This window comes from Onychomys torridus, chromosome 13 (genome assembly GCF_903995425.1).
Source record: "Onychomys torridus chromosome 13, mOncTor1.1, whole genome shotgun sequence".
Taxonomy (NCBI): Eukaryota; Metazoa; Chordata; class Mammalia; order Rodentia; family Cricetidae; genus Onychomys; species Onychomys torridus.
The window spans coordinates 26,783,284-26,855,372 of NC_050455.1; the positions used below are offsets into that span (position 1 = coordinate 26,783,284).

Sequence of the window (72,089 nt, forward strand, 5' to 3'; positions counted from 1 at the left end):
CTAATTTTCATCAATTTTGATGTTAGCCATAACTTTTCCTCTCCTGTGGAAACAAAAGCAAAACCTCTTCCCCAACATAACACATATCCTGGTTTCCATTCTGAGGTCAACACAATTTTAAAGTATACAGGCTGATTTAATTCAGCAGCTTTTTCTATTTTCTAATGTCTCTCCAAAGCTGTCATTACTTTCTCATTAGCATTTAGAAAATGTAAAGTTAATAAAGCATTATTCAATCTATCTCTGGGGGTCTTTATTACCCCTTTCTGTTTAATAAGCATATCTTTTAGAATTTGATTAGATTTTTCTATAACTGCTTGCCCTGTAGGATTGTGTGGTATACTGGTAATATCCTTTATGTTGTAATATGCAAAAAACTTTTATTTTACTAGAGACATGTGCTGGACTATTGTCAGTCTTAGTTTGTACAAGTATCCCCATGATGGCCATAACTTCTAATAGATGTTTAATTATAGAATCAGCCTTTTCAGAACTGAAAGCAGTTGCCCATTAAAGTCCTAAATTTGTATTTATGGTATGATGAACATATTTTAATTTTCCAAACTCTGCAAAATGAAACACATCAATTTGCCAAATTTTATTTCTTTGGGTACCCTTTGGGTTACTTCCTGCAGGTAGTGGAGTTGGTTATACAAGAAGAAGTAGGACATTTTTCTCATAATTTCCTTGGCTTGTTGTCAAACGATGAAAAAAATCTTTCTTTGAAACTCTTGCTAATAACATGGTGTTTCTTATGAAATTCTGAGGCTTCTAGAACATTTCCCACCAATAGTTGATCAATTTCATCATTACTTGGTGCTAGACAGCCTGGTAGACCCATATGGAACCTGATATGTGTTGTAGATAAGGGATGATTTCTATTTCTGATTATTTCTTGTAACTAAATAAATAAGAGAGTCAATTATGTATCATTTTGAATGAATTAATCAGTTTTAATATGTAAAACAACTCTTTCAGAATATTAAGAGTCAGTAACTTTATTAAGAGGTTGTGTAAAATCTAATAATACCACGAGAATAGCATATGTTTCTAACTTTTGAACAGAATCATAAGGGATTTGAATCACTTTACTTAAATTTCCTCATTTGTAATCTGACTTTCCTGATTTGTTTTCATCAACATAGAATGTAGGGGTTCCAGATATTGGTGTTCCCTATACAATGTAGGAAAGGAGCCAATTAGTTCTCTTTATAAATTCAATCCTCTTGCTTTTTGGGTATTTGTTGCTAATCTCTCCCACAAAAATTATTGCAATCTCTTTGCCAATGTTTATTTTCTGCCCATAAAGAGAAAATTTCAGCATCAGTAAAAGGTACCACAATTTCTGCTGGGTCTATTTTTACTGATTGATGAAGTCTTAATTTTCCTTTCAGATTCAACTCAGAAACCTTTTCTACATAGGTCTTTAATTTTTTGCTCTGTTTTGTGGTAAAAATATCCATTCTAATATGTTTTCTCTTGCATTAAAATTACTGTAGGAGAATGCATTGAAGGATACAATCAAGCTCTGGATACAAATGATCCACATGGGCACCCTGTACTTTCTTTTCTGCCAGAGCCAAAGCTCTCTCAGCTTCAGCTGATAATTTTCTTGTACTATTTATGTCTTTGCCACCTTGTAAGGTTTGAAATAAATTACTAAATTCTTGAGTTGTTACTCTAATTGTGGGCCATAGCCAGTTAATATCTCCAAGCAATTTTTGAAAGTTATTAAGAGTCAGCAATTGATCTCTCCTGATTTATACCTTTTGGAGTTGAATTTTTAACCTATTTTATATCCTAGGTAATTAATAGAATCTCCTCTTTGTATTTTTTCAGGAGCAATTTGTTGTCCCATGCAAAGCAATATTTTTTATTTTTTCTGAGGTAACTACATTTGAGTCAGCTAGTAAGATATCATCCATATAATGGTAAATTATAGATTAAGGAAACTGTTTATACATAATTTCCAATGGCTGTTACCCAAAATATCAGCACAGGGTAGAGCTGTTTAACATCTCTTGTGGGAGAACTTTCCACTGGTATATTTTAATGGGTTAGGAATTGTTATAAGTAGGCACCACAATGATAAATTTTTCTCTGTCCTGTTCTTGCAAAGGTATAGTAAAAAAAGCAATCTTTTGAATCAGTAAGTATAACAGACCATCCTTTAGTTAATAGAGAAGGTAAGGGAATTAACACATTGGCTGAATGACCTTATTTAATAGCTCGTAGATCTGTTACCATTCTCCATTTTTCAGATTTCTTTTTAATAACAAATAAAGGAGAATTCCAAGGACTGTTTGATTCTTCAATATGTTGAGCATTTAGCTGTTCCTTTACCAGCTCCTGTTTGAAGATCTGTAATTTTTGTGAAATCAAAAGTCTTTGTTCCACCCAGACAGGTTTTTCAGTTAACCATTTTAAAGATAGGGCTGCTGGTACCTTTGAAAGATCAGCAGCTGTTGTGCCCTATTTATGTACAACCTGAATGGTCAGTGACTGTTCTTTATAATACCGTTTAGTATTTTCCCCAGAAACATACGTTAGTTTATGGTTTGTTTCTGAGATTGGAGGAATGTTGATTTTAATTGCTGTAACAAATCAAATCCTCATAAATTTATTGCTATGTTAGCCACACATGGCTTTAATTTTCCTTCTGTCCTTTTGGCCCTATACATTCAACCCATCTTGTGCGTTGTTTTACTTGAAATAAAGTTCCAAACCCTAAAAGCTGAACATTTACCTCATAAAAAGGCCAATTCAGATGCCAAGAATCTGGTGCAATCATTGTTACATCTTCCCCTATGTCTACTAGACCTTCAATTACAAAGTCATTTATTCATATTCTTAACTTTGGTCTTTGATCATTTATAGAAGTGTCTTAAAATATTTGATTTATGATTTCTCCTGAAAATTTTGTCTTATCTTCTAAAGCTGTTCGATCATCCAGAGCACTATTTTTTAAAACAATAGTCATTAGGTTTTTTAATTAGTCTGTGGAGGAGTTTTACCCATAGTGACAGGGAATTATTGAACCAAATTTGACATAGGGTCCTTTAGAGGCCTCCCAAGGTGTTTCCCAATGGCAAATGGTTATCTTGTCTGTCTCTCGTTGCTCTTCATTGGTATGATGGTGGCCTTTGCCACACCTTCTCCATATTTCAGAAGTCAGAGGCCTTCTGATTGTATTCTTCCTAGAAAAAAATGTTTCTGGGAATGCCTGCCTACAATCCCTTTTAAGGGATTTCCCCAGCCCCCATTTTGTTTTGTTGTCTAGGTTCTGCTAATAGGAGTGTTAACTGTGAACTTTTATATAGCTGTACACTTAAGATCTGTGTCCTTTCTAGACATATATTACACTTCAAAACAAAAGTAATTTGTGTAAAATTCAAATACATTCCCATTGTCATTAATTTATTGATTTTCATAAAATTGTAAGGCACAAAGGCATTTTTTTTACATATTCCAGAATTATTTTTAAAAAATTTATATGTCCTGTTTTAAAATTTTTTTTCACTGAGAATTACCTCAGCAAACTTTTATTTAGAACTCACAGCAGCTAAGAGATATGTAACTTAAAATGACTGTGATATGTAGAATCAGGAACAGGAAAAGAGTGGTGGAGCAGCTGGTGGCTGGCAGCCTGGTCAGGAGCAGACCTCTGGGGCTGGCAGTGACCCATAGAACAGAAGACAGAGCTTGATGAGAAGGCTAGTGGAGTAAGAGCCTGAAACATAGGAGAAGCAGATCAGGAGTGCAGGAGCCCTTTTGTACACCATCAGCATTGTACAACAACAACAATATTGCTGTACAGAGACCTGCAGCCTCAGCATTGAACAAAGCAACTGGGCTGATAGATGTTTTTGCTGCTCTGTAAGATTTGCTTTGAGTATTTCAACACTGCAATGAAAATCCCCAGTGCTCTTCCATCTGTTGTTCTCTGTGTACAGGAAAAGTTTGGGCCTATAAAACTCAGTGCCCAGCCTGTTGTGTGGCAGTCACAGAAGCAGACCTAAGAAACAGTTGCCTTTTATATGAACTGGCAAAAACCACAAATATTGCATGAACTCACCTTGGGCAGTTTTAGAGTCATCATTCACAACTCCTGTGTCTTCAACCTCAAAGGAAGGTGTTCTCAAAGTACATGCTGTTGAAGCCATCAAACATTCTTCCTACCAAACAAGGAAGCAGGTTGGTGGACAAGTTCTTTTTATCAGAGGTCTTCATTGGAGTAGCTGGGAAAATACAATAACAGGAAATTCAACCCTCAAACAGGGCCAAGCACTTCTGCAGAGACTAAAGAGATTTATTTTGTAGGAAAGACGTCTCTTAGTTCCTTAGACGCTAACTGTCCTTTGTCTCCCTTTATATCTCCCCTGGAACTGGATGGACACTACAGTGGCTGGCCCTGTTTGTGGGGTCAACATTCCTGAAAGTCTCATTCAAAAGCAGCTGGACAGTTGCTTATCACATCAAGAAAAGAAGCCTTAGAAGTTTTGCTCACAAAAGGTAGCTGCACTGCCCCAGTTTCCAGACAATAGGGAAGACTCCTATGAGCAGGCTCTGCCATCAAAACCCCCATCAGACCCCACAATGTACAAGAGCCACACCCTCTCCCAAACCTACCCATCCCCTGCAATCCCCGGGGCTTCCTAAGACACAGAATCAACCAGCTCTGATTGGACCAAGAGCCCTGATAAGACCAAGAGTGGCTCTCTGAGAAACAGAACCAGCCAGCTCGGATTGGACCAAGAGAAGCTCCATGAAACATGGTGTCTGCTGGCTCTAATTAGACAAAGAGCTACAATTGGACCCAGAGTGGCCCTCTGAGACACAGACGCAGATAGCACAGATTGGACCAAGAGCAGCTCGCTCAGACACAGACACCTCTTTCACATAGTGCAGGAAGGGGTGGGTAGATGCCAATGCAAAAATACATGCAACAACATAAAGAGCAATATGGTATCATTAGAATCTAGCAGTTCTATAATAGTAAGACCTGAAAACCACAACATAGAAGAAGCAAAAGAAAGTGACTTTAAGTATAACTTTATGAAGATGATAGAGGCCTTTAAAGAGGAAATAAAACATTCCCTTGAAGAAATTGAGGGAAAAAACAAACAAAACATTGGAATAAATCAATAAATCCCTTAAGAGAAGCCAAGAAAAGCATGAAAAAGCAATTAAATGGGTGAAGGAAACAGTTCAAGACCTAAAAATCGGAATAGAAACAATGAAGAAGACACAAACCAAGAGAATGCTGGAAATAGAAAATCAGAGTAAATGGACAGGAACTACAGATGTAAGCATAACCAACAGAATACAAGAGATTGAAGAGAGAATCTCAGGTGTAGATGATACAATAGAGGAAATATATTCATCAACCAAAGCCAGAAAATTCATAACATAAAACTTCCAGCAGGGCAGTGGTGGTGCACGCCTTTAATCCCAGCACTTGGGAGGCAGAGGCAGGCAGATCTCTGTGAGTTCAAGACCAGCCTGGTCTACCAAATGAGTTCCAGGAAAGGCACAAAGCTACACAGAGAAACCCTGTCTTGAAAAAAAGAAAAAAACTTCCAGGAAATCTGGGACACCATGAAAAGGCCAAACCTAAGAATAATAGGGATTGAAGGAGGAGGAGAATACCAACTCAAAGGCACAGAAAATGTATTCAACAAAAACATGGAAGAAAACTTTCCCAACTTAAAAAAAGGAAATACCTATGAAGATACAAGGAGCTTATAGAACACCAAATAGACTAGAACCCCCCAAAAGTGCCCTCACCACATAATAATTAAATGACTAAACATACAGAATAAAGGAATAATATTAAGAGTAGCAAAGGAAAAGGCCAAGACTTATAAAGGCAGACTCATCAGAATAACACCCAACTTCTCAATGTAGACTCAGAAAGCCAGAAAGTCCTGGGCAGATGTAATACAGATGCAAAGATACCATGGATGCCAGCCCAGACTACAATAATTAGCAAAACTTTCAATCACCATAGATGGAGTAAAATAGACATTGCAAGACAAAACCAGATTTGAACAATATCTATCCACAAATCCAGCCCTACAGAAAGTACTAGAAGGAAAACTCCAACCTAAGGAAGTCAGATGCACCCACGAAAACAGGCAATAGATAACTGCACAGCAGCAAATCTCGAAGAAGGGAAATATACACATACTACCACCAAAAGACAGCAGGAATTAACAATCACTGGTCATTAATACCTCTTAATATCAATGGACTCAATTCACCTATAAAAAGACACAGGCTAACAGAATAGATATGAAAACAGGACCCATCCTTCTGTTGCATACAAGAAACACACCTCAACTTCAAAGACAGACACTACCTCAGAGTAAAAGGCTTGGAAAAGACTTTCCAATCAAATGGACTTAAGAAGCAAGCTGGTGTAACTATCCTAAAATCTAACAAAATAGACTTCAAACTAAAATCAGTCAAAAAGAGATGGAGAAGGACACTACATATTCATCACAGGAAAAATCCACCAAGATGAAGGCTCAGTTCTGAATTTATGCCCCAAATACAAGGGCAGCCACATATGTAAAAGAAACATTACTAAAGCTTAAATCACACATCAAACCCCACACATTAGTAGTGGTAGACTTTAACACCTAGCTCTCACCAATGGACAGATCTGCCAGACAGAAACTTAACAGAGAAATAATGGATCTAACAGATGTTATGACTCAAATAGACTTAATAGATATCTACAGAATATTCAACCCCAACACAAAAGAATATACCTTCTTCTCAGTACCACATGGAACCTTCTCTAAAATTGATTACATACTTGGTCACAAAGCAAATCTCAACAGATACAAAAAAAAAGCTGGATAACCTCTTGTATTTTATCAGACTACCATGGCTTAAATTTAGATTTCAACAACAATAAAAATTACAAAACTCCCACAATCGAATGGAAACTGAATAATGCTCAACCGAATCACCAATAGGTCAAGGAAGAAATAAAGAAAGAAATTAAAGATTTCCTAGACTTCAATGAAAATGAATGTACAACATACCCAAACTTACGGGACACTATGAAAGCAGTGCTAAGAGGAAAATTCATAGTTAAATGCTCACATAAAGAAGTTGGAGAAATCTCACACTAGTGACTTCACAGCACACATTAAAGCTCTGGAACAAAAAGAAACAAGCTCAACCAGGAGAAATAGATTGACAGTAAATAAAATAGAAACAAAGAGAGCAATACAAAGAATCAATGAAATAAAGAATTGGTTCTTTGAGAAAATCAACAAGATAGACAAACCCTTACCCAAACTAACCAAAAGGCAGAGAGAGAACATCCAAATTAACAAAATCAAAAATGAAAAGGGAGACAAACAACAGACAACAAGGAAATACAGAGAATCATCGTGTCTTACTTCAAAAATCTGTACTTCATAAAATTGTTCAATCTACAAGAAATGGGCAATTTTCTGGATAGGTACCACATACCAAAATTAATTCAAGACCAGATAAACAATTTAAATATACCTATAACCCCTAAGGAAATAGAAACGGTCATTAAAAGTCTCCCAACCAAAAAAAGCCCAGAACCATATGGTTTCAGTGCAGAATTCCTTCCTCTTCTTCTCCTTCTCCTTTCTCCTTTCTCCTTCTCCTTCTCCTCTTTATCCTCCTCCTCCTCCTTCCTCCTCCTCCTCCTTCTCCTCCTCCTCCTCCTCCTCCTTCTTCCTCCTTCAGGTTTTCAAGACAGGGTTTCTCTGCGTAGCTTTGCACATTTCCTGGAACTCACTCTGTAGCCCAGGCTGGTCTCAAACTCACAGAGATCTGCCTGGCTCTGCCTCCCGAGTGCTTGGATTAAAGGCATGTGCCACCAACGCCTGGCCCCAGAATTTCAAAGAAGAGCTAATAGCAATACTCTTCAAATTGTTCCACAAATAGAAACAGAAGAAATATTCCCAAACTCTTTTTATAAGGCTACAGTTATCCTGATACCCAAACCACACAAAAATGCAACAAAAAAGATAATTACTTGTGGGGTGTTTACCCACCAACCCCACAGCTCCCCAGAGTTTTCTTGAGTGTGAGCAGCAGGAAATATTAGATAGAGGGATTTATAGCATGGAGATAAAAAGATAGAAAATAAAGGATAGCCTCGAGAGGGACTGGAACCTATTCCAACGGGCCCTGACTGTCTCTAACCCAGGGTATTTAGGGAGCACTTAACAAAAGACCTCCTCCCCAGTACAGCCAAGTGCAGACCATTTCAGACACCTCTATGCGGACCTGCTGGGTAAAGCCACAAGGAACCCAAAAATGGGCTCCCACAGTTACTGACCAATCTCCCTCATGAACATTGATGCAAAAATACTCAATAAAATATTGGCAAAATGAATCCAAGAACACATCAAAAAATTTACCCACCATGACCGAGTAGGCTTTATCACAGAGATGCAAGGATGGTTCAACATATGAAAATCTGTAAATATAATATACCATATAAACAATCTGAAAGAAAAAAAATATGATCATCTCATTAGATGCTAAAAAAGCCTTTGACAAAATCCAACACCACTTCATGATAAAGGTCTTGGAGAGATCAGTAATACAAGGAACATACCTAAACATAATAAAGTCAATTTACAGCAAGCTGACAGCCAACATCAAATTAAATGGAGAGAAACTCAAAATGATTCCACTAAAATCAGGAACAACACTCTCCCCATATCTATTCAATATAGTACTCAAAGTCCTAGCTAGAAAAATAAGACAACAAAAGGAGATCAAGGGGATACAAATTGAAAAGGAAGAAGTCAAACTTTCACTATTTGCAGATGATATGATGGTATACATAAGTGACCCCAAAAATTCTACCAGGTAACTCCTATGGCTGATAAACACCTTCAGTACTATGGCAGGATATAAGATTAATTCAAACAAATTAGAAGCTCTCCTGTATACAAATGATAAATGAGCTGAGAGAGAAATCAGAGAAATATATATCACTCTTTACAATAGCAACAAATAATATAAAATACCTTGGGGGTAACTCTAGCTAAGCAAGTGAAAGACTTGTGTGACAAGAACTTTAAGTCTCTGAAGAAAGAAATTGAAGAAGATATCAGAAAATGGAAAGATCTCCCATGCTCATGGATAGGTAGGATTAACATAGTAAAAACAGGAATCTTACCAAAAGCATTGTACAGATTCAATGCAATCCCCATCAAAATCCCAACACAGTTTTTCACAGACTTGGAAAGAACAATACTCAACTTCATGTGTAACAACAAAAAGACCCAGGATAGCTGAAACAATTCTGTACAATAAAGCCACCTCTGGAGGCATCACCATACTTGACCTCAAGCTCTCTTATAGAGCTGCAGTAATATAAACAGCTTGGTATTGGCATAAAAACCAACATGTGGACCAATGGAATAGAATTGAAGACCCTGACATTAATCCACACACCTATGAACAACTGAATTTTGACAAAGAAGACAAAACTGTAAAATGGAAAAAAGGAAGCATCTTCAACAAATGGTGCTGGCATAACTGGATGTCAACATGTAGAAGTTTGCAAATAGTTCTATATCTGTCACCATGAACAAAGCTTAAGTCCAAGTGGATCAAAGACCTCAACATAAAACTGATTACACTGAACCCAATAGAAGAGAAATTAGGAAGTAATCTTGAACATATTGGCACAAGAGACTACTTCCTAAATACAACATCAGTAGCACAGATACTGTGAGCAACAATTAATTAATGGGACCTCCTGAAACTGAGAAGAATTTGTAAGGCAAAGGACATGGTAAATAAGACAAAATGACAGCCTACAGAATAGGAAAAGATCTTCACCAACCCTACATCTGACAGAGGACTGATCTCCAAAATATATAAAGAATTCAAGAAACTAGATATCAAAATAACAAACAATTAAAAAATGGGCTATGCAGCTTAACAGAGAATTCTCAGCAGAAGAATCTCAAATGGCCAAAAGACATTTAAGGAATTGCTCAATATCCTTAGTCGTCAGGGAGATGCAAAGCAGAATGACTCTGAGATACCTTCTTACACCTATCAGAATAGCTAGGATCAAAAGCACTGCAGACAGCTTATGTTGGAGAGGATGTGGAGCAAGGGGAACACTCCTGCACTGTTGGCAGGAGTGCAAACTTGTACAGCCACTCTGGAAATCAGTACGGTGGCTTCTCAGAAAATTGGGAATCAATCTTCCTCAAGTCCCAGCCATACCACTCTTGGGCATATACCCAAAGAATGATCAACCATACCACAAGGACACATGCTCAACTATGTTCATAGCATCATTATTTGTAATAGCCAGAACCTGGAAAAAACCTAGATGCACCTCAACCAAAGAGTGTATTAAGGAAATGTGGTGCATATACACAATGGAGTACTACTCAGCAGTAAAAAAAAAAATGACATTATGAAATTTGCAAGCAAATGAGTGGAACTAGAAAATATCTTCCCAAGTGAGGTAACCCAGGTTCAGAAGGACAAACATGGTATGTACTCACTCATAGGTGGATACTAGCTGTAAAGCAAAGGATAACCAGACTACAATGCACAGCTCCAAAGAAGCTAGCTAACAAGGAAGACCCAAAGAAGGATACATGGATCACCCTGTGAAGTGGAAATAGAGATCTCCATGAGGGAACTGGGCATAAAACAGGGGCAATGGAGGATAGTGATTGGGAATGAGAACATAAGGGAACAGGATGGTTGAGCTAGAACAGGGATGGAGTTGGAGAACAATGAAAGAGATACCATGATAAAGGGAGACTTCATGGGGATAGGAAGAAACTGGGTGCTAAGGAAGTTCCCAGGAATCTACAAGGATGATCCCAGCTTAGACTGTTAGCAATAGTGGAGAGGGTGCCTGAACTGGCTTGCCCCAGTAGTCAGATCAGTGAATACCCTGCCATCATAGAGCCTTTCTCTAGTAATTGATGGAGGTAGATGCAGAGATCCACAGCCAAACACCAGGCTGAGCTCCAGGAGTCCTATCGAAGAGAGAGAAGGGGGATTCCATGAGCAAGAAACATCAAGATCATGGTGGGAAAACCTACAGAGACAAACAAACCAAACCAGTGAACTCATGAAATTTAGACCAAAATCTGTGAAGCTTCCATGGGACTGGTCTAGGCCTTCTGCATAAGTGAGACAGTTGTGTAGCTTGATCTGCTTAAGGGGCCCTCTGGCATTCAGATCAGGATCCATCCTTGGTACATGAGCTGGCTTTTTTGGAGCCCACTACCTATGGTGGGACACCTTGCACAGCCTTGATGCAAGGGGAGGGGTTTGAACCTGCCTTTATTGAGTGTACCAGGCTCTACTGACTCCCCATGGGAAGACTTACCTTCTTGTAGGAGGGAATGGGGGTGTCTTGAGGGGGGAAGCCTGGAGGGGTGTGAGAAGGGAAGAGGGGATCTGTGGTTGGTATGTAAAAGGAATAAATTTTCCTTTTAAGAAAAGGTAGCTGCTGCCCCAAACTGTATATAACTTTCTCTCTGACTGTGATTTAAAGAAAAAGCTAAATGGGTAAGCATTATTTATTTAAGGAAATGAACAGCAACTTGTTAAAAAGCACCAAGATTTTGCACATGTGTACAATGCCCAGAGTGACGCTTTGCACCCCAAATCAGCAGCTGAAAAAGTGCAAGACCAGAATTGCCTCAAAGCAAGAAGACACAATGCTAGTGTCAAGACTTCACAAAAGAACAAGCAGAAAAGGAAATCGGTCAAATTCACAGTACATATTGTAAAAGGCATCAGAATGAATTCCAGTTTCTGGTAGATCAGATGAGGCCAAAAATAATACAAGAAAACTGCCCAGAATGTCAAAAATAATGGGACAAGAAGGTGGGAATATGGATTTCCCAGATGGGATCCTGGCAACAAACCACCTTTCTCAATTAAAGTCAGACTCTCCCCTCCCGCTGCCTTCAGAGACCTAGAGACCAGATGGTTCTCCTAGTTGTACTGATATTCTTCTCTCAGCAATCAGATTCATGAATCGTTCTAGTTCTGGCACTGTAAGAGATCTTCTGCCTGAGTTCATGATGCTTGTCTTTAGTACCAGCACTCGGAATCAAAGACAGGCAGATCTTTCTGAGGTTGAGGCAAGACGGGTCTATATAGTGAGTTTTAGAACAGCTGGGGCTAGACTGAAAAGTCCTGTTTCAAAGAAAACAAAAAACACTCCTAAGTCTTCTGGAAGAAAAATGGGCCTGGGAAGCATCTCACCCAAATGACCAAGACAGAGAAATAAGCCCAAGATGGTTCACCAGCTTTGCACAGTGTGTGTATAACTTAACAAGAACTCTTGCTATTTCAGAATTTCTAAAGTCCTTTTTCATTTTGTTTCCACTGGGGAACCCACTTCAAAAACAGTCTCCTTTCTCCTTCTTTACTGTAACAAGCAGAGGAAATCATTCACGGATTTTGTCCTAATTCACACACTTGTTTTAAGTGCTCATACCAGGATAACGATATCCATCAGTTACTGACAGTTGCGGACCAAGTTGAATGCATTAGTTTGTCTGTTAGACCCACCTATGTTTTACACACAGAGAATGTTTATAATTTAAAGTAATGAAATTAGTATTGTAATTTTTGAAATGTCAGGAGAATTAGTAGTTGGATTTAAGGCAATGGTCACAATAACTTTGAAACACTTGTAGATTTTTTTTTTTTGGAAATGGAACTCTCAAAGAATTGCTGTATTTTTTTCACTGGGATCAGGCAGGTCTCTAACACTTTGAATACCAGCTGTTAAACCAAAATTAAAGTGAAATAAATGGATTTTAACAAGGGGGAAAAAATGGAACACAATGAAAAAGGTACATGCAATAGTGAATAAGGACGCTTGGTGGCGCTGCAGGCTAAGCGTGTGAATAAAGGGCTCTGCAGATGGGCTGGACGCCATTATTGGGCATCAGAACTTAGATTGCTCCCTAAAAGAAGGTGGCATTCAGGCAGGATCTAGGAGAGCAATCTTCAGAGAGGGTATAGCTCCACTAGCCAGTCAGTGAGTAAAATTTAGTTCTGTTATTTCATCAAAAACACGTGAGTGGATTCTTACAAATTAAAAGACACTGCACCTTCTGGATCAAGTGTGAACAATGGAGACAGCGCTCGCAAAAAACGCGGCAGCAAAGGCAAGTCGTTTTTCTTATTATATTACTGCTTTTGAGGGAGGCTGATTCTGAGGCGATGAGATATTCCATGCCAGAAGAAATGGAGAGTGGATACTCGGTGGCTAACCTGGCAAAAGATCTGGGGTTTAGGGTGGGGGAACTAGCCACCAGAGGGGCGCGAATCCATCACAGAGGAAACAAAGAGCTCTTGCAGCTGGATGCAGAGACCGGGAATTTGCTCCTGAGGGAAAAACCAGATCGCGAGGTGTTGTGTGGGGTGACAGACCCCTGTGTGCTGCACTTCCAGCTCATCCTGGAAAACCCCTTGCAGTTCTTCCAAACTGACCTACAGCTCACAGACATAAACGACCACTCTCCAGAATTCCCTCACAGGGAAATGCTCCTAAAAATCCCTGAGAGCGCCCAGCCAGGGACTGTGTTTCCTCTGAAGGCAGCTCAGGACTCTGACATAGGGAGCAATGCTGTTCAGAACTACACAGTCAGCCCCAATCTGCATTTCCATGTGGTTACTCACAGCCGCGCTGATGGCAGCAAATACCCAGAGCTGGTGCTGGACAGAGCCCTGGACAGGGAAGAGCAGCCTGAGCTCACTTTAACCCTCACTGCTATCGATGGTGGGTCTCCGCCTAGGTCTGGGACCAGCACAGTTCGCATTGAAGTCGTGGACATCAATGATAATGCCCCCCAGTTTGTACAGTCGCTCTATGAGGTTCAGGTCCCTGAGAACAGCCCCCTCAATGCCTTAATTGTCAAGGTCTCTGCAAGGGATTTAGATGTGGGACCTTATGGGAAAGTAGCCTACTCTTTGTTTCAAGGCGGTGGAGTTTCTCAACCATTTGTAATAGACGAAGTCACAGGAGAAATTCGTCTGAGCAAACTGTTAGATTTTGAGGCAACTCGATATTATAATGTGGAAATTGCAGCCACAGATGGAGGGGGCCTTTCAGGCAAATGCACTGTGGCTGTACAGGTGTTGGATGTGAATGACAACGCCCCAGAGCTGACCATCTCCACACTCACAAGCCCTATCCCAGAAAACTCACAGGAGGCTGTAGTTGTTGTTTTCAGTGTTTTCGATTTAGATTCTGGGGACAATGGAAGGATGGTGTGTTCTATTCAGAACGAATTTCCATTTCTTTTAAAGTCTGCATTCGAGAACTACTACACTTTAGTGACAGAGGGGGCCCTGGACAGAGAGAGCAGAGGTGAGTACAACATCACCATCACAGTCACTGACATGGGCACACCCAGACTCACAACTCAGCACACCGTAACAGTGCAAGTCTCCGACATCAATGACAATGCCCCCGCCTTCACCCAAACCTCCTACACTCTGTTTGTCCAAGAGAACAACAGCCCCGCCCTGCACATAGGCACCATCAGCGCCACAGACTCAGACTCAGGCTCCAATGCACAAATCACCTACTCACTGCTGCCCACCCACGACCCACAACTGGCCCTCGACTCGCTCATCTCCATCAACGCAGAGAACGGGCAGCTGTTCGCTCTCAGGGCGCTGGACTATGAGGTCCTGCAGACCTTCGAGTTCCATGTGGGCGCCACAGACCAAGGCTCTCCTGCACTCAGCAGCCAGGCGCTGGTGCGAGTGCTGGTGCTGGACGCCAACGACAATGACCCCTTCGTGCTCTACCCGCTGCAGAACGCCTCTGCACCCTGCACAGAGCTGCTGCCCAGGGCGGCAGAGCCAGGATACCTGGTCACCAAGGTGGTGGCAGTGGACCGCGACTCTGGACAGAATGCCTGGCTGTCCTTCCAGCTGCTCAAGGCCACGGAGCCCGGGCTGTTCAGCGTGTGGGCACACAATGGCGAGGTGCGCACCTCCAGGCTGCTGAGTGAGCGCGAGGCTCCCAAGCACAGGCTGCTGCTGCTGGTCAAGGACAATGGGGATCCTCCAAGGTCTGCTAGTGTCACTCTGCATGTACTGCTGGTGGATGGCTTCTCTCAGCCCTACCTGCCTCTGCCAGAGGTGGCACGCGACCCCGCACACGACAATGAAGATTTGCTCACTCTGTACCTGGTCATCGCCTTGGCTTCTGTGTCTTCCATCTTCCTCTTGTCTGTGCTGCTGTTCGTGGGGGTGAGGCTGTGCAGGAGGGCCAGGGCGGCCTCTCTGGGTGGCTGCTCTGTGCCTGAGGGCCACTTTCCTGGTCATCTAGTGGACATCAGCGGGGCAGGAACTCTGTCCCAGAGCTACCAATATGAGGTGTGTCTCACTGGAGACTCTGGGAGCACTGATTTCAAGTTCCTCAAGCCCATTATTCCCAATAGTCTGATTCCAGACACTTATATGTTGAATAATTAAAATTATAGGTGTCATTAAGAGAAGGAGAACATAGTTATTGAAACGTCAGTGTTTTTCTGGTAATTGGCAATATTTCCCTGGGGTTTGCATTTTATTTCTATGTGGTTTTACTTCTTGTATCATCAACTAATGCTTCACCTGTCTCCTGTTTTACTAATGTAGTCTTAGTGTATGTTTTCTCTTACTCAATGGGAAGTAAAATCTTCACTCTGTTAGTGATGACTGAAATAGCTTTAAACCTCATTTAATGTAGTGAGTTGGGTGAGCAATGTAGAATCCCAAATATTTTTAAAATGTATCTATACCTGTTTCCTTGACTTCTAGGAGGTATATTAACTATATAATGTGATGGGTTTATTTTGATATTTGCCTATATACAGGTAATGTACCTTGTCCTTACTCACCCCTAATCTTCAGCCTCCCCACACTTTGATTTCACATTGCCCCTAAATACCACCAAGAATTGAAAATGTTCTACTGTGGTGTGTGTGTGTGTGTGTGTGTGTGTGTGTGTGTGTGTGTGTGTGTGTTTGTGTGTGTTGTTCCATCCATTTTCCTGAAAACAATGTACTTTCATTATTCTTTATGGATGAGTAACACTGCAGTGTGTGGTTTGGAGGTGTAGATCAGTTGGTAGGGTGCTTGCTCAGCATGAACAAATGTGCAAGCCCTGGCTTTGAGCACCAGCATCACATGGCTAGTTTAAGCTACATCTGGGTTATGTGAGACTCTGTCTCTCAAAAACAAAAACAAAACAAAACTTCATTTTGCATAAACTACATTTTCTTTATCCATCTGTTACAATAATCTTTAAGTGTTTTCTCTATAGTTAAATGAGGTGTTAAGTACAAATGAAATACCTTTTCTTTAGGAAATATAGTAATTTGCAATCCTTTTAGGAGCAACAGGTTTGACCCGTTTCTTTATTGACACCAGCTATCACTGTGTTTCTGAGACAGGGTCTTGCTTCATGCCCCTGGCTGTCCTGGAACTCACTATGCAGACCTAGTTGGCCTCAAACTCACAGAGATTTGTCTGCCTCTCTCACCCGAATATGGGGATTGAAGGCATGCACCATCATATCCAGTAGCAATTAATATTCAAGATTTTATTTTTATTCTGGCCCAAAAGTCAAAAACATAGATAAATCCACTGGATTACTTTTATGCTTTTACTCTTTATGGTTGTTAAAAGTATAGTCATAGGAATAAATTAAACATGTCATTTTCAACTACTGAGAATTCTTTCCTTTTCATATTATTTGGTGAGGTGTATAGTTAGATGCCACTTTGGTTTGTAAATTCTGAGCTGTTGTAGTAAAAACCCATGGGATAATTTTTAAAACAACTACAGTAAGGATTTGAGTCCTGTTAAGCCCTCTTGGTTACTGATACCTGTTTCTCACACATATGGTGACTTAGGAGGAAAGTATTTTCTTAGCTTACTGTCAAGGTCCTTCCAATTGTAATCTGACATGATTTAGGATTGCTCAGAACCTTGGTCAGATAATAACTTTTCATCCATATTTTGCCTCCACCATTGCAATTCAAAGATATATAAAAATGGGAATTAGAGAACTATATCATCAAGAAAGATCGACTACAACTTATAATTATAGAAGGAATGCAAACTTCAAATAATATGGTCATTTTGAATGAAATATGTCTTAGTTTTCTACTGCTGTGATAAAATACCATGACCAAGGATAAAGAGTTCTATGAAGAAGGACTCTATCAAGAAGAAAGAGTTCCCTGGGGGCTTACAGCTTCAGAGGGTGAGAGTCCATGACCATCACGGCAGAGAGTATGGCAGATGGCAGGAATGGTGCTGAAGAAGTACCTGAAAGCTTATACCTGGATCCAGGAGCAAGAGGCTAATTGGGAATGGAGGGGACTTTTGAAACCCCTAAGCATACTCCCAGGGACACCTTCTTCAACAAGGCCACACCTAATCCTTCCCAAACAGCCCCACCAACTGGGGACCAAATATGCCAATATATGAGCCTCTGGGACCATTCTCATTGAAACCACCACAGACTGTGACTTCATTGTGGAGTGCATTTTTAGCATGCTCATGGCCTTAGGTCCTACCTCCAAGACCACAAAAGAAGGGCTTTTCTTTGGGTGGTTATTTACCGAGTATTTACTCTAGTTATTGAGATTAACCATTAATCTTTGTCAACCTTGTATAGTGCAGGTTATCTAAAGTCCTTCCTTCTCATTTGTGCCACATAATAACACACATTTTTACAAATTATATATGCACGAACATGTATTTATAATTATTCAAAGACATATTGTTGAAAGTTGAAGGATGAAAAAATACCATATAGACACTAAACAAAAGAGACTTTGGAGAATAGCAAAGTCAACCACAAAATTAATTCTGAAGATCATTAAAACACCATTAAAGAGGGCTATCCTAGATGATAAAAATGAGAATCTATTTGGGAAAACATCAACTTAAACATATATGTACCTAAATATAGTACCTCAAAGTAAATGTGTTAGTTACCTTTTCTGTTGCTGTGATACAACTCCTGACCAAAGTGACTTAAGGGATAAAGGATTTATTCTGGCTCACAGTTCAATGGTGTCATCAATCCTCGGGGGATGTTCTGGAGCTTGCAGTAGCTAGTCACATTGCATTTACAGCAAGGAAGCAGAGAACAGTGAATGTTTGCATTCATTCCACTTTTTCATTTTTATGTAGTCCAGGATCCTAGTCAAAGGACTAGTGCTACCTACAATGGGCAGGTCTTCCCACCTCAATGACTCAAGATCATCCCTTAAAGACATGCCCTCGGAGGCACATGTCCCAGGTGATTCCAGATCTTATCAAGGTAACAACAGAGATCACCCATCAAAACAAATGAAACAAAATTCAACACAAACAGTTTTTAATTTTGATTAATTTGATTGGGGGTAAAAACACAACAACACCTACAGAATTAATGAGGCACACCTTTGGGTGTGTCTGTGAGGGTATGTCCAGAGATTTTTAACTGAGGAGATATGGCATACCCTAAACATGTTGGGACCATTCCATGGGGTGGGGTCCAAGACTGAATAAGAAAAGAAGAAAATGAGCTGAGCACCAGCAGACATATTCCTCTGCTCCTTGACTTTAGATGCAGTGTGACCAGCCATTCCATGCTCCCACTGTCTTGCCTTCCCCATCACAATGAATTGTATTCCCTCAAATGCTGAGTCAAAATAAACCCTTTTTTCACTAAGTATTTTTTACAGCAGTAGGAAAAATAACTAATTCAATAACTGAGACTTGAAAACCAACTCTAGGTTCTGTGAGATGGCTTGGTGTGTGGAACCAAAATAAGACCAAAATGCTTTTACCCTAAAACTAAGGCCTAAGATTTCTCCTTTTAGGTATAGGCCATGAGTTACTGAAACCAGCCAGTCAAGATTCCAGAAACCAGGAAGTGTAAAAGTACAGAGTCACAAAGTAGTCAGGAGGTAATGACTGATGGACTATGGAATATCCTCTCCCTGGTTCCCTAGGCAACTGTTTGACCAAAGAATGTTCCAATCCTGGTTTCCAGGGTAACTGACCATAGAAATGTCCCCACCTGAGGGAAGCCAATGAGAAATGGTGGTGGGCAACCACCCCCTTAGAAGTAAGATTAAGCCATGATTTCTAGAAAGTCCCTAGAATCGAGCCAATCAGAATTGTACCTGTACTAGCACCCCTAAATGATGTAATCTCATGGTTTTTGCCTTTAAAAACTGAGCTTGCAGAGAGGCTGGCACTTTCTCCAGCCTCCACTGTGTTGGATCTGCTGGAAGAAGTCCCTGCCTAGGCTTGTATTGCTTTTGGATACCCCAAATTAAACCTTGCTTTTGCATTCCAGCATGCTGTCTTTTGTGGTCTCTTTGGGGGTCATGATCTGAGCACAACATGTGGGCAAAGGCATCTTTCACTAAATCTGATGACCAACGTTCAATCCCCAGGACCCACATGGTAGGAGAGAACTGACTCTCTAAAGTTGACCTCTGACCCCCACAAATGCACCGTGCTGCATGCTCCTTATGAATAAATACAATTTTTAATTAAAAATAAAACTACCAAGCTGTTTTTATTACAGTAGCTCTATAGTAGTGCTTGAGGTCAGGGATCGTGATGCCTCCAGAGGTTGTTTTATTGTACAGGATTCTTTTGGCTATCCTGGGTTTTTTGTTTTTCCATATGAAGTTGAGTATTATTCTTTCCAGATCTGTGAAGAATTGTGTTGGTAATTTGATGGGAATTGCGTTGAATCTGTAGATTGCTTTTGGTAAGATCGCCATTTTTACTATGTTAATCCTGCCTATCCATGAGCATGGGAGATCTTTCCATTTTCTGACATCTTCAATTTCTTTTTTCAGGGACTTAAAGTTCTTGTCATATAGGTCCTTCACATGCTTAGTTAGCGTAACCCCAAGGTATTTTATATCATTTGTGGCTATTGTAAAGGGTGATGTATCTCTGATTTCCTTCTCAGCCTGTTTGTCTACTGTATATAGGAGGGCTACTGATTTTTTTTTTTGAGTTGATCTTGTGTCCTGCTATGTTGCTGAAGGTTTTTATTAGCTGTATCAGTTCCTTGGTTGAATTTTTGGAGTCACTCATGTATACTAACACGTCATAACTGATGGAAGTGGATGCAGAGATCCTCAGCCAGGCCTCAGGTGGAGCTCCAGGTGTCCAACTGTCGAGAAAGAGGAGGGTCTGCAAGAGGGTGAATTGTTGAATCCAAGATTGCAAAAAGCACAGGGACAAATAGCCAAACGAATGGAAGCACATGAATTATGAACCAATGGCTGAGGAGCCCCCAGCTGGATCAGGCCCTCTGGATAAGTGAGACAATTGAATAGCTTGAACTGTTTGGGAGGCACCCAGTCTATGGGACTGGGACCTGTCCTTCGTGCATGAGCTGGCTGTTTGGAACCTTGGGCTTACACAGGGACACTTTGCTCAGTCTGGAAGGAGGTGACAGGACCTGCCTGTACTGAATCTACCAGGTTTAAATGAATCCCCAGGGGAGTCTTGATCCTGGAGGACATGGGAATGGAGGGGAGGGGCTGGGGGGAAGGTGGAGGTGGGGCGGGAGGGGGGAGGACAGGGGAACCCATGGCTGATGTATAAAATTTAAAACACATAATAATAAAGAAAAAAAGAAAAGGAAAAAATAAAACTACACTAACAGAGAATTCTACTAAAAAAATAGCAGATTTTTTCAATTGCTAATAGCACATTCTTAGGGATGGACCATCATAAAATATGATTCCACAAATTTTAAATATTGAAACGAAGCAATGCTTGATCTACAGTTATAATGGAATTAACCTGGAAGTTCAGAAAATTCACAAACAATATGGAAATCAACATATTTCTAACCAGTAAATGAGGCATAAAAGAAATCACAAGGAAAATTACTAAAATCTGAAATGACTGAAAAATGAAAATACAGCATAGCACAATGTCTGATGTGCAAATAAACTTAGAGGAAAGTTATAGCAGAAAATAACCCACATTTAAAAAATATGTCAGGGTTGGATATTTAGCTCAATGGTAGAGCACTTGCCTAGCAAGCACAAGGCCCTGGGTTTGGTCCTCAGGTCCGGAGGTGGGGGGAGATCTCAAATCATTAACTCAGATTTCTACTTTAGGACAAGACCTGTATTCTTGGTCAGTATAAAGCCAGATGGGTTATATTGGTGATCCAGTCTCAAAAAAAGGAATGTAAGAAAAATGTTGAATAATGAGCGCGTTCTAAGCACCAATGAGCAAGAGAAAATTAGAGTAGATAGAATCAATGAACTAGAAAATGAAAAACAGCCTAAGTGCAAATCAATGGAAAGGAAGGTTAGTATATTGCAATAATCAAGAAAACCTACAGACTTGTACTCAGATTAATCCAGGGAGAAGAAGATTCAAATTACCAAATTATGGAATAATAGAGGGGAAATGTAATCTACTTTACATAGAAAAGGAGAGATTATAAGAGGATTCTCTTACAATCTTAAGATCAGTTTCAAGTAAACTAGTTATAAAACCAAGATTAATTTTTAAAAGATTCCTAGAAACACTGCTAAAATTGACTGAAGAAGGAATAGAAAGTCAGAATAGGCCCATAATGAATTATTGCTAGTACTCAAAGTTTTCCATAAAAACCAGATAACTCCACATACAAATTCCACCAAATATTAAAGAATAACACTAGTACTTGACATTTGTCTAGAAAATAGAGGAGCAGAAACTACTTACAAACTCATGAAGGTAGTAGTCGTCCCCCTATTACAAAATCAGACAAATATGAGAAAACAAAAACCAGTCTTTCTCTAAGAGTATGTCTGCACTGGAACTGCCTGCATTGAATCCACCAGGTTGAGCTGAATCCCCAGGGGAGTCTTGGCCCTGGAGGAGATGAGAATGGAGGGGAGGGGCTGGGGGGAAGGTGGGAGGCAGGGGTTGGAGGGGGAGGACAGGGGAACCCATGGCTGATCTGTAAAATTAAAACACAAATATAATAATAAAAAAGAGAACTAAAAAAAAGAGTATATCTTCAAAATTTCTCAACTAAATACTAGGATATTAACTCCATTAACATATATGGAAATCATATATTAAGGCCAAGAGAAATTATCCTAGTAATAAAACATCTGTTCAATATTCAAAATAAATCAATGCAAAACACCTTGTTAGCAAAATAATGAGTAAAACCACAAAACCACTTAAAATTTGGAGAAAAGCATTTTAGAAAATGCAGCACTTCCATGACAATAAAACATACAAAATGGCAGGAGTAGAATGAAAAGTCTTCCATCTGATTTTAAAAAGCAGCTATAAAACCACTCAGCTAACATCAGACATAATGGTGAAAAAATACAAAATAAGGACTTTGATTTCACTGTTTTTATTTAACATTGTATTAGAAGATCTAACTATGGCAACTAGGAAAGTAAATAGAATAAAATTATTCAGATTGAGAGTTGAAAAGATAGAAACACACTTGCATGTGATACTTTCTTGTAGATACAAAATGCTAGGGAATTTACAAAAGACTATTAAATTTTAAAAGTTCAGTAAGTCAACTGGGAGGTTGTGGTGCAAGCCTTTAATTCCAGCACTCTGGAGGTAGAGCCAGGTGGACTTCTGTGAATTCAAGGCCAGTCTGGGTTACAGAGTGAATTCCAGGAAAGGCACCAAAGCTACACAGGAAATCCTGTCTCGAAAAACAGGGGGAGAAAGTCCAGCAAGTTTGTAGGACAAAGGTCATTATCCAAAAATGAAATAAAATATCCGGAAGTATGAAAGAAACATAACCCTTAGAAATTGGCTTAATGTAGATTTTATAGCAAACACAGGAGGACATTCATTACTGAAAGAAGTTTCAAAAGATTTAATTAGAAAGTATTTGTGTAGTTCTCATCCATTTCTCTGTCATTGGATGAGAGGGGGAGTAATGAAGAGTAAGGTTTGAGGGAAAGCAAGCTTAGGGGAGCAGGAGATCCCAGCTGGGTCAAGAACAGAAAGGGAGAACAAGGAATAACAGACCATGATAAATGAAGACCACATGAGAACAGGAAGAAACAAAGTGTTAGAGAGGTCCCCAGAAATCCACAATGATACATCCATTGTTGACTACTGGCAATGGTCGAGAGAAAGCCTGAACTGACCTGGTCTGGTGATCAGATGGCCAAACATCCTAACTGTCGTGCTGGAACTCTCATCCAATAACTGATGGAAGTGGATACAGAGATCCTTGGCCAGGCCCCAGGTGGAGCTCCAGGACTCCAATTGGCAAGAAAGAGGAGAGACTCTAAGAGTGTGAATTGTTGAGATCAAGATTGGAAAAGCACAGGGACAAATAGCCAAACTAATGGAAACATGTGAATTATGAACCAAAGGCTGTGGAGCCTCCAGCTGGATCAGGCCCTCTGAATAAGTGAGACAACTGAATAGCTTGAACTGTTTGGGAGGCACCCAGGCAGTGGGACCAGGACCTGTCCTTAGTGCATGAGCTGGCTGTTTGGAAACTTGGGCTTACACAGGGACACATTGCTCAGCCTGGAAGGAGGGGACTGGACCTGCCTGTACTGAGTCTACCAGGTTGAGCTGAATCCCCAGGGGAGTCTTGGCCCTGGAGGAGATGGGAATGGAGGGGAGGGACTAGGGGGAAGGCAGGGGCGGGAGGGGGAGGACGGGAACCCATGGCTGATATGTAAAATTAAAACACAAACATAATTTTTTTAAAAAAGAAAGTATTTGTGGACTGGAAGACTCAATTCTGCATAAACAGTTGTATGTTCAGTGGCCAGTAGATTTAACTCTCTACAAAATCTCAGTTAACCTTTTACAGAAATTGTCAGGCCAACTCTAAAATTCATATGAAAATTCAAGGAATCTAGAAATATAAAGACAAAGTCGAAGGAGTTATGATTCCTGATTTAAAGAACTTACTGGGTTAGAAATTAGACATTTGAATATCTGAGGTTAATTGATCACATGTAAGCAATATATTTTAACTACTATATACCAGAAGTATTTAATGAAATGATTAAAGACTTTTATCTTTTCTTCAGTTATGCTTAAAGTGCTTGCCTACGTAACACTAGGGAGGAATTCAAGTGCCATTTAATCCCATGAATACTGTCCATCTCTCTTTGTATATTCACAGTGAAAAAATACTTCAGATATTATCTTTTATTTCAGCACTAATGATGTAATTGACGACAAAAGTGTTTCTCTGTAGCAATGCACCTTACCCAATTGAGAAACCGTTTTTAGGGGTTTATTCCTTATTGTCTTAGGGTTTCCATTGCTGTGATGAAACATTGAAACCCAAAGCAATTTAGGCTTTATTTGGCTTACACTTCCACAGCACTGTTCATCATTGAAGGAAGTCAGGACAGGAACTAAAACAGAGTAGGAACCTGGAGACAAGAGCTGGTGCAGAGGCCATGGAGGGGTGCTGCTTATTGACTTGCTCCCCATGCTTAGCTCAGCCTGCATTCCTATAGCACTCAGGCCTACCAGCCCAGAGATAGCACCACCCCACCATGGGCTGGACCCTCTACCATTAATCACTCATTAAATACATGCCTAACAGGCTTGTCTACAGCTAGATCTTATGGAAGCATTTTCTTAAATGAGGCCCCTCCTCTCAGATGATTCTAGCTTGTGTCAAAATGATATAAAAAACAGTTGCACACTTGTCATATTAAATCTCCTTTTGTTCAGATATATATTTTCCTGATAAATTTGGAGAAATAATCCACAGCACAACATGAGAGGGAACCTTTCTTGGTTCTTTATTTAAACTTGGAACATTCATTGGCTGTAACATTATTTAAAAATACCTACACAGAGATATTTTATATACTAAGACCAGGAATATTTAATTTGTCTTACCAACAAAACCACTGATTTCTAAGTTTGTAACCATTCCTCTTTGCTGGTGATTACTTTTGAAGACAGATCAAGAATTTTAAAGGATATAATAATCATTGAAAACTTGGGTACAGATCATACAACACCCCTGATATGTACATACACAAACCAGGGCTGAAATTCAGATCTACTGTAAATTTTGTACAAAATCATTGACCCTTCTCATTCTATTTGGGCATATTAGACAGCAGACTTGAGCAGCAACACAACAGTTCAAACTCTACTTTGCTGTTTCACACAGCACGTGACACTGGGGAAATTATTTGTGCCAAATCTCATCTTCTTCATCTATAAATCATGGACAATGCAAGGACCAACTTCACAGAGTTGATGGGAGAGGAAATGAATTAACATGTAAAATGTTGATAATTCCTCCCACTTGGTGATATATGTTAGTACTACAGAGGTTTTATTTGTTTTGGGATTACAAAAAGAACTGGAAATAGGTGATCTCAGAACTCTTTGCCAACACGTGGAACTAGGAAAATAAAATATAGTCAAATTTTGTTTTGAACTCTTTAAGTCTAACTAGAACCTGCCTACTATGCTAGGAACTCTTCTATTTGTTCTGCTCAGGAGATTTGTTTTCCATTCATTTTTTTAAAAAGATACATCCTTTTTATCCTCTTCAGTATTTATTTTATATTTTTACTTTTTTATGTCAGTGCTTATGCAGTTAGAAATGTAAGTATTTGAGTGCATTTTATTTATTCAACTGACACGTGATCAATACTTACTATAACCCACATTTTCCAATTCCAGAATATGAGAGTATGGACATATTTTAGCAGCAACTTGTTTAACATGAATCACAAATTAATCCAATAACTAAATGAAATCAGGTGCGAAAGCCTGGGAAATCTTGCATAAGGAAGATAAATGATACATCATCCTATATCCGACCTGTAACCAACAGCCTGGTAAAATGTTTCCCCATGACGCTCCAGTTTTCTTATCTTTCAGAGTACTCAAGCAGCTACTCTCCCACTGAAAACTGTTTCAGACACATTCTCTAGTTTTCAAATAAAACAATCTCCGGCCCACCCTTCACTTTCCCCTGTTCATAAGATTATGAAGAGAGGGGGGTCTCACTCTTTCATGCTCAAAATGTTTTAAGTCTGTACTTGCTTCCTCTTAGGGATTGTGATATCCACAATTTAAAGGGTGTACACAAAGCTCTCTATAAAATAAACATACCCACGATCGATTGTATCATATCAAACCGGGAACCCAAATAAAGCCTCCTTGAAGAATTCCTTCCATATAGGTAGCTAAGAGAGTATATGTAAAGCCTTGAAAGAACTGTATGAACTTCGCTTGTTTGATTTTTTGTCCAGCTCTGATCATGATTATATATTAAATCCTGCCACCACTTCAAGACTCCATTACCTTATTTGTTACAATCCTTGAATTCTCTCTCCAGGCCAAACATTCTGCGACTCATGCTTTACCTCATTCCTATCCAGATTTATTTTATTCCTCACACTGAACATCAGACTTCTTGATTCAACAGTTCTGCTATTCGCACACCAGTGTAGAGAAATAGGAACCATCCTTAGGTGGGAAAACAACAACAACTTCTCTTTCTTAGGATGACGTGGTAATTACTTGAAATTTTTGCACCTCTAAAAAGTGCTTATTTATGAGAACCAAACTGATGTAAGTGTCATTAAGTGGATTCAAAAATTAAGACTTTAGTTTACTTGGTTAGATTATGCAAAATACAAAGGTACTGTCAAATACCACCAATTGACCTTTGGGAAAACTGAGTTAACTTCCCGTTTCGTGCTAAAAATTCTTCTGACACATGCCCCAAAATGAAATATCTTTATTAGTTATGCAACCTAAAATAAGAATAACACTTGTAAACATGAAAAATCTAAGCATTCCTACATATTGTTGTTTGGAAATTTTCAAAAGGTTTCCGACTTGAAAATACTATTAATTTCTCAATACGGACGCAGGGTGGCGCTGCAGGCTAAGGTTATGCATAACCGGTAAAAAGCTTCCTGGTCCTTTGTGTGGCAAGACAGAATAAAAAACACGGACTGGAAGCAGCACACGAAATACCCGTCTCTGAATGGCTTTGGGCTGCGGTATACTAAATGAACAAGGGTTAAGAGCAACTGAGTAAGGAATTCTCCAACGGAGAAATCAGAATTCAGCATTCAAGCCATTCAGAGCTCCCTGAACAGTCTGAAGCAAGCACTCGCGTTTCCGCCATGGAGAAGCTGGAGAGAAATCATCCAAACAGGCAAGTGATTCCTTTCCTTTTTATGCTGCTTTGGGATCAGGTTCTAGCAGTGCCTACTCAGTACTCTATCCTGGAAGAAGCAGATAGTGGCTCCTTTGTAGCCCATCTGGCAAAGGACCTAGGCCTGAGTTCTGGGGACCTGACTGCCCGGTCTGCACGGGTGGTGTCTGACTATGACAAACAGCAGTTGATTCTGGATCCTGAGACTGGGGATCTGCTTCTGAGGGAGAAACTAGACCGGGAAGAGCTGTGTGCCTCTGTGGATCCCTGTGTGCTGCATTTCCAGGTGTTCCTAGAAAAGCCAGTGCAATTTTTTCAAGGAGAATTACTGATCCAGGACATAAATGACCACTCACCAGAATTCCCAGATAAAGAAATGCTTTTGAAAATACCAGAAAACAGCCAGCCAGGCACTCTGTTACCACTAAATTTAGCCCAGGACTTGGATGTGGGCAGCAATGGGCTACAGCAATACACAGTCAACCCCACCTCTCATTTTCATGTCCTCACTCAGAATAATAGCGAAGGCAAAAAATACCCAGAATTGGTGCAGGACAGAGCCCTAGACAGAGAGGAACAGGCAGAGCTGAGCTTGACCCTCATGGCTCTGGATGGTGGCTCTCCACCTAGGTCAGGAACAGCCATGGTTCGAATCCTGATTCTGGATATTAATGACAATGCCCCCAAATTTGTGAATACCCACTATGAGGTGCAGGTCCTGGAGAGCAGTCCCCCAGACTCCCCAGTTCTGACTGTGTTAGCACAGGATGCAGATGCTGGCAACTTTGGGAGAGTTTCCTATGGCTTGTTCCAAGCATCCGATGAAATTCAACAAACTTTCTCAATAAATGAAGTCACAGGAGAAATCCGATTGAGAAAGAAACTGGATTTTGAAAAAATTAAATCTTACCGTGTACAAATCAAGGCCACAGATGGGGGAGGTCTTTCTGGGAAGGGAGAGGTGGTGATAGAGGTGGTGGATGTGAACGACAATGCCCCAGAGCTGACCATATCTTCCCTGACCAGCTCAGTCCCAGAAAATGCTCCTGAAACTGTGGTTGCTATCTTCCGAATACGAGACAGAGACTCTGGGGAGAATGGGAAAATCATTTGTTCCATTCCAGATACTCTACCATTCATTTTAAAACCCTCTAACAAGAACTTTTACACACTGGTGACAGAGAGTCCTTTGGACAGAGAGAGCAGAGCTGAGTACAACATCACCATCACAGTCACTGACATGGGCACACCCAGGCTCACAACCCAGCACACCATCACAGTGCAGGTGGCTGATGTCAACGACAACGCCCCCACCTTCACACAAACCACCTACACCCTGTTTGTCCAGGAGAACAACAGCCCCGCCCTGCACATAGGCACCATCAGCGCCACAGACTCAGACTCAGGCTCCAATGCCCACATCACATACTCTCTGCTGCCCACCCAAGACCCGCAGCTGGCCCTCAACTCACTCATCTCCATCAACGCCGACAATGGGCAGCTGTTCGCGCTCAGGGCGCTGGACTATGAGGTCCTGAAGACCTTCGAGTTCCGCGTGGGCGCCACAGACCAAGGCTCTCCTGCACTCAGCAGCCAGGCGCTGGTACAAGTGCTGGTGCTGGACGCCAACGACAATGACCCCTTCGTGCTCTACCCGCTGCAGAACGCCTCTGCACCCTGCACAGAGCTGCTGCCCAGGGCGGCAGAGCCAGGATACCTGGTCACCAAGGTGGTGGCAGTGGACCGCGACTCTGGACAGAATGCCTGGCTGTCCTTCCAGCTGCTCAAGGCCACGGAGCCCGGGCTGTTCAGCGTGTGGGCTCACAATGGCGAGGTGCGCACCTCCAGGCTGCTGAGTGAGCGCGAGGCTCCCAAGCACAGGCTGCTGCTGCTGGTCAAGGACAATGGTGATCCTCCAAGGTCTGCCAGTGTCACTCTGCATGTGCTGCTGGTGGATGGCTTCTCTCAGCCCTACCTGCCTCTGCCAGAGGTGGCGCAAGACCCCGCGCAGGATGAGGACGCGCTCACTCTGTACTTGGTCATTGCCTTGGCTTCTGTGTCTTCTATCTTCCTCTTGTCTGTGCTGCTGTTCGTGGGGATGAGGCTGTGCAGGAGGGCCAGGGCGGCCTCTCTGGGTGGCTGCTTTGTGCCTGAGGGACACTTTCCTGGTCACCTGGTGGATGTCAGCGGCACTGGGACCCTGTCCCAGAGCTACCAGTATGAGGTGTGTCTGAGTGGAGACTCTGGGACTGGTGAGTTCAAATTCCTCAAACCTATGGTCCCCAACCTGTTGCTTCAGGATGCTGGGAGAGAAGTTAAGGAGAGTCCCCACTGCAGGGACAGCTTTTTATTCAGCTAAGTGATGTAAATTCCCAGGCATTGTCCCATTATTTTCTTTTAAGAAATGATCTTGTTTCTAAGAAGTTCTTCACTAGTCTAACTTGCTTACATCCTTAATCCGCTGTTTTTCATTGGTGTGAAAGTACTAGGCTTTTAGTTGTTCTAAGTATATTTCATATTTTTCTCCACATAAGAATATCTCTTTGTTACTCATACTCCCATAACCCTAAATAGCCCAAATAGTATAACATTTTCTTTGAATGATACTCTTAGTGATCTTCCAAGACATTTTAGTGACCTCAAGAAAACTTGAGTTTGTGTATAAATTTGGGATTCTTGCCCTTTCTATGTGATTTCATCTTTTCAAAGGTAGATTGTTTAAAATTACTTACATCACCTGGATCTTTCTGCATGAATGGAAAGCCGCATTATGTCATGTTCACTTTCAGGCTTAGTACCCTGAGTAGTCAAGTCATAAAATTTAAACTGTATGTGAATGTACACAAGGATTGTGACACTTTTTGTTTGTGAGCATCATGCATATTAATAGGCCTGTTTATTTGGTTGCAAGTGTTCTGGAAATACTAAAGTTTAAGTTTTGAATTCTTACTTGATGCAAATTAAAGAGAAAATATGTGATTTCTCATTCCACTTATTAAATAAAACTGTTACATCCCTGCTTTGCCATAATCTCTTTTAATAGTTAATCTCATAATCAGTATTTTGTTCTTTCTTTCTTAAAAGGAAAATGCAGGGTTATTGAGGACATTACATTTATCTTTTTCTTTCCTTGTACAAAGAAGTCCCAGCATGGCATAATGTGTGTGTCTTCTCTGGAAGCTTCTCCCACCTTTCAAATGATTTTTTTTGAAGAGTGGGTATTCTGTTTATTAGAAGATTTCAAAATGTTCACTTTGTGTTAATTGGAGGCTCTAGGCAGAGTTTATCAATCAGCAAAAATATTTTGGGTGTTAAATCATTTTGTTTTGTTTTTTTAGTGTACTCTTGAGTTACTTTGAGTTAAACTGGTAATTATGAATATTATTTTGTTTGTTAATAAATTGGAACAGTAGCATATTTATTGATTTGTAATTGCAGTATTCTGTTGTGTTCAATAAGCCTGGTGAATTGATTGATTGGTTTCTAACTCATTACATGTACTTAGATAAGTAAGAGTGTATCAAAACTCCTTGAACTTTTGGTAGAAAATGAGCAATTGAAAGGTGTTCTTCATATCCCACTATCTATTTCTAAATCTTAACTATCAGTCTATGTGAAGTGAAGCAGTTGGACTTTCGCGCACATTTGTCTCCTCACCAAAGCTACAATGAAAAAGACAAATTACTGGCAGTTTAAGTTCTTGAAATGTGGATTTTAGTTGACATTCAATTTTTGAAAAAGAGATAAATAACCCTGAAAGTCAGCAAGTCCCACACAGAAGACCTGAAAGTGAGGAGGAGACCCTTTGGGAAGAAGGTCTTTGTCAGGAGAGGGAGGTTGTAAGAGAGGAAATTTGGGGTGTAGGAAAGAGCTAAACAATGTCTGAAGAGATAATGACTGACAATTTCTACCACTGTTGAGTCTTTGAATGTTGGGAGAACCAAAGAAACCTCATCAGGGTCTGTAAGAAGCAAAGCTTACTTGAGCATATGATAGGAAAGTTGCTCAACACAAGGTCCAAGACAGGAAAAATGTTAAAGCAACTATATGAAAATGATGTATTTCTTTTATTTATTAATTAATTTTTATTTTATTTTATTTGTTTTGGACTTTCAAGATAGGGTTTCTGTGTGTAGCCCTGGCTGTCCTGGATCTCACTCTGTAGACAAGGCTGGTCTAGAACTCGACAACCCCCTGCCCCGGCTCTGCCTCTGGAGTGGTGGGATTAAGTATGTGTGCTTCCATTGCCTAGCATGATGTGTTTCTTTTAAAGGAGCATCAGTAAAGCTATGAGCTGACTTTTAAGCATCAATCATGAAATCAAAGACAATGTATTCCTGGCTATAACTCTATTATCTTACATAGCTTTTAAAGGTGAAACTTTGGGACAAAAATTGAGAGAAATAATTGAGCCACATAGGCACTGAGAGAAATACTTTCAGTGAATTAACTGGGCAGAAGGAAAACGATCCCCAAATTACTGCAGACTTGTGTCAAGAAGTAAAAAGTAACAGGAAAGGTTACTAGTGAATATTGACCAGGTATTGAATGTATAAAGTAAGAATAGTGGTGTCTTAAAATTCATGAAAATAATGCTGGGTGGCAGTGGCGCACGCCTTTAACCCCAGCACTCAGGAGGCAGAGCCAGGAGGATCTCTGTGAGTTCGAGGACAGCCTGGTCTACAGAGAAAGATCCAGGACAGGCACCAAAACTACACGGAGAAACCCTGTCTCGAAAAAGCAAAACAAAAAAAAACAAAATCATGAAAATAGCAACGCAAAGGTAGAGATGTAATTAAATAGACATAAAGAAAAAAAAAGAAAGCACCAAAACTTTCAAAAATGAAAAGGATCCAGGCTGGTAGCATACTTCTTCAATCTCAGCACTATGGAGGCAGAAGCAAGTGGATCACTGAATTTGAGACCAGCTTGGTCTACAGAGAGAATACCAGGGCTATGTAGTAAGACTGTCTCAAACAATGATTTTCTAAACCAATTATCTAATAATTTTACTACTTTTTTCTGATGGTATGATAATTTTGGTTTGAGGAGAGCCTTTTAAGATTTTCTCTTTCTTTGAAATATCTTTCTGTTCACACAACTGCACTGCATATTTCTTATTTTTGCTGTTTCAGTAGGCCTTCCTTAGGGATATTTTACATGGAAATTAAATCTATTTTTAGAAAAAAACAGTCTTCTATTTGAATCTTGCATTTTCTCCCTTCTCTTTATTATTTCTTTCTGGAAACTTTATTTTTTGAGGTTCTCATTTTATTCCTCACACATGTTGACTTTACATTTTTATTTCTCCCCCTGTGCCAGCAGATTGTCTCTATGTCATCTCAGCTTACCCCAAGTCTTCCACCCAACAAAGATGTACAGGTATCTAAAAGCTATGTTTATAAATTTGTTTCAATGATAATTTATTTCTAGCTTCATTATTTTTCACAATTAAAAACATCATGTAATTTTTATATTTGCCTTGAGATTGGGTTCCCATTTCTCAATTCTCCCTTGGTTCCTTTAGATATAAAGCACAGAGATTACCACAGCTTCATGATGGAAAAGTCATATATACACACACGCACCTACATAATCTACTTGCACAAACTTATCAGATAAATTACACCCTCATATGTTCCATCTACTTTCTGGTTACCATAGGTTTAACGTGAGGAAATATTATTGCTAACCTTACTGCTCTCTCCTCTACTTGGCTTGTAAATCTCAGTGCAACGAGAGCAGATTCATGAGAAAGTCACTCCTTTCCAAAGATTTTTTTATATTCAGTTGCTGCTGTGATTACCTTTCTTTTCCTCCCTGCCATTTTTGCTGTCATTCTTGTTCTTTCTTATTTTCTCACCCCTCTATTTCTATCTCACCTGTACTAAAGATTTAGAGTCAGGAAGCACATTACATAACAACTGTGTGGATGTTGAATGTGTGCAGGATATTTTGTTTTGTGGGTTTTTTAATTTTTTGAGACTGGGTTTCTCTGTGTAACAGTCTGAGCTGTTCTGTAAGGATATTTTGTAAAAAAAATAAAATTTAAATATATTCAGGTGATAAAATCATGTGAACTAGTGGGCCATGCACTTCTTAGATTACATTACCATGTCTATCACACACAATGTTTTTATTTTTGTTTCTGTTAATCTTTAATAAATCAAACCGCCAAAAATTTATAAGGAACAATGTTTTGCATTTGACAACTTATATAAAACTTCATTTAAAATTCAAAACTGAAGAAAATATAAAATATGACCTGTCACATCTATTAGATATTATAAAAGTCTATTTCAGATATTGAATTATTACAGATGTTCATATGAGAAATAACACAAATGTATAAACTTGTAAAAGTAGTCAACGTATCACAAATCAGCTGGGTGCCAGCAACTCTGAATGGATTATGACATTCAGACTTCAAAAGAACACTGTAAGAAAGAAATCACAAAACAAACTCTTCTGTAGATATACATGGACATGGTCCTTTTTTTCTAATAAAAGGCAATCAAATTCAGAGAAGTGTAAGAAGAAAGTAAATGATGATATCATGTGTTAATCTGTCTAATGCAAAGCAGTTCATTATTTGAAATTTAATCACTGTCACTCACCATAGTAAGAGGTCAAGGAGAAAAACAACACCATTAATCTCAATGGGTACAGAAAAATTTATTCAACAAAATACAGCACATATTAATGAGCAAAATGTTAGCAAATGAATATAGAAGGGAATTTTTGAATATGTTCAAAAGTATGCAGTAGCCAGACATGGTGGCACATCTTTAATTCCAGCACTCAGGAGGCAGAAGCAGGTGGATCTCTACAAGTTCAAGACCATTCTCCAAACGGAATTCCAGAACAGCCTAGGTTACACACAGTGACATCTGGTCTCATAAGATACCCAAACAAATATATATGTGTACAGTAAATATCACTAAAGGCAAATTATTATTTTTTTTCTGCTGGAAATCAACAATGACACAAAGATGTCCACTCTGGCTACTACCAAGATTTTACTACCAGTCCCAGCCAGAGGAATGAGGCAAAGAATGAGTAAAAGGCACAGCAAAAGAAATAAAATTGTATTTTTAAATGATGAAATTATATACTTAAAATCATGAAAACCCTGCAATCAACAGTGATAAAGCCAGGAATGCCAGCAGATGCAAGACCAGCTCTGTTGATATGAAGAAAAATTGAAATAGCATTTAAAATGGCTTCCAAATATATAAAGATCAAGAAACAAATCTCCTAGGGAGTTGTAAAGCAGGAAGAGCAACATTATTGAGAAAAATATAATGATCTAAATAAATTGAGGAATGCATAATAGTCTATTGGAAAGACTCAGTAGTTGAAATGTCTATCTTTCAAGACAATCAATAGAAATCACAAAATCTTATGCAAAATTTCATCAATCTTCATTGTGAATTTGATGGACTGAATATATATTTTGTATGTAAATACAAAGAGAAAAATAAAGCAATCTTGTCTCCAAATATTGATTACTCTACAAAGATAGTGTGATCTATGGAAGAAATAATTGATGATGATGCACACTTTATTAAAATTAGATTTTCTGCTCTGTGAAAGATTCTACAAAAAAAAGGGGTCATAGACCAGGAGAAAATGCTGCCAATTGATATGTTTGATAAAAGACAGCTGTCCAAAATACAAAGACTTTGAAGACCCAACATTAAGAAAACATGCCTACATAAAATAATGTGTCAAAGATCCTAACACTTACCAAACAAAACTCAGAGAAGGTGTGGTGTGATGGCTATTCTTGGTTGTCAACTTGACTACACCTGGAATTAACTAAATCCCCAAAATGGGGCACACCTGTGAGGGATTTTTGCTTACTTTGAAGTGCAAAGATCCACTTATTTCTAAATAGATCTTTGAGGTGGAAAGACACACTTTTAATCCAGGTCTTTTGGTGTGGGAAGACTCATCTCTAATCTGGGCTGCACCTTCTGCTGGAAGCCTTTTTAACTATGGTTCTCAACCTTTTGGTTGCAACCCATTGGGGGATCAAATGACCCTCTCAAAGGGGTCCCCTAAGACCATTAGAAAACACAGATATTTATATTATGATTCATAGCAGTAGCAAAATTATAGTTATGAAGTAACAATGAAAATAATTTTATGATTGGGTCACCACAACAAGGGGAACTGTATTAAAAGGTCACTGCATTAGGAAGGTGGAGAACTATTGCTTTATAAGTACATGGAAGAAAGAAACTCTCCTCTCTTTTTCTGCTTGCTCTAGCCTTGCTAGCAAGTCCATTCCTTCACTGGCATTAGAGCCTACCTCTTTGAGAATCCAGTGTATACTGAAGACCAGCTGAGTCATCCAGCCTCATGGACTGACTGAACAACTACTGTATTCTTGGACCTTCCATTCATAGGCAGCCATTGTTGGATGAGTTAGGCCATAACCCATAAGTCATTCTAATGAATCCCCTTTACACACACACACACACACACACACACACCACACACACACACATACTTTCTAGTAGTGCTGTTACTCTAGCGAGCCCTGACTAATATAGATGGCAAATAATCATGTGGAAAGAGGCTCCACATTGACAAGTTTGAATAATGAAACACCACTACCCAATCATAAGGCAGAATGATTGAACTCCAGGACACTGACACCATCATTGCTAAAGAGGACATGAAGCACCAAGAACTCTCATTGATGGATTATGGGAATGAAAATGATATGACCATTTTAGAAGATAGTTTGGCAGCAAAACAAAGCACACTCTTACTATGTGAGCCAGCAATCACATTTTTTAGTATTTATTTAAATTAGCTGAAACTTACATTCAAACAAAAACTGAAACAGGAGTGTTTATTGCAACCTATTACATCAGTTGTTAAACCCTAGAAGTAGCTAAGATCCTTCAGTAAGTGAAACTGAGAAAGTTTGATGCAATCACAAAGTGGAATGTTATTCAATACCAAGTGCAATGAGTTATCAATACATGAAGAGGCAGTGAGAAAACGTGAACACATGTCATCAAAGAAGCAAGTTGAAAATCTCTAACTGTATAACATTTTGAAAAGACCAAAGTATACAGACAGTACAAAAGATCAATGATTTCCAGAGATTCAGAAAAGGGAGGGAGATAAATGGATTTTGAAGACTTGGGGTCAAGAGAACTACCGTGTGCTACTCAAAGCACTAGAAGGAAAATTCCAACCTAAGGAAGTCAGATACACCCATGAAAACACAGTCAATAGATAACACCACAGCAGTAAACCCCAAAGAAGAGAAGTAAACACACACTACCACCAAAAAATAAAAATAACAACAAGAACGAACAATCACTGGTCATTAATATCCCTTAATATCAACGGATTTAATTCACCTATATAAAGACACAGACTAACAGAATGGATACGAAAACAGGACCCATCTTTCTGCTGCATACAAGAAACACACCTCAAATTCAAAGACAGACACCTCCTAAGAATAAAAGTCTGGGAAAAGACTTTCCAATCAAATGGTCTTAAGAAGCAAGCTGGTGTAATCATCCTAATATCCAGCAAAATAGACTTCAAACTCAAATCAATAAAAGAGATGATGAAGGACATTACATAATCATCGCAGGAAAGATCCACCAAGATGAAGTCTCAATTCTGAACATTTATGCCCCAAAGACAAGGGCACCCACATATGTAAAAGAAACATTACTAAAGCTTAAATCACATATAAAACCCCACACATTAATAGTGGGAGACTTCAACACCCCACTTTCACCTCTGGATAGATCAGCCAAACTGAAACTTAACAGAGCAATAAAGGACTTAACTGATGTTATGACTCAAATGGACTTAATCGATATCTACAGAACATTCCACCTGAACAAAAAGAATATACCTTCTTCTCAGCACCCCATGGAACCTTCTCTAAAATCGACCACATACTAGGCCACAAAGCAGATACAAAACAATTGGAATAACCCTGTGTTCTATCGGACCACCATGGTTTAAAGTTAGATTTCAACAACAACAACAAAAACTACAGAAATCCTACAATCTCATGGAAACTGAATAATGCTCAACTGAATCACCAATGGGTTAAGGAAGAAATAAAGAAAGAAATTAAAGACCTCCTAGAGATCAATGAAAATGAATACACCACATACCCAAACTTATGGGACACTATGAAAGCAGTGCTAAGAGGGAAATTCATAGCACTAAATGCCCACATAAAGAAGCTGGAGAAATCTCATGCTAGTGACTTGACAGCACACCTGAAAGCTCTTGAACAGGAAGAAGCAAAGTCTCCCAGGAGGAACAGACGCCAGGAAATTATCAAATTGAGAGCTGAAATCAATAAAATAGAAATAAAGAGAACAATACAAAGGATTAATGAAACAAAGAGTTGGTTCTTTGAGAAGATCAACAAGATAGACAAGCCCTTATCCAAACTAACCAAAAGACAGAGAGAGAGAGCATCCAAATTAACAAAATCAGAAATGAAAAGGGGGACATAACAACAGACAATGAGGAAATCCAGAGAATCATCAGGTCATACTTCAAAAACCTCTACATGTCATGATAAATTAACCCAAATATATATAGTGTGCAGTATGTAAAGGAACCCCAGTTAAAGTGATAGGCTCAGGAAAAAAATACATGTTAACATCGAAGCTCAATCAGTTCAAGAAATGTACCACTCTAAATTGAATGATAATGAGGAAGTTTGTAATAATGTGATAACGAGGAAGGTTGATTTAAAATGCATTAAATCTCGATTTATTTCAGAAGGAAACTTACCATTAAGATAATAAGATCTATTGTGGAGTTATGAGAAGTAAGAGAGCATAGTATTGTTTGATACTCAAAGGCAAATCTTTGAGCTGATTCATGGTCACCTGACTTATGCCAATTGTGACAACTCAGAAACAATGTGGAATGGTTCATCTTTTCAGTTCAGATACAAAGTCACCTGGGAAACTGTGGACCCAAATCTTATGCACTTGTAAGATTTTAATTTGATTATAGCTTTAAATATGAAAAATAAAAAGAACAATCATTCAAAATACATGAGAATTCTTACGCCGTTGGAGATGGAAAGATTTAAACACTATAAAAGTGCTACCCAGAAATGGAAAATATTGACAGATCACGTTAAGTTAAAATTAGTAATTTTTGTTTATAAAAGACATCATAATGAGGTTAAAATAAAAGGCATGGGGTGGTAAATTATTTACAATATGTATATGCAAATGGGATTATACTAAGAATATAGATTATTCTGCAGACCATTTCTTCAGATAAAAAATGTCTAAAAGACCTTATCTTGAGAATGCATCTGAATGGCCAATAAATACTTAAAAGTTTGCATCATTTCATTAATCACCAAGGAAATGCTAATTAAATGTACACTATGACATCCATACTCACTAGTTAAAACTGGAAAGACAGCATCAAATGTTGACAAGATTATGGAGCAACTGGAATTCCCATGTGTTTCTGGAATTACTTTTTCACATTGCTGGGAATGGAGCCAAATCCACTGAATGAACTAGGCAAGCGTTCTGTGATTGAGCTACATCTCTATCCCCAATTTCAAAGAAATGTCTTTGAGACAGTGACTCACTATATATCCCACACTGGTCTTGAGTTTGTGATACCCCATGTATGTCTTCCCAGAGATGGGGCTGTAGGGATGAGCCATCAGGGGCAGCTCAGTGCAACTACTTTTGAAAACTACTTCACAGTGTTTGCCAAGGCTAGATATATTTTCACACTTGGATGCACAATAAACAGCTCTGACACATGATGTATGCTTATTTTATATATAGGACGTGTGAAGAATTGTTCACAGGAGTAACATTCAAAATTCAAACCTGGACTGGGTGGTGGTGGGGCACGCCTTTAATCCCAGCACTGGGGAGACAGAGGCAAGCTGATCTCTGTAAGTTCAAAGACAGCCTGGTCTACAAAGTAAGCTAGGACATCTAGAGCTATTACACAGAGAAACTCTATCTCAAAAAACCAAACCAAACCAAGCCAAACAGATAAAGCCTCAACATGGAAATCCTCAGTGTTCCTCATCTGGTGTGTATGCATGTGAACTATAATACAAGCCTATGGAGGAAAGACATGATACAGTGAAAACAGCATAGTATAGAGGAGCACACCAAAGAAAATGTGAGCGAAGAACAGTCCTACAGCAGAGGAATACTCTACAGGTTAAACTTTATAAAAGTTCTAAGAAAGGCAAAAAGTCAGTGTAGTGCTTAGGAAGAGAGTAGCAACTAGTGAATGTCAGGGGGAAAGTTTTCTCATTAGGTATGCACTAATTATTCATCTAGATACTGGGTATTAGACTGTATTATCTTGGTGATCCTTTGTTGTGCTGTACACTTAGGACTTTTTTTTACATGTATGTTATGTTTCAATGAAAAGTCATTTGGGATTATTCCAATATTTTGTAGATAGCCATTACATTGAAGTTATATATCCAAAGCGTCTTTCATAAAGATCAATATGCCATTTTGCTCATGTAAAAAGTTACATTCACTGAAAATTGACTCACATAATGTGTTGAAACTTATGGTTGCTAAGAAATGCGCATACAATGGACGATACTTTTGTGTTTAAACAAACAGCATGGCTGAGACTGAGAACAGTGAACACTACATGCAATATGAGAATAGTACGCACGGTGGCGCTGCAGACTAACAATTTGTATAACAGAGGCTCCCAGGATACCCAGGGACTTCCTTCCCCGGTAATCAGAATGCTGACTGTTCCCAGAAAGAAGGGGGACGTTTACATAAGATCTAGGAGAAAGGACTCATGTAAGCAATTCAGTAAGATTTATTTTGAGGTTATTTCACCAAACCTTGACTGTGTGGATTGAAACCGACAAGATTTAGAAGAAGCAACACCCTCCGGACTGCATCTGAACAATGGAGACAGCTCAAGCAAAAACGCCAGAGAAAAGGCAAGTCTTTCTTCTTACTATATTGCTGCTTTTGTGGGAGGCTGATTCTGAGGCGATTAGATATTCCGTGCCAGAAGAAACGGAGAGTGGATACTTGGTGGCTAACCTGGCAAAAGATCTGGGGCTCAGGGTGGGGGAACTGGCCACCAGAGGGGCGCGAATCCATCACAGAGGAGACAAAGAGCTCTTGCAGCTGGATGCAGAGACCGGGAATTTGCTCCTCAGGGGAAAACCAGATCGTGAGGATCTGTGTGGGGTGACAGACCCCTGTGTGCTGCACTTCCAGCTCATTCTGGAAAACCCTGTGCAGTTCTTCCAAACTGACCTGCAGATCACAGACATAAATGACCATGCTCCAGAGTTCCCTCACAGGGAAATGCTCCTAAAAATTCAAGAAATTGCCCAACCAGGGACTGTGTTTCCTCTGGAGGCAGCTCAGGACTCTGACATAGGGAGCAATGCTGTTCAGAACTACACAGTCAGCCCCAACCTCCATTTCCATGTGGTTACTCAGAGTCGCGCTAATGGCAGGAATTACCCAGAGCTGGTGCTAGACAGAGCCCTAGACAGGGAGGAGCAGCCTGAACTCACTTTAACCCTCACTGCTGTGGATGGTGGGTCTCCGTCTAGATCTGGGACCACCACAGTTCGCATTGAAGTCGTGGACATCAATGATAACGCTCCTCAGTTTGTACAGTCGCTCTATGAGGTTCAGATTCCTGAGAACAGCCCCCTTGATGCTGTAGTTTTGACGGTCTCTGCCAGGGATTTAGATGCTGGGATGAATGGGAATGTAGCTTACTCTCTGTTTCAAGGCGGTGAAGTTTCTCAACCATTTGTAATAGATGATGTCACAGGAGAAATTCATCTTAAAAGGATATTGGATTTTGAGGCAACTCCATATTATAACATAGAAATTGTAGCCACAGACAGTGGAGGCCTTTCAGGAAAATGTACTGTAGCTATACAGGTTGTGGATGTGAATGACAATGCCCCTAAACTCACCATATCTTCGCTCACTACTTCCATCCAAGAAAATGTTCCTGAAGCTGTAGTTGCTGTTTTCAGTGTTTCTGACCCAGATTCTGGGGACAATGGAAGGATGGTGTGTTCTATTCAGAATGATTTTCCATTCGTTTTAAAGCCCACATTCGAGAATTATTACACTTTAGTGACAGAGGGGGCCCTGGACAGAGAGAGCAGAGCTGAGTACAACATCACCATCACAGTCACTGACATGGGCACACCCAGGCTCACAACACAGCACACCATAACAGTGCAGGTGTCTGACGTCAACGACAATGTCCCCGCCTTCACACAAACCTCCTACACCCTGTTTGTCAAGGAGAACAACAGCCCCGCTCTGCACATAGGCACCATCAGCGCCACAGACTCAGACTCAGGCTCCAATGCCCACATCACATACTCGCTGCTGCCCACCCAAGACCCGCAGCTGGCCCTCGACGCGCTCATCTCCATCAATGCTGACAATGGACAACTGTTCGCGCTCAGGGCGCTGGACTATGAGGCCCTGCAGACCTTCGAGTTCCATGTGGGCGCCACAGACCAAGGATCTCCTGCACTCAGCAGCCAGGCGCTGGTGCAAGTGCTGGTGCTGGACGCCAACGACAATGCCCCCTTCGTGCTCTACCCGCTGCAGAACGCCTCTGCACCCTGCACAGAGCTGCTGCCCAGGGCGGCAGAGCCAGGATACCTGGTCACCAAGGTGGTGGCAGTGGACCGCGACTCTGGACAGAACGCCTGGCTGTCCTTCCAGCTGCTCAAGGCCACGGAGCCCGGGCTGTTCAGCGTGTGGGCTCACAATGGCGAGGTGCGCACCTCCAGGCTGCTGAGTGAGCGCGAGGCTCCCAAGCACAGGCTGCTGCTGCTGGTCAAAGACAATGGTGATCCTCCAAGGTCTGCTAGTGTCACTCTGCATGTGCTGCTGGTGGATGGCTTCTCTCAGCCCTACCTGCCTCTGCCAGAGGTGGCGCGAGACCCCGCGCAGGATGAGGATGTGCTCACTCTGTACCTGGTCATTGCCTTGGCTTCTGTGTCTTCCATCTTCCTCTTGTCTGTGCTGCTGTTTGTGGGGGTGAGGCTGTGCAGGAGGGCCAGGGCGGCCTCTCTGGGTGGCTGCTCTGTGCCTGAGGGACACTTTCCTGGCCATCTGGTGGACGTCAGTGGCGCAGGGACCATGGCTCAGAGTTACCAGTATGAGGTGTGTCTGACTGGAGACTCTGGGAACACAGATTTCAAATTCTTCAACCCCATTATTCCCAGTAGTCTCTTTCAGGACCCCTAGCTAAATTCCAGTGTCCAGAGACCGAGGTTTCAATAACTGAATCAGAATTAGTTGCTTGGCTATTAATATTTTCCTTTTGCATTCAATAATCTTTCCCTGGGTCAATGTATTTCTATGTGGATTTTATTCGCTGTTTTTTATTGGTGTATTTTTTATCTTTGGATGTCTGTTTCCTGTTTTATTAATGCAATCTTGATGCATCTTTTCCTTTCACTAATTTGGAGGGTATGTTACTTCGTTGTGTTTATCCGGTCATTCCAAATAGTGTTCTTAGGAACTCATTTCTTCCTCTTCATTATAACCGGTTCTTCAACACCCACTTCAGATCGTATCATGCTGAGGCTATGCACAGAACTTGCTCTGTCGTTTTCACTTTCACTGCAGCTTGTTAACTGTACGATGCACAGCGTTCATTGTGACAATTTCAGAGATGCACATAGCATGCCTGGATAGCCTTCACCTCCTTATCACGTTTTTTAATCCTGTTGTCTTTCTCCCCACCACACTCTTCAATACCCCATTTTGTTTTCACGTACTTCTTGTCTTTTAGAGGGTGACTATCTAGCTTAAATGATCTGCAATTCCATTTCCCTCAAAATGACAATTTCATTCTTCTTGAGCTCTGAATAAAGTAATTCCATTGTGCATGTATGTGTTTTCCTCAGCCACACTTCTGTTATCATGATAACACACCTTTGTGTACAGCTAATGAAGTGTGAGCATATGATACAGTCATCTGTCATATCTTTACATGTTTCATACATAAACGGAAGTGGTGTGCTGTTAAATTTATCATCTTTACTGACAACCACAATTAGTATTTCAACACTTTATTTGCTTAAGTACAGGCCAAAATTGCTTCTAAATGTACCAGACATAACCTTGTTTTACCTAAGTCACTGCAAGTGATGGAGTGTGCTTTCACCTTGTGTGAGAAGACACTTAGTGAGGAATGTGTTTGAATTTGTAAATGCTGGAAATAAACGAGGGCCCATTAAACTTGCAACAAAATACTCAGATGAATGGCTTTTAAGTGTTTTAGTCTTTTTATTATTAGTACTTACCTGCCATAAATTGGGTGGCTTAGGCACAATATTTCCATTGGGTCCTTTCAATGGGTTCCTTCCTCCCTATTTCAATCTGTCATGATGTACAATTGTTTGGGAATGAAATCTGTCAATCCACAGCAGCCTTCTTCCTACTAAATTGTAATTGAACAATGTACAAATACAGGAATTTATAATGGGAAAGAATAGTATCATTGGGGAAGTTTAGATTTTCTACAATTAAAAATAATACATGTAAGCAACGAAAACCACAGTATATACCTATTTTGAGTGAATTTTAAGAGTTTCACATAACAAACTATTATTTCCTTGACTAAATTCATTTTAAAATGACTTTTCATATTTTATTGTCCAGATGTATCCAACTAGTATTTGAATGTTACTGTCTACAAGAAAAATAGTTGAACTTATCAAAAATTGAAAATGATTTGGAAATTCTGGAAAGATAAGAATTTAATATTGGCATAATCTCAATCATCAGTACCTGTAGTTGTATAGTTATAACCACATTTAAGTGCCTGTAAGACTGGGTGAGCCACCTTCCAAGCAGGAATCTCCCAAGCATAAAACAGTGTTATGTAAATGAGCAATGTAAGCATTAATTCTTAATAATAAAAAACTTTTTGTTCAGCCTAGATAATTTGTATGAAAATTTCTCATCTTTTCATATGTATCTGCAATTTCTTGGAAATTATGTAATTCATATAAGACAATTATTTTTTGAGAGGCACTGTAGCATATGCTATCACAGTAAAGTGGGAAGGACTATATGCTGATGATCCATTTACAACTTGAAGATAAAGGAGATACTATATCAGTAGGGGTGTACATGCATGTGTGTGTGTCTGTGGGTATGTGTGTGTCCAAAACCTGCGGCCCATAGTGTATATGGTATACCTTCGATCACTAAGCTACATTCTCAATCCCAGACTCTATTAGCAATTTAACTTATGGATGGCCTGTATTTATATATTGTTGACAAAGTGGGTATAAAATTTCCAAGCCAATAAAATAACCTTGCTGATTTTGAAGACAAAAATAATCATTGTTGGTTCAAAGTTATCTTTATTTCTGGGCAGTTAGAAACCTTCTATCCATTTATTTTAAATGATTTACAAAACTACTGCTACTATATTTTGAGACAGGTTCTTATTCAATTCTCTGTGTGTAGCCTAGGCTGGTCTCCAACTCTGCTCCTGAGATCTAGGATTTGTTGTACCACCATGCCTGGTTCCCAAGGCCTCTTTATATGGACATTTTACTAAGTGCAGGACTCAGAGGATGTGGAAGTTTGAACGTAATTGGCCCCCACTAACTCATAAGAAATGGCACTAATGAGAGATGTGGCCTCATTGAAGGAAGTGTGTCACTGTGGGAGTAGGCTTTGAGGTCTTTTTTGCTCAAGCTTCACTCAATGTAACATTCAGTCCACTTCCTGTTGCCTTCTGATCAAGATGTAGTCAACACCTTGTGTGCCTGCACACTGCCATGCTCCCTGCCATGATAATGGACTAAACTTCTGAAACTGTAAGATGCCACCTCAATTAAATATTTTCATTGATGAAAGTTGCCATGGTCATGGTGTCTCTTCACAGCAATAGAAACCCTAAGATAGGGGAGGTACCAGATGTATAGAACTAACTATTGTTGTACTCTGGGGCATTTTACAAACTGCAAGTCAGATATCTGTAAAAGAGATGACTTTGCCTATCAGTTCTTTAGTAATAAGGTTGCTACTATTTATGAACAAGTTGATATTACTGTTCTTTCAATGCTTGAAGAGGAAACAAAATTAAACAAAAATTGGGTCCTCTTACTGCTAAATAAGTTCAGTAGATGCTAAATAAACTGAAAGTGCTCTTTGGGTTTTCTTTAGAGTTTAGTTTGGAGGGCATAATGCAATGTCTCATTCAAAACAGGTGCTCGATTGGCAGTCATTAGATAACTAATTCATTTTGTCAGAATAACACCAATCTCAGTGGAGCCAATTTTTAATTTCAGTCTCTGGAAACTCAGAGAAGAGCAAAACAATACATCAATCTCTAATCTAGTTCCAAATTGAGCTCATTGGTGTCTTTGATTTTAGGGGTAGGGAAAAATACAAGATTTATTTTGTTCATCCAATTAACTCTCAGAAATCTCTATTTAAATTCTTTGGTGTCTAATTGGTGCTACTATTGGCCTTTGATTACTCTTTACAGCATCAAAATTAAATGAAAATTTCAAATAGAGGTTCAGTCATTTATTTTCAAAACATAATTTCAAACAGTATGTACTATCCCTTAATTTTTCTATAAAGACATCAATTCAGAAATTGAATTACTTTCTTGAAAACCCACTGTCCTATTTTAATACATAACATTAGTTTGATTAATCATGCACTTAAGAATGAAAATATTTTTCTGCTGTTCTTCTGTCATTCAGTACTGTTGGTTACAAGTTTGGTGTCAGCCAGCTTCTCCAGCATTATCTGTAAATCTCTTTTCCTTCCATAGTTGATTTTCCCAAAAGAATATAAGTGATAGATCTCATTTTATTTTAGATCATTTCATTTATTCATCACGTTCTGACATTTGCTATTTCAGAACTCAAAAGTCATATAACACACTACATTTTAATAGCAGTTCTCATCTTCTTTTTCAAAAATTCCACTCGGTGTATTTCCATAACAACTAGTGCTTACCTCACAACTGTCATTTCCTACTTGGGATTCGACCAAATTCAATCTCTTTCCCCGCAGTCTCTCCGTGTGGTTATGAATCTCTCTGTCCTGAGGGAGAGAACAAACATTGAACCTGTCTAGTCTTTTTTCATGGCCTTAGTCATCTTTAGTGATGATGTTTTATCAGCTCCTTGCCTTCTTTTGGAAGTTCCTTCATACTGCCCTGGCTTTACTGGGCTTTAAGAGAGAGACTGGAGATCTCATGGTAGTTTGCACTCAGGTTTTAGGAGATCTAAGCTTTAATTAAGAAGGGTGGCTGAACTTTGTCACACACAGGTAGGGGCTCTGTTCCACTTTTGAACTAGGCCCAAACAGCCTTGGGGCTTACAATTCTGCATTTGCTTTATGAAGCCAACATCTTAGATAATATCTCCTTCTTCATTGCTGCTATGGTGTCTGTCGGGGTGCTAGACCTGAGACCCTGTGAAAATATTTTTCATAAAGTAATTGATGAGTGAAAACCATGGGAAGAGCCTGCCATGGTGGTGGACGCCTTTAATCCCCAGCACATTGTAGACAGAAGCGGGTGGACCTCTGTGAGTTTGAGGCCAGCCTGATTTACATAGTGAGTTCCAGAACAGCTGTGGCTGCATGAAGAGTCCCTCTCTCAAAACAACTGCAACACAACTACACACGTAGAAAAACTTACAGCTTTCATATGGGCAATAAATATACAAATTTGATGATGACCAGCAACATTAAGACACAATCCAAAATTTCTGTTGCAAATGACCGATTGTTATATTTGGGCTCTAGTGAAAAAATTAACTTGATACCCCAAAGGCAATTCCTCCTCACAAAGCCACATAGCTAACACTACTGCTGTAATAACAAAGATCAGAGCACCAATTATTTATCAACTCATTCTGTGACAGTAAACTATAAGAAAACCAGGCAAATATAATAAAAGGAAAGAAAACTATGTATCGATTTGCTTTATCAATGTCTATGTGAAAATTCTCAAGAAAATGCTGGCAAACTGACGCCAATAACAGATGAGATTGTGTATCATGCCTATACAGGATTTATCTGGGACAAAATTGGTTCAACATACAAAAATCAACACTGAAGTATCATTAATGGACCAAATGAATGGGAGAGCCACACAATCATCTAAATAAATGCAGAAAGGCATTTTCGAAAACCTTATAATTAGAAAGAGGAAACACAGAACCACCTTTAGTGTGACTTCTCATATACAAAATCTTAAGTAACCTGCAAGCATGTGAACATCAGTGGACAAATTCAGCAAATTTGTAGAAGACAAGATCACTACCCTAAAAGTAGTTAGATCTGTATGCTACCAGTGGACAAACCAAAAATGAAGAAAAAGTCCTTGGAATCAAAAGGAGCACGATGCTCAGAAAGGAAGCAGGCAAGCATGTAGATGAATACCACCCAGAACCCTAGAAAACGTCGAAGGACATTCTAGAAGGCCTATGTAGGAAGGAAGTGTACATGGATGGGAAGACTCCATATAGTAAAAATTATCCTCAAAATAGTTTATGACTTAATGGAATTCTTATCAAGATGCCTGTTTGCTTTTCTCCTAGAAGTTACCAAAATGTCCCTAATTTTTTTATGTGAAAATGCAAGAACTCTTGAATAGCCAAAATAATATTTAAAAAAAGAAATTTGAAGAAATAAAACTCCCTGACTTTACTGTTATACTCTAAGTGTGAAATAAAATATTTGAATGGTTTATGAGCTAAATGCATAAATATATGTTCTATTCAAATTGGCACACAGAAGTGAGTTGTTAGATATTGTCTTAGAGTGCACCAAAATTTTATAATGTACTTTAAAATATTTTAGGGTAGGAAGGTTAGTTAATATCAAATTTTAGTTTGTTTTCACCAACATACTCTTCCTGGCTATTTCACTCAGGTGGTCAGTTGATAAACTAAATCTATGCAACTGTATCTGTGCATTGGAGTATTCCAAAAGGTAATTCCTTCTTTAATAATTTTAGCGAATTGCACAGACTCTTGGTATTAACTTTAACACTTTGATATTTTATCACTGTAAAATGCTTTTACGAAACTGCTTTCTTGTTTTCTTTACCTGATTATTCAAATCCTCAATGTGGGAGAAGACACCTGTTTCTAGGCTTCTTTTCATGATCCCTTTCATGAACAATATTGAATAGTTGTACCAATTGTGCAGTTTCAAGCACTAACAACATTGGTAAAGAAAGAAATCTGCATACACTTTTAAAATGACATTAATTCGGAAACTTTAAAGAGGTGTTTGACTTAAAAATAGAATTTTAAGAATTTCCCCAAGAAGACACAGGGTGGCGCTGCAGGCTAAGAATATGATAAAGCTCTAAAATACCAGGAATTGCTTGTGTCCATACAGAACAAAAGACATAGGCAAGAGCTCTGCAAACGCTCCGGAGCTGTGAAGGGGTTTGGGCAGGGATATACTGGTTGAATGTAAGATTAAGAGAAACGTGAAGATTCCTCTAAGGGAACCAGAAGTCAGCGTTTCAACGCATTTGGAGATTGCTAAAGGACTGGATGCAAGCACTCACTTTCCCAACATGGAGAAGCTGGAGAAAATTCACCCAAACAGGCAAGTGATTCCTTTCCTTTTTATGCTGGTATTGGTTCAGGTTTGCAGTGAGCCAACAACTCGATACTCTATCCTAGAGGAAACAGAAAGTGGGTCCTTTGTAGCCCATCTGGCCAAGGATCTGGGCCTGAGATCTGGGGACCTGACTGCCCGGTCTGCACGGGTGGTGTCTGATGATTACAAGCAGCGTTTGTTGCTGGATCCTGAGACTGGGGATCTGCTTCTGAGGGAGAAATTAGACCGGGAAGAGCTGTGTGCCTCTGTGGATCCCTGTGTGCTGCATTTCCAGGTGTCCCTTGAAAAGCCAGTGCAATATTTTCAAGGAGAATTACTGATCCAGGACATAAATGACCACTCACCAGAATTCCCAGATAAAGAAATGCTTTTGAAAATACCAGAAAACAGCCAGCCAGGCACTCTGTTACCACTAAATTTAGCCCAGGACTTGGATGTGGGTAGCAATGGGCTACAGCAATATACAGTCAACCCCAATTCACATTTTCATGTCCTCACTCGAAATCATACTGAAGGCAAGAAATACCCAGAGTTGGTGCAGGACAGAGCCCTGGACAGAGAGGAACAGGCAGAGCTGAGCTTGACCCTTACAGCTCTGGATGGTGGATCTCCACCTAGGTCAGGAACAGCCATGGTTCGAATCCTGATTCTGGATATCAATGACAATGCCCCCGAATTTGTGAATACCCCCTATGAAGTGCAGGTCCTGGAGAGCAGTCTCCCAGACTCCCCAGTCCTGACTGTCTTAGCACATGATGCAGATGCTGGTAACTTTGGGAGAGTTTCCTATGGCTTGTTCCAAGCATCAGATGAAATTCAACAAACTTTCTCAATAAATGAAATCACAGGAGAAATCCGATTGAGAAAGAAACTGGATTTTGAAAAAATTAAATCATACTGTGTACAAATTGAGGCCACAGATGGAGGAGGTCTTTCTGGGAAGGGCTCTGTGGTGATAGAGGTGGTGGATGTGAACGACAATGCCCCAGAGCTGACCATATCTTCCCTGACCAGCTCAGTCCCAGAAAATGCTCCTGAGACCATAATCAGCATCTTCAGAGTTGGAGACAGAGATTCTGGAGAGAATGGAAAGGTTGTTTGTTCTATTGCAGAAAACCTGCCATTCATCCTAAAATCCACTTTCAAGAATTTCTACACCCTAGTGACAGAGAGTCCACTGGACAGAGAGAGCAGAGCTGAGTACAACATCACCATCACAGTCACCGACATGGGCACACCCAGGCTCACAACCCAGCACACCATAACAGTGCAGGTGTCTGACGTCAACGACAACGCCCCCGTCTTCACCCAAACCTCCTACACCCTGTTTGTCCAAGAGAACAACAGCCCCGCCCTGCACATAGGCACCATCAGCGCCACAGACTCAGACTTGGGCTCCAATGCCCACATCACCTACTCTCTGCTGCCCACCCAAGACCCGCAGCTGGCCCTCGACTCGCTCATCTCCATCAATGCTGACAACGGGCAGCTATTCGCGCTCAGGGCGCTGGATTATGAGACCCTGCAGACCTTCGAGTTCCACGTGGGCGCCACAGACCAAGGCTCTCCTGCACTCAGCAGCCAGGCGCTGGTACAAGTGCTGGTGCTGGACGCCAACGACAATGCCCCCTTCGTGCTCTACCCGCTGCAGAACGCCTCTGCACCCTGCACAGAGCTGCTGCCCAGGGCGGCAGAGCCAGGATACCTGGTCACCAAGGTGGTGGCAGTGGACCGCGACTCTGGACAGAATGCCTGGCTGTCCTTCCAGCTGCTCAAGGCCACGGAGCCCGGGCTGTTCAACATGTGGGCTCACAATGGCGAGGTGCGCACCTCCAGGCTGCTGAGTGAGCGCGAGGCTCCCAAGCACAGGCTGCTGCTGCTGGTCAAGGACAATGGTGATCCTCCAAGGTCTGCCAGTGTCACTCTGCATGTGCTGCTGGTGGATGGCTTCTCTCAGCCCTACCTGCCTCTGCCAGAGGTGGCGCGCGACCCCGCCCAGGATGAGGATGTGCTCACTCTGTACCTGGTCATTGCCTTGGCTTCTGTGTCTTCCATCTTCCTCTTGTCTGTGCTGCTGTTCGTGGGGGTGAGGCTGTGCAGGAGGGCCAGGGCGGCCTCTCTGGGTGGCTGCTCTGTGCCTGAGGGACACTTTCCTGGTCACCTGGTGGATGTCAGCGGTACTGGGACCCTGTCCCAGAGCTACCAGTATGAGGTATGTCTAACTGGGGACTCTGGGACTGGGGAGTTCAAGTTCCTCAAACCTATGATCCCAGAACTGTTGGTTCAGGATCCTGGGAGAGAACTTAAAGAAAATCTCCACTGCAGGGATAGCTTTGTGTTCAGCTGAATCGTAGGTTCTCAACCTATGGATCTCGACCACTTCTGGATATGAATGACCCTTTCACAGGATATCAGATATCCTGCATATCAGATATTTACATTATGAGTCATAACAGTAGTAAAATTACAGTTATGAGGTAGCAACAAAATAATTTTATGGTTCCGGGTCACCACAACATGAGGAGATTTTTTAAAGGGTCACAGCATTAGGGAGGTTGAGAACCACTAAACTAAGTAATATGAATTCCTAAGTGTTGTACAATTCTTTCCTTTTAAGAAATGATCTTGTTTTTTCCGAAGTTCTCCACTGGTCTAACCTGCTTACATCCTTAATTGCACTGATAGTTTCTTTTTTTTATTGGCATGAAGGTACTATGCTTTTAGTTGTACTAAGCATATTTCATATATTTCTCCACATATGAGTATCTCTTGATGATTAATACTCCCACCACCCAAATAACCCAAACAGCATAACATTTTCTTTGAATTATACACTTAATGATCTTCTGAGACATTTGACTGCTCTCAAAAAAAAACATACAATTTGAACAAATTTGTGACTCCTGCCCTTTCCATGTAATTTCGTCTTTTCAAAGGTTGATTGTTTAAAATTACTTATGTTGCCCGGATCTTTGTGCATGGATGGAAAGCCACATTACATTGTGTTCACTTTCAGGCTAAGTGCCTTGAATAGTCAATTCAGAAAATATAAAGTGTGTATCAATGTACACAAGGGTTGTGACACTTTTTGTTTGTGAGAGTCATGCATGCTAGGGGTCCTATTTACTTGGTTGCAAGTATTTTGGAAATACTACTGCTAAAGTTTTGAACTTTTATTTGATGAAAATTAAAGAGAAAATGTGTAATTTCTCATCCCATTTATAAAATAAAACTGTTAAATCACTGCTTTGATATAATTTCTTTTAATAATTATTCTCAGAATCAGAGTTATGTCCTATCTTTCTTTAAAAAAAGGAAAATGCAGGGTTTTTGAAGGTATCACATTTATATTTTTCTTCCTTATACAATGAAGTCCAAGCATGGTGTAATGTGTGTCATTTCTGAAAATTTCTCCCACCTTTCAAATGAGAAAATTTCTTTTGAAGTTTGGGTGTTCTGTTTGATTCTGTTTATTAGAAGATTTCAAATTTTTGCTTTGTGTTACTTGGTGCCTTGGGTAGAATTTATAAATCAGCAAAAAATATTTTTGGTGTTAAATCATTTTGTTTAATTGTTTAGTATACTCTTCAGTTACATTGAGTGAAACTGATGAATAATAATGAATATTATTTTGTGTGTTAATAAATTGGAACAGTAGCATATCTACTGGTTTTTAATTGCAGCATTCAGTTGTGTTCAATAAGCCTGGTGAACTGATTGCTTGGTTTCTAACTCATTACACGTACTTACATAAGTAAGACTGTATCAGAACTCCTTGAACTTTTGGCAGAAAATGAACAATTGAAAGGTGTTCTTCATATCCCACTGTTTATTTCTAAGTCTTAACTATCAGTCCATGTGAAGTGAAGTAGCTCCTCACTAAAGCTACAGAACAATGGAAAAGGCAAATTACAGCAGTGTTTTCTCCTAAAATGTAGATTGTAGTTATTATTCAATTTTTTTTAAAAGAAATAACTAACCATGAACTTCAGTGAGCCCTGAAAGTGAGGAGGAGACCTGTTGGGAAAAGGGGCTTTGTCAGGAGGAGGGGGTAAGACAGGAGATTTGGGGTGTAGGAGTAATGTCTGAAGAGATAATAATGGACAATTTCTACCACTGCTGAGTCTTTGAATATTCGGGGTGTCCAGAGAAACCTCATCCGGGTCTGTAAGAAGCAAAACCCACTAGAGCATATCACAGGAAAGCTGCTCAACACAAGGTACAGAACAGGAAAATTATTAAAACAGCCATATGAAAATGATGTATTTCTTTTAAAGCAGTATCAGTAAAGCCAATAAATGACTTTTAAGCACCAATCATGAAACCAAATACAATGTCTTTAAATTCCTGGGGGAAAATGGTATTCCCAGCTGTAACTCCAGCACACATAGCCTTCAACGTTGAAGATTTCTGGCAAACACTGAGAGAAATGGTTGAGTCACATAAGCACGGAGAGAAATGCTCTTGGTGAATTAATTAGGCTGAAGGAAAACAATCCCAAACTAATTGCAGACTTGTGTCAAGCAGTAAAATGTAACAGGAAAGGTTACATGTGAATATAGACCAGGTATCGGCTGTATAAAGCCAGAATAGTGGTGTCTAAAAATAATACAAAGGCAGAAGAATAGATGTACAGAAAAATGAGAGAAAGCAGGAAAATTTTTAAAAATGAAAAGGGGGCTGGGCTTGGTGGTACCCTCCTTCAATAGCAACACTGAGGAGGCCGAGGCAGGTGGATCACTGAGTTTGAGGCCAGCCTGGTCCACAGAGAGAGAGAGTACTAGGCCAGCTAGGGCTATGTAGTGAGACCCTGACTCAAAAAATTTGGTTTTCTAAGCCTGTTAGCTATAATAGTCTTACTCCTTTTCCTTCTGATTATTAATTCATGGGCATATTTTGTGTTATAATTTAGGTCTTGGGAGAAGCCCTTTAAGATTTTCTCTTTCTTTGAAATACCTTTCTCTTCACACAACTATATTATGTTTCTTTATTTTTACTGTTTTAGTAGGCCTTCCTTAAGGATATTTTATGAGAAAATTAAATCTACTTTTAGAAAAAGTAAACAGTTCTATTTGAATGTTGTGTTGTGTTAATTGAGAGCTGAAATCAATAAAATAGAAATAAAGAGAAAATACAAAGGATTAATGAAACAAAGAGTTGGTTCTTTGAGAAGATCAACAAGATAGACAAGCCCTTATCCAAACTAACCAAAAGGCAGAGAGAGAGAGCGTCCAAATTAACAAAATCAGAAATAAAAAGGGGGACATAACCACAGACAATGAGGAAATCCAGAGAATCATCAGGTCATACTTCAAAAACCTCTACTCCACAAAACTGGAAAAATCTAAAAGAAATGGATAATTTTCTGGATAGGTACCACATACCTAAGTTAAATCAAGATCAGATAAACCATTTAAATAATCCAATAACCCCTAAGGAAATAGAATCAGTCATTAAAAGTCTCCCAACCAAAAAAAAAGCCCTGGACCAGATGGTTTCAATGCAGAATTCTACCAGATCTTCAAAGAAGAATTAATACCAATACTCTTTAAATTGTTCCACACAATAGAAGCAGAAGGTATATTACCAAACTCCTTCTATGAGGCTACAATTACCCCGATTCCTAAACCAAACAAAGATGCAACAAAGAAAGAGAACTACAGACAGATCTCCCTCATGAACATTGATGCAAAAATATTCAATAAAATTCTGGCAAACAGACTCCAAGAACACATCAAAACAATTATCCACCATGATCAAGTAGGCTTCATCCCATGGATGCAAGGGTGGTTCAACGTATGAAAGTCTGTCAATGTAATACACCATATAAACAAACTCAAAGAAAAAAAACCACATGATCATCTCACTAGATGCAGAAAAGGCATTTGACAAAATTCAACACTCCTTCATGATAAAGGTCTTGGAGCGATCAGGAATACAGGGAACATACCTAAACATAATAAAGGCAATCTACAGCAAGCCAACAGCCAACATCAAATTAAATGGAGAGAAACTCAAAGCAATACCACTAAAATCAGGAACAAGGCAAGGCTGTCCCCTCTTGCCCATACTTATTCAATATAGTACTTGAAGTTCTAGCCAGAGCTATAAGACAACACAAAGAGATTAAGGGGATACAAATTGGAAAGGAAGAAGTCAAGCTCTCCCTATTTGCAGATGACTTGATAGTATACATGAGTGACCCCCAAAATTCAACCAAGGAACTGATACAGCTAATAAAAACCTTCAGCAACATAGCAGGATACAAGATCAACTCAAAAAAATCAGTAGCCCTCCTATATACAATAGACAAACAGGCTGAGAAGGAAATCAGAAATACATCACCCTTTACAATAGCCACAAATGATATAAAATACCTTGGGGTTACTCTAACTAAGCATGTGAAGGACCTATATGACAAGAACTTTAAGTCCTCCTCTTTATTAATTCTTCCCGGAAACTTTATTTTTTGAGGTTCTCATTTTATTCTCCATACATGTTGTCTTTACATTATTATGTTTCCCTGCTGTGTCAGCAGATTGTCTGTATGTCATATCAGATTACCCTGAGTCTTTCACCCAACAAAGATGTACAGATATCTAAAAGTTATGCCTATAAATTTTTTCAATGATAATTTATTTCTAGCTTCATTACTTTTGACAATTAAAGACCTCATTTAATTTTTATATTTGCCTTGGGATTGAGTTCCCACCTCTCAAGTCTCCCTTGGTTCCTTTAAATATAAAGCACAGAGATTACCACAGCTTCCTGGTAGAGAAGTCATATATACACATGCACCTACATAATCTACATGCACAAACATAACAGATAAATTGCATCCTCATCTATTCCATCTACCTTCTGATTATCATAGGTTTAATGTGAGGAATTACTATCACTAACCTTGGCTGCTCTCTCCTCTACTTTGCTCATTAGTTTCAGTGCAAGAAGAGCAGATTCATAAGAAAGTCATTTCTTTCCAATGATTTTTTTATATTCAGTGTCTGCTGTGACTACTTTTCTTTTCCTCCCTACCATTTTTGCTGTCATTCTTGTTCTTTCTTATTTTCTCATCCCTCTATTTCTGTCTCACTTGTACTAAAGATTTAGAGTCAGGAAGCACATTACATAACAACTGTGTGGATGTTGAATGTGTGCAGAGTATTTCATAAAAAATAAAATTTGAACATATTGAGATGACGAAATCATGTGAACTAATGGGCCATGGCTCTCTTTGACTAGGTTATCATGTTTTTCCACACACAATACTTTTATTTTTGCTTTTGTTAATCTTTAATAAACCAAACTGTCGAGAAGTTATAATGAAAAATATTGTTGCATTTGATAATTAATGTAAAATGTCATTTAAAATTGAAAATTGAAGAATATATAAAATCTGATCAATCATATCTATTAGATAAAGGTATTATCAAGTCCATTACACGTGTTGAATTATTACAAACATTCATATGAGAACTCACACAAATGTGTAAACTTCTAAAAGTAGTCAACATATCACAAATCAGTTGGGTGTCAGCAACTCTGAATGGATTATGACTTCCAAACTTCAAAAGGACACTGTAAGAAAAGCAATGACAAAACAAACTATTTTTCTTTTTTAAAGACAATAAAATTCAGATATGTGTAAGAGAAAAATAATGAATTACTATTTCTAATGCAATGCAGTTCAGTATTTGAAATTTGACCACTGTCATGCACCACGGCCATAGATAAAGGAGAAACACAATAACCTCAATGGGTACAGAAAAATTTATGCAACAAAATTCATCACATATTCATGGATAAAATGTTAGCAAGTGAATGTGGAAAGGAATTTTGAATATGTTCAAAAAGATACAGTAGCCAGGTGTGGTGGCACATGCTTTTAATCTCAGTAGGCAGAGGCAGGTAGATCCCTGTGAGTTCAAGATCAATCTGGCCTGTGTAGGAAGTTCCAGAACAGTGCAGGCTGCACAGTAAAACCCTATCTCGGAAAAAAAAAACTAAACAAATACATGTATACTAAAAATCACTAAAAGTAAATTATTGAAAATTTTCTGCTGGCAATCAGCAATGGAGGAGGATGCCCATCCTGGCTACTACCAAGTTTATACGACCAGAGTCAACCAGAGGAATAAGGCAAAGAAGAATTAAAAGCCACAACAGAAGGAGTAAAGTTATATTTTTTAAATGACGCAATTATATACATAAAACCCATGAAAACACTGCAATCAGAGGTGATAAGTGAAGTCAGGAATGCCAGTAGATGCAAAGTCAACAACATGTATGAGTTCTCTTTAAATGAAGAGAAAGTGAAAAAAGTTAAAAGCATTTAAAATGGCTTCCAAATATATAAATTCTTAGAAACAAATTTAATGAGAGAGTTGTAAAGCAGGAATATCAAACGTTATTTAGAAAAATATGAAGATTTTAAATAAATTGAAGAATGCACAATAATCTAAGGAAAGACTGTGGTTGGAATGTTATTTGTTATTCAATCAATTAATAGAAATTGTAAAATCTTGTGCCAGGTGGTGGTGGCGCACGCCTTTAATCCCAGCACTCGGGAGGCAGAGCCAGGTGGATCTCTGTGAGTTCAAGGCCAGCCTGGTCTACAGAGTGAGTTCCAGGAAAGGCGCAAGGCTACACAGAGAAACCCTGTCTCGAAAAACCAAATTAAAAAAAGAAAAAGAAATTATAAAATCTTAAGCAAAATTTCAACATTCTTTGTGAATTTGATGAGTTAGATATATACTTTGAATTCATATGCAAAAGGAAAATAATAAAGCAAATAAATCCAAAATAAAACTGAATATACTATAACAACAGTATAATTTATGAAGGAGAATTGATGATGCAGATTTCATTCAAATTAAAATCTCTGCTCTGCAAAAGGTTCTACAAAGAAAATTTTAAATATGAAACAAAAAACAAAAACAAACAAACAAAAACAAGTCACAGACCAGGAAAAAATGCTGCCAATGGATATGTTTGATAAAAGACAGCTATCCAAAATATACAAAGGCTTTTAAGACTCAACATTGAGAAAACAATATAATGTAAAAAATGTGCCAAAGATCCTAATCCTTACCAAACAAGGCTCAGAGATGGCAAATTAACACATGGAAAGAGACTTCATATTGATGTGATTAGGCAAATGCAAGTTCAAGTAACAATGAGACACCACTACACCACCATAAGGCAGAATAGCCAGACTCCAGGACACTGACGTCACCAACAGCTGAGGAGGACATAAAGCTCCAAGGATCCTTATTCATGGACTGTAGAAATGAAAATGGTACTGCCATTTTAGAAGATAGGCTGACAGTTTATTGCAAAACCAAGCACATTCTTATTACATCACCCAGCAATCTTTTTTTTTTTTTATTTATCAAATTAGCCTAAAAGTTAAGTCCACACAAAACCGAGGATGGGGTATTTATTACAACTTTTTACAATGTTTGTCAAAACCTGGCAGTGACCAAGATCCTTCAGTAAATGAAACTGAGAAAGTCTGATGTAATCACAAGATGGAATATTATTCAATACCAAGTGAAATGAGCTATCAATCCACAAAGAGGCACTGAGAAAACTTAAACACATATTCATCACAGAAGCAAAGCTGAAAAACTCTTAATATATAACATTTTGGAAAAGGTCAAAGCATGAAGACAGTAAAAACGATAAATGAAGCAGGTGGTGGTGACATACACCTTTAACCCCAGCACTCAGGAAGCAGAGGCAGTTCTGAGTTCGAGGCCAGCCCAGTCTACAGAGTGAGTTCCAGGACAGCCAGGGTTACACAGAGAAACCCTGTCTTGAGAAACCAAAACAGAAAAAAATATATGATTTCTAGAGATTCAGAAAAGAGAGGGGAAGATTAAATAAATAGATTTTGAAGATTTGGGGTCAAGGGAGCTATTTTGTGGTACTCTAAAATGGATGCAAGTCATGAAGAATTAACTGAAATCTATATAGTGTACAGTACATAAAGGGAATCTTAATTAAACTGATGGACTCAGAAAACATGTGTTGATACTGAAGCTCAAGCAGTTATAAGAAACATACCTTTCTGGAGGGGATGACAGGGAGGAAGTTTGTGCCCAGCTGTGGAGGTTCTCAGTGTCTTTAATAAATTTTTTCTGTGGATTTAAAATTCCTTAAAACTCATCTTTTCAGAGGAAAACTTACCCTAAAGATAATAAAATCTATTATGGAGTTACGAGAATTAAGAAGGCATAGCATTATTATTTGATATTCAAAGACAAATGGAATCTTTGAGTTGATTCATGGTCACCTGACTTATGCCAATTGTGACAACTCAGAAACAATGGGGAATGGATCATCTTTTCAGTTCAGAATGCAAAGCCACTTGGGAAACTATGGACCCAAATCTTATGCACTCGAAAGTTTACATTGATTATACCTTTAAATGTGAAAAAAATAAAACAATCATTCAAAATACACAAGAATTTCCGTGACCTTGAGAATGGAAAGATTTAAATAGGAGAAAAGTGTTACTCAGAATTGGAAAATATTGACAGATCAGGCTAAGGCAAAATTACTAAATTTGTTTCTCAAAGACACCATAAGAAGGTTAAAATGGAAAGCATAGAATGGGAAAATTATTTGCAATATGCACATGCAAAACTAAGACCAACAAGCGATCAGACAAATGCCTCAGATAGGAAATGTCTAAAAGACCTCATCTTGAGAATGCATCTGTATGGTCAATAAACATATGAAAGTTTGCATCATTTCATTAATCACTAGGGAAATGCTAATTAAATGTACACTATGACATCCATACTCACTAGAGTAGTTAAAACTGGAAAGACAGCATCAAATATTGACAAGAATATGGAGCAACTGCAATTCCCATGCATTGCTGGAATTACTATTTCATATTTCTGGAAATGGAATCTAATCCACTGAGTGCACTAGGCAAGTGTTCTATGATTGAGCTGCATCTCTATCCCCCGCTTTTAAAGAAATGTCTTTGAGACAGTGACTCACTATATATCCCACACTGGCCTTGAGCCTGAGTGATACCCCATGTGTGTCCTCCCAGAGATGAGTCTACAGGGGTGAGCCACCAGGGGCAGCTCAGTACAACTACTTTTGAAAACTACTTCACAGTGTTTGCCAAGGCTAGATGTATTTTCACACTTGAATGCACACCAAACAGCTCTGATACATATGATATATGCTTATTTTATGCATAGGACTATGAAAGATTGTTCATAGGAGTAACATTCAAAATTCAAAGTGGTGACATACACATTGAATACCACTTGGGAGGCAGAGGCAGGCAGTTCTGTGAGTTCAAATTTAGTCTGGTCTATGTAGAGAGTTCCAAGACAACAGGGACAATGTAGAGAGGTTCTGTCTCAAAAAACAAATTCCCAAACAAAAACCAAACCAAACAAACAACAAGTAAACTGAAACTTGGAAACCCCCAATGTCCCTTATATGGAGTATATGCAAACAAATAATAACTCAAGCATATGAAAGAATGATAAACAATGAAAGGACCACAGCATAGATCAGCTTACCAAAGAAAATGACAATGATAAACAAGTCTACAACAGAGAGATACTCTACTTTCGCTACTTTACAAAAGTTCTAAAAAAAAAAGGCAAAATATTCTGTCAATAAAAGTCAGTGTAGTGCCTAGGATGAGAAGAGTAACTAATGAATGGTAGGGAGAACATTATTTATTTAGGTACGAACTATTTATTTATCTAGATTCTGATTACTGAACTATACCAACTTGATGACATTTTTGTTATGTAAACCTAAGAATAGTGCCTGTTTTTAAATGTTTATAACATTTCAATGAAAAGTAATTTGGGAATATTCAAATATTTTGCAGATATTCATTACATTGAATTTATGTATTCAAAATGTCTTTTGAGCAATATCACCATTTTGATCATTCAAAAAGTTTTGTTTACTGAAAATTAACAAAGCAAAAGTGCTAGAGCTTCTGGTTGCTAAGAACTGAAGATGCAATGGAGGACACTTCTATATCTTAAAGGGTGTTTAAACACAGAATGAAGAGGATAACACTACGTGCAACACTAGAAAAGTTCGCACGGTGGCGCTGCAGACTAACAATTTGTATAACACGGGCCTCCCAGGATGCTCAGGACACCATTCCCGGAAATCAGAATGCTGAATGTTCTCTAATGAAGAGAGCAAGAGGCATTTGCCTGAGATCTAAGAGAAAAGACTGCTGAAAGCAATTTAGTAAGATTTAATTTGAAATTATTTCACCAAACCTTGTCTGTGTGGACTGAAACCAACAAGATTGACAAGCAGCAGCGCCCTCTGGACTGCATCTGAACAATGGAGAATGCTCTAGCAAAAACGCCAGAGAAAAGGCAAGTGGTTTTCCTTACTATTTTGCTGCTTTTGTGGGAGGCAGGCTGTGAGGCGATTAGATATTCCATGCCAGAAGAAACAGACAGTGGCTACTTGGTGGCTAACCTGGCAAAAGATCTGGGGCTCAATGTGGGGGAACTGGCCACCAGAGGGGCGCAAATCCAACACAATGGGAACAAAGAGCTCTTGCAGCTGGATGCTGAGACCGGGAATTTGCTCCTGAGGGAAAAACCAGATCGTGAGGAGCTGTGTGGGGTGACAGACCCCTGTGTGCTGCACTTCCAGCTCATTCTGGAAAACCCTGTGCAGTTCTTCCAAACTGACCTACAGCTCACAGACATAAATGACCATGCTCCAGAGTTCCCTCACAGGGAAATGCTCCTAAAAATTCAAGAAAGCGTCCAGCCAGGGACTGTGTTTCCTCTGAACGCAGCTCAAGACTCTGACATAGGGAGCAATGCTGTCCAGAACTACACAGTCAGCCCCAGCCTCCATTTCCATGTGGTTACTCACAGTCGTGCTGATGGCAGGAGATACCCAGAGCTGGTGCTCGACAGAGCCCTGGACAGAGAGGAGCAGCCTGAGCTCACTTTAACCCTCATTGCTGTGGATGGTGGGTCTCCACCCAAGTCTGGGACCACCACAGTTCGCATTGAAGTCGTGGACATCAATGATAATGCCCCCCAGTTTGTACAGTCGCTCTATGAGGTTCAGGTCCCTGAGAACAGCCCCGTTGATGCTGTAGTTTTGACGGTCTGTGCCAGGGATTTAGATGCTGGGATAAATGGGAATGTAGCCTACTCTCTGTTTCAAGGCGGTGGAGTCCCTCACCCATTTGTAATAGATGAAGTTACAGGAGAAATTCATCTTAAAAGGATATTGGACTTTGAGGCAACTCCATATTATAACATGGAAATTGTAGCCACAGACAGGGGAGGTCTTTCAGGAAAATGTACTGTAGCTATACACGTGGTGGATGTGAATGACAACGCCCCTAAACTCACCATATCCTCACTCACTACTTCAATCCCAGAAAATGCTCCTGAAGCTGTAGTTGCTGTTTTCCGTGTTTCTGACCCAGATTCTGGGGACAATGGAAGGATGATGTGTTCTATTCAGAATGATCTTCCGTTTCTTTTAAAACCCACATTCAAAAACTATTACACTTTAGTGGCAGAGGGGCCACTAGACAGAGAGAGCAGAGCTGAGTACAACATCACCATCACAGTCACTGACATGGGCACACCCAGGCTCACAACCCAGCACACCATAACAGTGCAGGTGTCAGATGTCAACGACAACACCCCTACCTTCACCCAAACCTCCTACACCCTGTTTGTCCAGGAGAACAACAGCCCCGCCCTGCACATAGGCACCATCAGCGCCACAGACTCAGACTCAGGCTCCAATGCCCACATCACCTACTCGCTCCTGCCCACCCAAGACCCGCAGCTGGCCCTCGACTCTCTCATCTCCATCAATGCCGACAATGGGCAGCTGTTCGCGCTCAGGGCGCTGGACTATGAGGCCCTGCAGACCTTCGAGTTCCATGTGGGCGCCACAGACCAAGGCTCTCCTGCACTCAGCAGCCAGGCGCTGGTGCAAGTGCTGGTGCTGGACGCCAACGACAATGACCCCTTCGTGCTCTACCCGCTGCAGAACTCCTCTGCACCCTGCACAGAGCTGCTGCCCAGGGCGGCAGAGCCAGGATACCTGGTCACCAAGGTGGTGGCAGTGGACCGCGACTCTGGACAGAATGCCTGGCTGTCCTTCCAGCTGCTCAAGGCCACGGAGCCCGGGCTGTTCAGCGTGTGGGCTCACAATGGCGAGGTGCGCACCTCCAGGCTGCTGAGTGAGCGCGAGGCTCCCAAGCACAGGCTGCTGCTGCTGGTCAAGGACAATGGTGATCCTCCAAGGTCTGCTAGTGTCACTCTGCATGTGCTGCTGGTGGATGGCTTCTCTCAGCCCTACCTGCCTTTGCCAGAGGTGGCGCGCGATCCTGTGCATGAGGAGGACGCGCTCACACTGTACCTGGTCATTGCCTTGGCTTCTGTGTCTTCCATCTTTCTCTTGTCTGTGCTGCTCTTCGTAGGGCTGAGGCTGTGCAGGAGAGCCAGGGCGGCCTCTCTGGGTGGCTGCTCTGTGCCTGAGGGACACTTTCCTGGTCACCTGGTGGATGTCAGCGGTGCAGGGACCCTGTCCCAGAGCTACCAGTATGAGGTGTGTCTGAGTGGAGACTCTGGGAACACAGATTTCAAATTCTTCAATCCCATTATTCCCAGTAGTGTGTTTCAGGACGCCTAGGTAAATTTCAGTGTCCAAGAGACCTAGGTTCCAAGAGACCTAGGTTTCGTTAAATGAATCAGAATTAGTTGCTTGGCTATTAATATATTTGTTTTGCATTTAATAATGTTTCCTTGGAACAGTGTATTTTACGGTGATTTTATTCGCTGTTTTTTATTGGTGTGTTTTTTCTCTTTTGGATCTGTGCTTCCTGTTTTATCAACACAATCATAATGCATCTTTTTTTCACTAATTTGTATGGTATACCACCTTTTTGTGTTTCTCTGGTCGTTTCAAATAGTGTGCTTACTCATTTCTTCCACTTCATTATAACCGGTTCTTCAACACCCACTTCAGATGCACGGAACTTGCTCTGTCGTTTTCACTTTCACTGCAGCTTGTTAACTGTACGATGCACAGCGTTCACTGTGACAATTTCGGAGATGCGCATACCATGCCTGGATAGCCTTCACCTCCTTATAACGTTCTTTAATCCTGTTGTCTTTCTCCCCACCACACTCTTCAATGCCCCATTTTGCTTTCATGTACTTCTTGTCTTTTAGAGGGTGACTATCTAGCTTAAATGATCTCCAGTTCCATTTCCTTCAGAATGACAATTTTATTCTTGATGCCTGAATAAAGTAATTCCATCGTGCATGTATGTGTTTTCCTCACCGACATCTCTGTTATCATGATAACACACCTTTGTGTACAGCTAATGAAGTGTGAGCATAAGATACAATCATCTGTCATAGTTTTATATGGTTTGTTCAAAAATGGAAGTAGTGTGTTGTTTTATTTATCATCTTTACTGACAACCACATTTAGTATTTCAAGACTTCATTTGCTTTTATACAGGCCAAAATTGCTTCTAAAATGTACCAGAAATAACTTTGCTTGACCTAAGCCATTGCAAGTGACGGAATGTGCTTTCACTTTGTATGAAAAAACATTTAGTGAGGGATGTGTTTGAATGATGAGTTGATTTATAAATGCTGGAAGTAAATGTGGGCACATTAAACTTTCAACAAAATATGCATATGAATGGCTTTTAAGTGTTTTAGTCTTTTTTATTACTAGTACTTGCCATAAATAGGGTGACTTAGGGGAAATTTTCCACTGGTTTCTATCAATGGATTCCTTTTTTCCTATTTCAGTCTGCCTCGATGTATAATTACTTGGAGATGAAATTTGTCAATCCACAGCAGTATTCTACCTACAACATTGTAATTAAATGGGGTACAAATATGATAGGAAAAAACAGTATCATTGGGGAAGTTTAGATTTTCTACAACTAAAAATAACACATGGAAGCAACCAAAACCACAGAATATGCCCATTTTAAGTGAATTTTTAAAAATAGTTTCACATAACAAGCCATTATTGTAGCAGAAATCTTAAAAGGCCTTAATAAAATCAAACCTGAGGCCAGTTAATGGGGTGAATGCTGGAAGATCAGAGAGACAGAACAAGCCACAGCTTCCTCACCTCGCCAGTTCCCCAGCTGATTCTGTTTCCTCAGGCTGGAAGCCTCTGTCTCCTAATTCCAATAGCTGTCAGCTGAACTGCTGCTCAAAAGCCTGAATGCTTAACCAACCAAATGCTCCTAGTTCCTGGTTTTCATGCCTTATATACCTTTCTGCTTTCTACCCTCACTTCCTGGTATTAAAGGTTCACTTCCTGGGATTAAAGGTGGGAGTCACCAAGCCTGGAAGTTTTCAGTGTGGCTTTAAACTCACAGAGATCCGGATAGATCTCTGCCTCCCAAGTGCTGGGATTAAAGGCATGTGCTACCACTGCCTAACCTCTATGTTAAATATTGTGGCTGTTCTATTCTCTGACCCCAGATAAGTTTATTAGAGTACACATAATTTGGGGAAACACAATACCACCACACATTATTTCCTTGGCTAAATTTATTTTTAAAAGACTTTTTGTATTTTACCATCCATATATATCTATTTAGTATTTCAGTGTTTTGTCTACAAGAAAAATTATTGAACTTACAAAAACTTGAGAATTGTTTTGGAAACTCTAGAAAGTCAAGAATTTAATATTGATAGCTCTCAATCACCAGTAAGTGTAGTTGTATAGTCATAACTACACTTAAGTTCTTGCAGGAATGGAGGAACTACTTTCCAAGCAGGAAGCTCTCCAGCATAAGAAATTTTATGTAAATAAGCCTTGTAGTATGAATTCTGAATGACTGGAACAAACATCTTTCCATTCAGCCTAAATACTTGGTATGAAAATTTTGATCATATTTTCATTCTTTCATACATAGCTGCAATTTCTTGGAAATTATGTAATTCATATAAGACAATTTTTTGAGAGACACTATAGTGTATGATATCACACTAAAGTGGGAAGCGCTCTATACATTAATAACCCATTTACAACATGAATACAAAGGATGAGATGCTACTAGTAGGGATGCAAATGCCTGTGTGTGTGTGTGTGGGGGGGTGTCCAATGCCTAGGGTCCAAGATATGTGGTCTGTCACTAATGTGCATCCTCAGCCCCAGATCCTGTTTCGTTTTGTTTCTTTTCTTTTTTCTTTCTTCTTTTTTTTATTTTTTTAATTATTATTATTTTTTTTTTTTTTTGGTTTTACGAGACAGGGTTTCTCTGTGGAGCTTTTTGCCTTTCCTGGAACTTGCTTTGGAGACCAGGCTAGCCTCAAACTCAGAGATATGCCTGCCTCTGCCCCCGAGTGCTGGGATTAAAGGCGTGTGCCACCACTGCCTGAGCCCCAGATCCTATTAGTAATTTAATTTGTGGATGGGCTATATACATTGTTGAGGAAGTTGGCAAAAATTTTTCAAGCAGATAAGATAATCTGGACTGAATTTGAAGACAAAAAATCCCAATAAGTCTTGATTCAAAGTTATTTTTATTTCTGGGCACTTGGAAATCATTTATTCATTTATTTGAATTCCTTTCCAAAACTACTACTACTATTTATCTTGAGATTGGTTCTTTTTCAGTTCTCTCTGTGTAGCCTAGGCTGGCCTCCAACTCTGCTCCTGAGGTTTGGATTAGAGATGTACCACCATGGCTGGTTCTCAAGATCTCTCTATATGGATATTTTACTAAGTGGACGACTGGGGGTGGGTTACCAGTTGTATAGTACTAACTATTGTTGCACTTTGGGTCATTTTGCAAACCCCAAGTCAGATATCAGTGAAAGAGATGACATTGTCTTTCAATTCTCTAGTAATAAGATTACTATTATTTATGTACAAGTTGATATTACTGATATTTCAATGTTTGAAGAAGAAACAAAATTATTATTGATAAATAACTTCAGTAGATGATAAATAGACTAAAAGTGCTCTTTTGGTTTTCTTTAGAGTTTAGTTTGCAGTGCATAATGCAATTTCTCATTGAAAACAGGTGCTCAATTTGCAGTCATTGGGTAATTAACTTGCATCATTTAGGAAATCAATGAATTTCCTGAGGACTTTAAGATTTATCTCAAACTTGTGTACACATCAAATTTCAAAAGAACTATCCATATTCAGAAAAGGGAATGACATTTTGATTTTGTCAGAATAACACCAATCTCTATGAAACTAGATTCTCTAAAAACTCAGAGAATTGTAAAATACTACATTAATCACTAACTTAGTTCCAAATGGAGCTTTTCCATCTCTTTCATTTTAGGAATGGGGAGAGAATACAAGATTTTTCTGTTCATCAATTAACTCTCATAAATCTCTTTGTTGATTCCTTGGTCTCTAATTGCTGCTGCGATTGGCCCCTAGTTACTCTTTACGGCATCAAAATTAAACGAAAATTTCAAGATAGAGGTATAGTTACTTATTTTCAAAAATAATTTCAAAGTATCCCTCATTTTTTCTATAAAGACATCAATCCAGAAATGGAATTACTTTCTTGAAAACCCACTGTCCTATTTTAATACATAACAATAGTTTGGTTAATCACGCACTTAAGGATGAAAATATTTTTCTGCTTTTCTTCTGTCATTCAATACTGTTGGTTACAAGTTTGGTGTCAGCCAGCTTCTCCAGCATTATCTGTAAATCCCTTTTCCTTCCACAGTTGATTTTCCCAAAAGCAGAGAAGTAATAGATCTCATTTTATTTTAGATTGTTTCATTTATTCATCACGTTCTGACATTTGCTATTCCAGAACTCAAAAGTCATATAACACACTACATTTTGATAGCAGTTCTCATCTTCTTTTTCAAAAATTCCACTCGGTGTATTTCCATAACAACTAGTGCTTACCTCACAACTGTCATTTCCTACTTCGGATTTGACCAAATTCAATCTCTTTCTCCCGCAGTCTCTCCTCGTAGTTATCAATCTCTCTGTCCTGAGGGAAAGAACAAACATTGAACCTGTCTAGTCTTTTTTCATGGCCTTAGTCATCTTTAGTGATGATGTTTTATCAGCTCCTAACCTTCTTTTGGAAGTTCCTTCATACTGCCCTGGCTTTACTGGGTTTTAAGAGAGAGACTGGAGATCTCATGATAGTTTACACTCAGGTTTCAGTTGATCCAAGCCTTAAGAATGTTGGCTCAACTTTGTCAGACACAGGTAAAGGTTCCATTTCACTCCTAAAATTGTGTTTGGGCTAGGCCCAACCTGCCTCCGAGCTCATGATTCTGCATTTTCTCTATGAAGAAACAATCTCAGAAAATGTCAGTTTCTTCATAGCTTTTATTGTGTCTTTCAAGGTGTTAGAATGAGACCCTGTGAAAATATTTTATAAAGTCATTGATGAGTGAAAAAACCACATGGAAAGCAGGATGTGATGGCACATACCTTTAATCCCAACACTGAGGAGGCAGATGGTCATGGATCCTTGTGAGCTAGATGCTTTACGAGTCTACAGCATGAGTTCCAGAAGACCGAGCTACACAGAGAACAAAACAAAACAAAGGAAAACACACATGAAAAAAAAAAACTCACAGCAGCAATTTAGGCAATAAATGTGCAAATTTGACAACACTTAGCAACAGTAAGATACAACCCCAAATTGCTGTTCTGAATAAACAGTTGCTATGGTTAGGCTCTCCTGAAAACATGAAATTAACTTGATCCTTCAAAGGCAAATCCCTCCTCATAAAACCATATATCAAACATTACTGTTGTAATAATAAAGATCAGATCCGTAACTACTAAAAAATTCATTTATGGCAGTAAATTATGACAAAACCAGGGAAATATAATGACAGGAGGCAAAATCATAAACCCATTTGCCTTATCACCATTGGTTTGAAGAGCCTCAACACAATACCAACACCAGTAACAAATGAGATTATATTCTACAGCCATAAAAGATTTACCCAGAAACATATTGGCTTAACATACAAAAATCAATACTGAAATATGCCTTTTGGGCAAAATGACACAATTGTCTCAATCAATGCAGAAACGTTTTAGAAAATTTAATAATTGGAAAAGGAAAACAACTGTATACTCACAACCTAAGTAATCTGCATAAATGCAAACATTGCTAAACAAATTCAGCAAGTTTGTAGAACACAAGATCATTACCTTAAAATTAACTATTTCTGCATATTACCATGGGACAAACTGGAGATGAAGAAAAGTCCCTTGGGATAAAAAGGAACAAGACGCTCAGAAAGGAAGCAACAGGTGTGTAGACGACTTTCATACAGAACAGAAGACAGCACTGAAGGAAGCTACAGAAGGCCTGTGTGAGGAGGAAGTGTCTGTGCACCGGAAGACTGCACTGGAAAGATAACTCTCAAACTAGTCGATGACCAAATGGAATTCTTACCAAAAGGCCAGTTCGCGCCCCCCCCCCCAGAAGTTGCTAAGTGTCTCTAAATGCAAGGACTCCTGAATAGTCAAAAAATATTAAAGAAGAACAACTTTAAGGAAATATTCTAAATTAGAAGTCAAATCTTCGGATGATTTGTATATGTTAAATACATGAATAGTATTTTCTATTTGAATACAGGAAATATTTGTTGTTTCAGCTTGCACCACAAATTTACAGCATCAAAGTACTTCATCACTTTAGAATCGGAAGGTTGGCCAATGGTAAATCTCAGTGCACTGTTTTTGGTCTGTAGCTATTGCTCTCAGGTGGTCAGCTGATAAATCAGATCTATGCAATTGTATCTGTGCATCGGAGTATTTCAAAAGGTAATTCCCTCTACAATAATTTATACTACTCACACAAACTGTTGATATTAAACATGTAACTTTGCTTTTTCGACACGGAAAGAACATTCTTTTAGAAATATGATTTCCTGTTTTGTTTACCTGATTATTCAAAACTTACACGTATGTGTTTGAAGACTTGCAGGTTTCTGGTTTGTGTTCATGATTCCTCTCGTGCACAGTAGCGGATAGCCTTACCGATTATGTAGTTTAAGACAAAAACAATGTTGGCAAAGAAAAAAAAAAACTATATACACTTTTAATATGGCATCTTTTGGACATTAAAATGGTGTTTTGACATTGAAAGGTGTTTTGACTTAAAACTAGAACTGTTTCAATTTCCACAAGAAGACACAGGGTGGCGCTGCAGGCTAAGATTATGATTAAAAAGCACTAAAATGCCAGGAATTGCTGGTGTCGATACAGAACAAAAGGCGCAGGCAAGAGCTTTGAAAGCACTCCGGAGCTGTGACGGGGAGTGAGCAAAGATATATTGGACTAATGTAAGATTAACAGCAATGTTGTGAAGATTCCTCTTAAGAAGAAACCAGAAGTCAGGGTTTCAAAGTATTTGGAGATTGCTAAAGGATCGGATGCAAGCATTCACTTTCCCAACATGGAGAAGATGGAGAGAATTCACCCAAACAGGCAAGTGATTCCTTTCCTTTTTATGCTGGTTTTGGTTCAGGTTTGCAGTGAGCCGACAACTCGATACTCTATCCTAGAGGAAACAGAAAGTGGGTCCTTTGTAGCTCATCTGGCCAAGGATCTGGGCCTGAGATCTGGGGACCTGACTGCCCGGTCTGCACGGGTGGTGTCTGATGATTACAAGCAGCGTTTGTTGCTGGATCCTGAGACTGGGGATCTGCTTCTGAGGGAGAAACTAGACCGGGAAGAGCTGTGTGCCTCTGTGGATCCCTGTGTGCTGCATTTCCAGGTGTCCCTTGAAAAGCCAGTGCAATATTTTCAAGGAGAAATACTGATCCAGGACATAAATGACCACTCACCAGAATTTCCAGATAAAGAAATGCTCTTGAAAATACCAGAAAACAGCCAGCCAGGCACAAGATTTTCATTGAAATTAGCCCAGGACTTGGATGTGGGCAGCAATGGGCTACAGCAATACATAGTCAACCCCAAATCTCATTTTCATGTCCTCACTCGAAATAACAGTAAAGGCAAGAAATACCCAGAGTTGGTGCAAGACAGAGCCCTGGACAGAGAGGAACAGGCAGAGCTGAGCTTGACCCTTACAGCTCTGGATGGTGGCTCTCCACCTAGGTCAGGAACAGCCATGGTTCGAATACTGATCCTGGACATCAATGACAATGCCCCCAAATTTGTGAACACCCCCTATGAGGTGCAGGTCCTGGAGAGCAGTCTCCCAGGCTCCCCAGTCCTGACTGTCTTAGCACAAGATGCAGATGCTGGTAACTTTGGGAGAGTTTCCTATGGCTTGTTCCAAGCATCAGATGAAATTCAACAAACTTTCTCAATAAATGAAGTCACAGGAGAAATACGACTGAAAAAGCAATTGGATTTTGAAAAGATTAAATCTTACCACCTGGAAATCGAGGCCACAGACGGAGGAGGTCTTTCTGGGAAGGGAGAGGTGGTGATAGAGGTGGTAGATGTGAACGACAATGCCCCAGAGCTGACCATATCTTCCCTGACAAGCTCAGTCCCAGAAAATGCTCCTGAGACCATAATCAGCATCTTCAGAGTTGGAGACAGAGATTCTGGAGAGAATGGAAAGGTTGTTTGTTCTATTCCAGAAAACCTGCCATTCATCCTAAAATCTACTTTCAAGAATTTCTACACCCTGGTGACAGAGAGTCCACTGGATAGAGAGAGCAGAGGTGAGTACAACATCACCATCACAGTCACTGACATGGGCACACCCAGGCTCACAACCCAGCACACCATAACAGTGCAGGTGTCTGACGTCAACGACAATGCTCCCGCCTTCACACAAACCTCCTACACCCTGTTTGTCCAGGAGAACAACAGCCCCGCCCTGCACATAGGCACCATCAGTGCCACAGACTCAGACTCAGGCTCCAATGCCCACATCACCTACTCTCTGCTGCCCACACACGACCCGCAGCTGGCCCTCGACTCACTCATCTCCATCAACGCTGACAATGGACAACTGTTCGCGCTCAGGGCGCTGGACTATGAGGTCCTGCAGACCTTCGAGTTCCATGTGGGCGCCACAGACCAAGGCTCTCCTGCACTCAGCAGCCAGGCACTGGTGCGAGTGCTGGTGCTGGACGCCAACGACAATGACCCCTTCGTGCTCTACCCGCTGCAGAACGCCTCTGCACCCTGCACAGAGCTGCTGCCCAGGGCGGCAGAGCCAGGATACCTGGTCACCA

At 39.8% G+C, this 72,089-nt stretch overlaps 5 protein-coding genes and 2 pseudogenes across 5 annotated transcripts in view; all 7 read left to right on the top strand.

Annotated features, from left to right (window-relative positions):
- The first annotated feature begins 3,860 nt into the window (after positions 1–3,860).
- Positions 3,861–11,874, top strand: LOC118594967 (annotated as a pseudogene).
- Positions 11,875–12,947: 1,073 nt separating this feature from the next.
- On the top strand, positions 12,948–16,009 carry LOC118594749 (annotated as a pseudogene).
- A 10,809-nt stretch (positions 16,010–26,818) lies between these two features.
- LOC118594593 (protocadherin beta-4-like) lies at positions 26,819–31,277 on the top strand. Its single transcript, XM_036204555.1, has one exon. The coding sequence runs from the start codon at positions 27,180–27,182 to the stop codon at positions 29,568–29,570; it is 2,391 nt and encodes a 796-aa protein (XP_036060448.1). The 5' UTR covers positions 26,819–27,179; the 3' UTR covers positions 29,571–31,277.
- Positions 31,278–39,874: 8,597 nt separating this feature from the next.
- Positions 39,875–44,197, top strand: LOC118594595 (protocadherin beta-6-like). The gene has a single exon (XM_036204556.1). The coding sequence runs from the start codon at positions 40,156–40,158 to the stop codon at positions 42,493–42,495; it is 2,340 nt and encodes a 779-aa protein (XP_036060449.1). The 5' UTR covers positions 39,875–40,155; the 3' UTR covers positions 42,496–44,197.
- Positions 44,198–48,695: 4,498 nt separating this feature from the next.
- Positions 48,696–51,316, top strand: LOC118594596 (protocadherin beta-4-like). The gene has a single exon (XM_036204557.1). It carries the CDS (start codon positions 48,830–48,832, stop codon positions 51,221–51,223), a length of 2,394 nt encoding a protein of 797 aa, XP_036060450.1. The 5' UTR covers positions 48,696–48,829; the 3' UTR covers positions 51,224–51,316.
- Positions 51,317–60,903: 9,587 nt separating this feature from the next.
- LOC118594722 (protocadherin beta-6) lies at positions 60,904–64,591 on the top strand. Its single transcript, XM_036204857.1, has one exon. It carries the CDS (start codon positions 61,228–61,230, stop codon positions 63,565–63,567), a length of 2,340 nt encoding a protein of 779 aa, XP_036060750.1. The 5' UTR covers positions 60,904–61,227; the 3' UTR covers positions 63,568–64,591.
- Positions 64,592–70,121: 5,530 nt separating this feature from the next.
- LOC118594721 (protocadherin beta-4-like) overlaps positions 70,122–72,089 on the top strand; it is a 3,149-nt gene continuing 1,181 nt past the window's right edge. Inside the window, exon 1 of the mRNA XM_036204856.1 lies at positions 70,122–72,089. This exon is cut by the window's right edge and continues 1,181 nt beyond it. Coding sequence (XP_036060749.1) covers positions 70,328–72,089 — 1,762 coding nt within the window. The 5' untranslated portion in view covers positions 70,122–70,327.

Bases quoted from the DNA above. Each gene is read 5' to 3' on its own strand.
- LOC118594595 (XM_036204556.1), top strand. From the start codon at position 40,156: ATGGAGACAGCTCAAGCAAAAACGCCAGAGAAAAGGCAAGTCTTTCTT.
- LOC118594596 (XM_036204557.1), top strand. From the start codon at position 48,830: ATGGAGAAGCTGGAGAAAATTCACCCAAACAGGCAAGTGATTCCTTTC.
- LOC118594722 (XM_036204857.1), top strand. From the start codon at position 61,228: ATGGAGAATGCTCTAGCAAAAACGCCAGAGAAAAGGCAAGTGGTTTTC.
- LOC118594593 (XM_036204555.1), top strand. From the start codon at position 27,180: ATGGAGAAGCTGGAGAGAAATCATCCAAACAGGCAAGTGATTCCTTTC.